The 56,838-nt window shown below is 45.1% G+C and overlaps 1 protein-coding gene across 1 annotated transcript; it reads right to left on the bottom strand.

Annotated features, from left to right (window-relative positions):
* Positions 1-6,901: 6,901 nt before the first annotated feature.
* On the bottom strand, positions 6,902-37,488 carry LOC138293677 (N-acyl-aromatic-L-amino acid amidohydrolase (carboxylate-forming)-like). The gene is made up of 7 exons (XM_069232982.1): positions 37,385-37,488; positions 24,554-24,806; positions 22,785-22,980; positions 18,450-18,540; positions 17,463-17,570; positions 11,691-11,800; positions 6,902-9,415 (listed from the first exon to the last, which is right to left on the bottom strand). The coding sequence occupies exons 2-7, from the start codon at positions 24,784-24,786 to the stop codon at positions 9,218-9,220; spliced, it is 936 nt and encodes a 311-aa protein (XP_069089083.1). The 5' UTR covers positions 24,787-24,806; positions 37,385-37,488; the 3' UTR covers positions 6,902-9,217.
* Positions 37,489-56,838: the final 19,350 nt, after the last annotated feature.

Genomic DNA, 56,838 nt, shown 5'->3' on the forward strand with positions numbered 1-56,838 from the left:
GTGGGTTTTCAGCTCTCTCCCTAGTATGCTTCCCATCACCAAATACTATTGCTGTTTCTTTCGTTTTGAAGCTCTCTGTTGTGTGGTTCTCCCCCCACCAAACTCCTGTCTCACCCGCGCTCTCTGTTACTCATCATGCTCATGTGTTTCTCTCCCGCTGTGTGTTGCTCTCTCTTGTGTGCTGCTTTACTGCACTTTTTCCGCTCCCTGTTGCTCTACCCACCTCCGCTTCTGTTGCTACCGATGCCTCCAGTCTTGTTTTTAATTTTTTGGAGTGGGAGGACCAGGTAACAAATTACTGCTGCCCCTTACATTTAAAAAAGGCCTTTTGCACTACATCTTTTTAATTTTTTTATTTATAGATCCATCTCGGATAGTTAAATAGCCATAAAAAATCTGCCTATGTCATCTTGACCCATGTGCATGCATACACAAAATCATGGCTGATGCTGTACAGCATTCCCAAAAGATATTGGCAAAGCCAATGGGGCCTGAAGGGGAGAGCTATTGGCTTTGCCAATGCTTGTTGTTGGTGTGCAGGTTTAGCGGGTAGCGGAAGGGTTGAGGTAAGTATTTGAAGGTCATGAGAAAGTTATCCAACAGTCCACTTTAAGGGGATTGGAGATTTCCATATGAACTTTCACTGAATTTGGTCACTGTTGGGCAGAAAGTGTTTGAGGAGAGATGTGAGTATCTACCTCCTTTCACCAGTGGACAATGAAATATGTGAATAAAAATCTGCTCCCTCAAGAAGATGAGCCCAGATGGGTGCTAAAGGGTGGTAAACCTCAAGGTTTTGGTGCAGTGGGGGTGATCGCCACGGTGACAAATATCCCGTCCACTGTAATTTCAATCCACTTATATCCTATGGATTTAGATTTCGGCAGACAGGATATCCATCACCGTTGTGACGAAGTGACCTGTCTGCCAATACCTATTCAGGCCGTTAATCGCTTTGCATGTATTGTCACTTTGTGCATACGGACAAACCCCCCACCACACACCCGCATGCTCAGTTCTATCTAAGGGGAGAACGTTGTATCCTGTTGGTAGGATCACAACAAAGAATACGATGGCGGATGGGTAGAACCAGGTTTTTGTGGCAGCCACAGATTCACGTTATGGTCCTGAATATTGTCAGATATGAAGACGGCGCTGGGAACGTCGCGCCTTCAGCTGAGGCAACAGCTTTAATGTCCTGAGAGAGTTCTATGTCTCTTGTGTAAGAGGAAGTGATGCTTGAAAGAGAGGGATCTCAGAATCTGGCTGGGGCATCTCTGCTTCTTCGGTAGGTGGGAATGGGTTGTTGCCCGAGGCCCAGCTCTCCCCGGGCTGCTGCACAGCTCTTGCTCCTGTCTTCTTGCTTTTTACCTCACCTTTCCCTCGTTTTCACTGCTATCTCCTTCCTTTTTCCCTGTTTTTTTAATGTCTTCTCCTTGCTTTTACCTTATTCTTCTGACGGGAGCTAAAGACCTGGCTATTCGAATAAGTCTCCGTGACCTGCAAGCACCTGGATACCCTGTTGGGTGATTACCTGTGCTTTAGAAATCCAGATTGACTGCTTGATTGATTGACTGTAGTAGTAGGCAGTTCAGGATTGAGTAGTGAGCAGCAGTTGTGTATGTACGTGGTGTGCTCAGAGATGCCAGAGTGGGCCAGTAATGACTGTCAGAAGGTCGGCTGTGGCATGGCTAGCAGCAGACGAGTCAGAGTCTTAGAAGGAATCCTCCTGATGTAAGTTATGACATCACGGACTGGGACCTGGGTGATACTTGTCTGGTCCGGCTTCAGAGCCCAGCGGGTGAGCCGGAGGTAGGAATCATCACCCTCGCTGACAGACTTCAGGAAGAGACTCAAGACCTGGCTCTTTGGTTAAACCCAGCAACCCAGCGCCTGGATACCCTCCCGGGTGATAAGCTGTGCTTTACAAGTACTGAGTGATTGATTGATTGGTTGATTGATTTGGGTGTGGGGGGAAGGACATTGAGTTAGTGATGCTGTCATCAGACACAATGGAAGACATTATTTCAGTGCTTGTTTCCTGCGGTCCTGGTGAAGGCTCTCGGGGCCTTGAGGGCGTGAAACGGTGCGGTGTTAATGAGTAGATTTGTAACAGACCGTCTCATTAGCATATAGGTATAGATGCAGATCACGTGTTGTTGTAGTCAGTGAAGGGTAGTTTATGGCCATAGCAGATTTTAAAGTTCTTTGTAACTAAGAAGGAGCACATTGTATTTCATGCCACAAATGTGTCATTTGTAAAAAAAAAAAAAAACAGTAAGTGAGTTTTTATAGTGCCCAATTTAGGACGGTGGTATTTATTTATCACTGTGGTATCAATCTTGTATTTATAACCTGCACAGTTCATGTGGGGTGTCCTGAGACTGGAGGTGATGGCTCTCACAGGATGGCTGTTACAGAATCGCTCTCACAGGACAACTGTCACAGGGCGGCTGTCACAGGACCACTGTCACAGGATCGCTCCCACAGGACGGCTCTCTGAGGATGGTTCTCACAGGACTGTTCTCAAAGGATAGATGGCTCTCACAGGATTACTCTCAGAGGACGGCTTTCACAGGTTGGCCCTCACAGGGCAGATGCATCTCACAGGATCAATGTCACCGGACATCTCTCACAGGATGGATCTCACAGGACTACTGTCACAGGATCGCTCTCACAGGACGGCACTCTGTGGATGGCTGTCACACAATGGCTCTCAAAGGATAGACAGCTCTCACAGGATTACTCTCACAGGACGGCTCTCACAGGGCAGATGTCTCTCTCAGAATCAATGTCACAGGACAGCTCTCACAGGATGGCTCTCACAGGTTCACTCTCACAGGATCTTCCGTCCACAATAATGCAAATGAAACGAGAGTTTGAAACTATTTTTTTGATGTCCTTTCGAAGTATATCTGCCTCACATCTTGTGCACTCTGAGGCTTTTTCACGGTTTGTATAATTTTCTCCTATATCAACACCAGCTTTCTTCATAGCCCTACATATGGTTTCCATATCTGAGAGTGGCTTACCTTGTTTTGTAATTAGGTAAGCATTGTTAAACAAGACGTCTCAGTTTCTTTCTTTCTCTCTCCTTCAACTTTTGCAGTGCTTGCATGATGAGGGGCTGCTCTGTAGGGGGACTGGAGTTTGAGGTACTCGCCCTAAGAGTCTGAGACTGCAATGCCGTTTCTTTCATTTCCTGGGGGTACCATGAAATACATGTCATATGTGCCTTGCTAGTTTCATGAGCTCTAATTGGTTCAATGCGAAACTGGTCACATCCACTTAAGGATGCATTTCTACCTGAACCTAAATAGCTGACTGCTACAGTAGGATATTTTTGGCAAATAGTGCGGTACATTTTTGGTCCTTCCCCTTCCTGGCTTTCCTTCAGGGCTAGCCAGGGCAAGGATTCCACCCAGTGAGCCTGAAAAACTTGTTTTCTTTTTCAGCCTCATACTGTTTGTTCTTGTTTAGGTTAGGATTATGTGGGGTGGTAGAACACCGAACCGCAGTTGGTTCTTTTTGGTTTTCTTTTCCTGGCTTTTCTTTATCAGTGTCTTTACTTTTTTTTAATCCAAAGTTGAAAAGACTTTACTGAGACATATTGCCTGTCAGCGGGACAAAGTGATCAAGTCTGAGAGTACTCGATTCAGTTTTATACTCACAGTCCAGAAATGTAGAGCCAGTTGCAACAAGCCTTTCACATAGGAGACACCAATAAATCTAGAGACAGTTTTCCAAACTCTCTGAGAATAAGGGGCCGAGGCAGCCTGCTGCAATGAAGCTTTATGCTGCTATGGTTCGTAGTGATTCTGTTTCCTGCCAAGTTGTGAGAAAAGATTTACACTAAGAACAAGGATGTGGGCTTTGCAAAAGGACAAGGTTACCTAAATGGGATTGAAACCTACCATCCATGTTACTATAAAAGAAAATTGGAAAGATGAGGGTGGTAGTGAGGGAATCCGAGGTGGTCATGGGGTTATGGGAGCAAAAAAGTCTGTTGCACAGGGCGTCGCCAGTGCTAAAGCCGGCCCTGAACTGACATCACAGGATGAACGACAACAGTGCAGACAAGGTCAAATGGAGGAAATTGAGAAAATCCCAGCAGCACTCTTTGCTCGGATTTTCACATTTCCTGACATTCGTCATTTCAAATGTGTGCGCAAGCCCACTGTGATGTAAAAGGAACCAAATTTTTACATAGCAGAAAAATAGCATTAATTATTCAATATATAAGCAGAGGCAATACAAAACGGACGCTGAACAATCTTCTCTGTGCACCTACTTGTTGGAACAGTTTACCATATATTTTATGTCCAAGATGAAAGGCTGAGTCGGGCTTGCAGGAATTTGAAACTTTTACTTCCAATCAGAGACAAGCGGGCATCTCACTGAGCAATATCTGTAAGTTAACTCTGTCTGAGAGCCATAGTTCTCTTGTCTGCAAAAATAAGGAGCGCTTAGAAGCTGGGTAAATGATTCTGTGTTCAAAAACGGGACTTGTTATGTATAACCCAGAATGGAATACCAGTTATAACCATAATGGACAGAAGCACCAGGGGGAAGTGTCCAGCGCCTCGACTGCTCTTTCTCATCTACTTCCATGTGTTTGGGCCTGATGCTCGTTCAGCTTTGTCTCCCTCCGCCTAACATAGTATATTCAGGATCCTCTTTTATATCTTTTTCTGCTTAAAAGAAATGAGCAAAATCATAGTATCTCCTAAATGTAACGTCGTTTTTATGAGGGTTGTACACAAATTACAAATGTACTGGTGGCGCTAATGACTGGGTTTATCAAACATTAAACCACACCAGTAGATTAAATCAAAGTGTATTTAAAGTAGAAAATAGTTTGCAGCTTTCTGTTTTAATGAGACGGGCAGTAGCTGCCTTCGTAGAGTGTTCTAGCCTCCCTGCCCCATGAACAGGAGACTGTATGATGCTCAAAGGAACATTATCCAAGTGGACGCATACGTTTAAACTAGGGTCTTGCTGCCCATGTGATCGCTAGGCGGAGCAGGCCATCGGCATTACACATATGTACTACTTGTAATGACGATGGCCTGCCCTGCCTGATGCTCACACAGGCAGACAAGTAAAACACAAACAGCCTTCTTTTTTTCCACTCTCCCTGCAGCCGTTACCTCAGTCTCCTCTGGTGCGTTGCTTGGTCGTGGCAGCCGCTTGCTCTGTTCCTGTTTACCCGCGGGGGTGGGCCCACAGATTATTCGAGCGCATCCCCGTGGGGGGAGGGCAGCGCAGATTGACAAAGCCCGGGCGCTCACAGCTAATTACTGATTTAATGTCTACTTGTCCGTCGAACAAAATAGACATTAGATCTTATTGCCCGTTGTAAAAATTAACGTGCTCGGGCGATATGATTTCCCCATCCCTGCCTCTTTACTGCAGATATGTGCATTACAGACACTGACAATAACTGATCCTCAATCTGTGCCCATAAGAATAAGATTATCCTTAGGACTAGCCCCGACGTCCTAGCAAAGGTGGCGTCTCATCTTGATGTCAACGAACTGTTGAGCTGCTCCTCTTCCCACACCCAGGCCATGGAGCGGATAGGTTATTACTTAGATCAGATGTTAAGAGGTTGCCAGTGTAGTATTTTTATGGAACCAAGTCCATCTACTCCTGCTAGGCCTCACATGGACACTCCATCTCTGAAGCTGGTATTGCTGGGGTATGTTGAGTACATCAAAACCTGCTATGCGAAAGCTAAGCGCACACTACCTGTGCCCCCCACCACCCAAAAGCACATTCCAAATATTAAAAAAGCACCACTATTGGCTTCTTGACAAACATCACTTTAGCAGACATTAGCAAAGCTACCACTTGTTCAGCATCACACACGTCGTTTGGCAGGCTATTACGAACTTTGCTCCAAACATCTGCACTATCTGTTCGTTAACCACCGCATTTGGTGGATGGGGACTGTTTTACAGTCTGTGCAGAGCATGTGTATCTACAGCCACACGTGCTAGGAACAGGAAGTGTTACCCTGTAAAAACGTGCAGCATATTGTGCTACAGATTCACGTGCGGACAACCACCACCGTGTAAGTCAGCGATAATTAGAAGTGTTTTTCTTCCAGCGTCACTAGGTTGTACACTGCACATTTTATGCAGTCTTTGCCTTTGACACTCCACGGACTATCCACCTGCTGAGTGGAAAACAATCTCTGGTGGAGTCTTTGACCTGGTGCATTCTGGATCGGAGGTGGAGCCGCAACATGATGTGCGACTCTGAAACTACTTTTAAGAAAAACAATTTGCAAACATTCAGGCCCAATGACAGGGATGTGCAGTGCAACTAAATTTACTACACTAGACTGTAACAGAGCAACATTTTTATTTTCATGCAAAAAGCACTTCCTGTTTGGAGTCCTGTCTTACATCTTGTCCCTCCTTGGACCAGCTGATTTGTCAAATTTCAAAATGTTTTTCAAAGAATGTTTCTGATTTTGGAAGTGAAGGTTCACTGTTGAAGGATACAAAAACAGGTTTTTGATCGGAATGTTGTGTCATTCTTTCCAAAGGTAATTAATTACTGCATATTAACTTATGTGATTTTTTTCGTTCAGTTGTTTGCAATTCCCAGCCCACTGAAAATCAAAGAGCACACGCCCTTGTGCTTTTCTCAGTACTATGGGAAGAGCGCAGCAAGTGATATGAGAATCAGAGCCCTCTCCTATCACTGTTTGCTGTATCACATGGCCTGCCTGGCCGTCACAGAGAGAGAGAGAGGGGCCAAGGTTTGAATGAGCGCCAGCACTGAAATTATTGTATGCCTTTGAAGCAGCACATCTTGAATTAAACCAACTGGTAATTAATTTTCACGGATCAGTTCTGTAACCCAAAAACAGAAACACTTTAGCCTGAAATGAATAAAAATACAGTTCTTTATTTTAAAGCACAATACATTGAAACTTGATTGTCTTATTTTCATAAAGTCATCTCAAATATGGAAGGTCACTTTTTCATTTATCAAACTGTGGAAGGCTGATGTGTGTCATTAACGTAAATATAAGGCGTAGGTAATGGAAAGACAGTAGGAGGAAGTTGCACACATCCCCTTAAATGCTGCACTGCCTTAAATGTGCACTCGTGCCCTGATATACTGAGGGCTTGCGTTGCCCTTATGTCACGCAAGGCGATGGAAGGGCAAGGCAAGCCCTTAAGTGAGATTTACTATATCATGCAGAGCCACCTTGTGTGGCATGGTAAATCTGGAGTAACACAAGTTGCTGCCCTGCGCTACTCTGCCCTGAGAAGGCATTCTATGGGTGGAGTGTGGGTGTTTCCACTCATCCACCCAGGGTTTTTGGCGCATTCCCAGATTTACTAACAGTAGTAGTCTTGGGAATGGAGATGTTCCTTCCTGCACAAAAACAATCCTGCCTGCAACACAGGCACCCTTTCAAGGGTGCCTGTACTGGCGCTTGCCAACCACGAGTGCAGCAGCACAGAGAGAGAACAGGAATGTGCCATGTGTTAGCAGATATGGCGCATTCCTACCCTCTCCATTTGACGCAGCACAGGAAGTTGTCTTGCCGCATTGCATCAAATGTTAGTAAATCTTCCCCAGGTGCATAGGACACCATTTTCATGTCACACAACTGTACTTCACTTCGTGCCTCGAAAGATCGTAAGGCACGCAGGAATGTGCACTTTTATTATGAGAGCTAGTGCTGCCTCATGTCCAGTATTCTTTTAAAATGCCCCCCCTCAGAAACCCATAAACCCGATTAATAGAAGCCCGAGGAATGGATGCTGTAAAAGCCTTGGTCAACAAGGCTTCCTGTTTCTTCCAGGATAATATTTTAAAATGGCTGACACGTGGCCATTCCTCCCTGTAAACTATTTTAAAATGGCTGACCTAGGGCCATTTTATATTTTTAAATTGGCTAACCTGTCTACTGTTTATTACATGATTATCCCTGAGAAGAGGGCTGTTCAATTTTCTTGCATCAACTGGAGAAAAAGCACCTTGTAAAGTTATACCAACAAAGATCGGTGATGCCAGCAGAGATAGCTATCGCATGCACTGTGTACAGAAGTGTTATTTTCAGCGGTCTTGAAAGCTTTTCATGGAAGTTGCCATCATGAAATCTTGAGGTGCGAGAAGGGCTTCATCTCACTAAAGTTTTGCATAGATAACTGCAGTTTGTTGAATACTCAATGAGAGAGCCTTTAATTTAGGGCAGATCTCACTTCTTGTTACTCATCCTGGTTGCTTTGTAAGTGGATGGCTGGAAGATGCTGAGACAGTACCTGATGGTAGCTGTCCATGTGCTCCTCATCTAGCCTTCTGTTTACTGTTGCTTTGTTTCTTGCTTCCATTCCACTCCTTCCTTGATGCACTTTAGCACTTTCCCTCAATTTATCTCTTGCTCTGTTCATGTTCTTCTCCCTCTTGCCAATTAAGTCACAGCAGAATACTTTTGTTGTCTTGTCTCCCTACCCTGGCTTTGGTCACCTCATCCATGCTTCTCAGATATTCCACTTAGTAAAGTTCCTGCTCCTTTTTTTCCTGTTTTCAGACTATATCCCTCGATCTAGGTGGCCACCTATTCTCCCCTTTACTTCCCACATGTCTCTCCTCTCCTTTTCCTTCTGCTTCAAGCTCTTTCCTGTCTCCATTATTTTCCAAGCACCTTTCATTTTGTGTGTGCATTCTCTTTCTTGTGTCTCCAAGTCCTTCTTTCTCTGAGGGATATAGACACCCCTCTTTTACCCTCCTCTTCTTCCTTTATTGTGACTCCCCTGCCACCTGTACCCCATCTTCCCAGACTGCACTGCTGTCTGTCGCTTTCCCACCTAGAGGTTTATTATATGGTCAGTCGGGGAGTATTCAAGGTCCCTATCAGTTCCCCAAGTAGCGGCAAACCTGTTGTGGACACCTGCCCACACAAGAAGCATCCTGCAGGACAGTAAGCTTTGAACTCAGTCTTTCTCTTGCTTGGCCACCCCCTTTTCTCATTCTGCCCTTAGGTGGAAGCTTTTGGTAACTGTATTGTAGATCTCCTGTATTCCTTCTCACAGACCCCCTTTATGTGCCTATTAGCAGCTGTTTGTTACTGTGGTTGTGGTGCAGTTCTCTTAGTTTTGTCTGTACCCCAATAGTCCATATGTATTGCAACCCTGAGCGGTGTGTTCCGAAGGGCAGCAGGCCTCTCCCCTCTGCAGTGTCTCCCAGATTAGTCCAACTTTAGTTGAATATCAGGGATAGAAAACACTTTCTTCTCCATTTTGGCGAAGGCGATTTTCTTCTCGTAGTATGCGGCCTCATTGATGAAGGCAGGGTAGATGGTTGAGTCGCCTTCGTAGACCACCTCGTTCCCATCCAAGGTCTGGAAAATGGGGTCTCCGGGGTTCAGAGGGAGGAAATCCTTATCCTGGAAACCAAACAGAATGAGGAGGTTATTTCTTCACAAATCTTAAGATCAGCTCAAAGAGAGTTAGAATTGGTTTTGCAAGGAATACAGCCACTGCATCAGTGCGTAACAGGAAGTGACATCATACACCAGTTTCAGTAGGTAATGTAATGTAACATGGATTTGTAGAGCGAAAAGCTTATCCCCTGTGAGGGTATACAGGCGCTGAGTAGGTGACTTATTTCCTGTTTCAATGAAGCTATAAACATTACCCTGCCTTACCTCACTAAGGGCCAGATGTAGCAATTTCCGATTTCCGGGTGCAGTACGGTGTCTCAGACACCGACTGCGAGTCGCTATGGGGTCGCAAAGACCCACCTCATTAAGATTAATGAGGTGGGTCGCATTTTGCGACCCCATAGCGAGTCCCTGCACTCACAGGGATGGTGGCCTGCTGAAGTCAGCAGACCTCCATGTCTGTGACTGCTTTTTAAATAAAACAGATTTTTTTTTATTTTGCAGCCCGTTTTCCTTAAAGGAAAACGAGTTGCAAAATAAAAAAAAATAACAAACCCATTTGGTTTCGGTTTTTCAGAGTAGGCAGTGGTCCATTGGACCACTGCCTGCTCTGAAATACCCTTTTTGGGAACATTCACAAAAGGGAAGGGGTCCCATGGGGACACCTTCCCTTTTGCAAATGGGTTACCACCAGTGTGACACTGGTGGTAACTGCAAATTGCTTTGCGACCGCATTTGCGGTCACAAAGCAATTTAGCATAGTGATGCGAGTCACAAATAGGAAGGGGACACCCCTTCCTATTTGCGAGTCGCATTCACAATTTGCGAGTCGGTACCGCAAATTGTGATTGAGCATCGCATTCAGCATTTTGCATGGCGCAAACTGCGATTTTCGCAGTTTGCACCATGCAAAATGCTTTCTACATCTGGCCCTAATTTATTTAGGGCAGCTAGAGGCTACAGGGAGACGCTTTGCATTGCATTTTTGTAAATGTCTGAAAGCAGAATGTACCCTCAGTCGTGTCATGGGTCTGCACATGGAAATGATAGTTGCCTGTGGTAAAGACAAGTTCCCCTTTGGGTGGAGCCCTTTCTCCAAAAGAGAGAGCACTTATGGGGAGTGATATATCCCAGAAACTTTGCAGAGCACCCAGAAACTTTGAAGAGCACCTGACTGGACTTTTGAATGGAGTTCCATGAGGAAGAAAAAGAAGTGGGTGTTCACAAGTGGTTAAATCAGGAGCTGCACTGCAGAGAGTTGCTGCATTCAAGACTTTCACCCCTACACTTCAGCTAAGAAATATGAGCTACAGCCCTAAATACAGTCTGGGTGGGATGTGTGTCCCAATAAAGTAATCTATAATGTTGGCCATCACTATAGAATATTATTCATGTTATGGGCTGCACCGATAATTTGCAGCTGGACTGCATCGCAAGAGAAGTCCTCTGGGATCTAGTTGGCTCTTTTAAATGTTGTGGTGGTGCGCGAGATTCAGATGTCTAGGTGGCCTGGCACAAACTATCTCAATTTAGATGCAGGCTGTCACTGTGAGACAGAATGTCAGTTCACCTTTCCAGTTTGACCTAGCTCTGTCTGCTAAGATAAATTGATTGTACTAGGGACAGAGCTTTATTTCTACAGGTCAGCCGTGTACTCTAGGACTGAGGAAGAAGGTTTGCTGGCACACGGATCTGAGGCCAAGTTTGCAGCCTAATTTGTGAATCTCAAGAAACGTCAAGGCTTAGCTACTCCGGGATGAATCACTACCATTCGGATAATTAACTGAAAACCTGTACCTACTGGGCAGACGTAGTGTGCTTTTCTTAAAATGCTGCCTGCCAAACTAGCTTGAACGTGATGATTCCCATACATCTGGTGACTGTACCATTGCTTATGTTGTGGAGCAGACCAGTGTGTAAGCAGTTCATCACAATCTGCATTAGTGTTCCTTGAGTGTGGAAACCAATGCCTTTAAGAGCTTCACCTGTTCGATAAACCTGATGGGTATGCCTGATGCTCTGACCATATGCGCCCAAGCCTGGCTTTCGTAACCAGAGAACTCTCACCAGACGTGTGCAGGTTTACCACTGTCGCCATGACATCAGAGACTGCGTATTCCAACACTGATGCCTTCTTGGAGCACAGTCCTATCTCCATCTGGAACCAGTTGGACTAACAGACCTAAAACAATGATTTGCGGGTAACAGCACCCAGTTGTCCAAGCTCCATATTAGCTCCCACTGAGCAACAATGTAGGTAGAGATACTTCAGACTGACCTGCAGCTTGGGGTGGATGATTCCTGACATCTCTCCATCTGCGTTTCGAGGGTAGTCCTCACGGCTGATGAGCGTGTATGCGTCAATGTCAAAGGCTGGGAAGGCTGAGCCTGGAAAAGGGATCAGAGCAAAAGAGACTTATTAAATGGTAGTTGGAAAGGTGGGGGGATGAAGACCGCGCAGGAGAGAGGGAGTGGTAAAGACTGGGAGATAGGCAAAGAACTAGGAGAGTGAGATGCTATAGAAAGAGAACAGGAAATGGAGATGGGAGAAGAGCGGGGAGGGAGTAAATGGGAGCGCAAGATGGTTGGAGAAAAACAACACAAGAGTTTAGGAAATCCTTTTTAGACGTTATAACCCCAGATTTTTCACCTTTTTCTGGACCCGATATTTCTGCATTCTTTGCTGGCTTTGGAGCTCTGCATTTTACCCCTGCTAAATAGGAGTAAAGTGCCTGTACTCTCCCTCTAAGCATGGTTTAAGGGGGATATTCATAATCTGCATATTTAACTTGCCAATAAGTTGACTGGAGTGGGGTACAAAGTGTAGCTAGGGCTTGGACGTTAAAGGCCACCAGTGGACTGCAGCACCTATTGTTCCATTGACGACAGTGGCAATGCAAACACAGCTGAAGCCAGCCCTATGTAGCCAAACTGTAGCAGTGTAAAAACTGCAATTCAAACTGTCACAATAAACCCTTGTGACATGTCGCAACTTCCTTTGTAAATAATAATGTCACCCCTGTGTGGGCCTTGTAGCCCACAAAGCACGATGCATGGTATTTAAACATAGGAAGTGTAGAAATTGAACTTGAAAGTGTCCTTAAAGTGACTAGCATCCAAAACCTTTTTTCACTGTCGCAGGCCTAGCTGTCCTATGTAGAAAAGCAGAATACAGATTAAAATTCTAAATCTGTATCTCAGGAATGGGACTAGATACAAAATAACTATTTTTAAGAGTTATTGAAAATCCAATTCAATTCTTGAAGTCAGATTTTTTATAAATATTAAGGAAAAATAACTTTTAGGAAATTACCTTTTTCTATGCCTGAAGTTTCTCGGGGTTAATTTGCATTTTTCAACTTCTCCCAGCCAGTGATGAGCATTTGAATAATTGTGTTTGAGGTTAAATTCCTCGCGGGTGCTACACAATACGTCACTATGATTTACAGGTTCACCTGGATAGGCGGAGGTGACTCCGCTGAACCTCACAGAATATGCAGGGTTGGAGCTCTGGGCAACCTTTTTGGCATTAAAGTGTCAATTGCTGCTGTGGTATCAAATCCTGCATGACAGGTCTACTGGGTTTTATATATAACACTTGGGGGGCACTTGAAAGGAAGGAAACAGAGTGCCAAGACAACATTTTGTATATTCACTGTCTGGTTGCTGGAAAACCCTGATTTTGTCCTACTAGACTTCTGTCCATGTTTATTGTGGGGGTGGTGGTGGGGGGGGACAGTGGTTATCACAAACTGGAGTTAAGTGGTAGATTTGGGGGGACTCTATGAATACTATAGTGCACTCCACACACACATCCTCAGCCCTCAGAATCCAAGTTAAGTGTGGCCGAAAACTTTATCCATCTTGAAAATGCGCTAAGTAGATAGGAGTAGCAAGGGGAACTTTTACCCCATGGGTTAGGGTGTGCCCAGGAGTCTTTCACGTCCTACAGCCCATGCGAGTCATAAATGTTGCATTTCCAGGCACTTCAGAAAACTCCTGGACTTGAGAAAGAACCGAAGAGGAGTGGCCTGCTCTCTGTGACCTGAGAGGAGCCCTGAAGGACTCGACCTGCTATCTCTTGTTCCAAGGACAAAGAGATGGATTTCAAGGGTCATAAGCCTGACCTCATGTTCAGGCTACAGGGATACTACAAGCCACAAGAGACCTTTCCTGCAACTGACAAGTGGCAATTGGACCTGGGCTATACCCTGCTGTTGTCCTCTGCCTGACACCCTGTGAGTGTCTATGTGCCTCCCCAGTGGGGCTTTACTCCTGTGATGGATTGGGACTTAAAAGACTCAAGTCAGTGGGTAAAATCTATGACCAGGGTGTTCCTGGTTGGTGTATCTGACCTGCTCTCCATCACGGTCAGCCTCAAACTGCAGGTAGGTCGCAATCTACTGCGACCAGTGAGTATCATTGACCCTTTGTGCTTTTTGATGCTATTTCTACTTAAAACTTTATGTGTCCGGTTCCTCATATCAGATTGTTGTCATTTTTATGTTGTTTTGTTTGTTGCTTATAACGCTATTTTTCTAATTCCGTTTGGATTTTTGTTGGTTAGGGTGTTGGCTTTGTTACTGTTTTGGTACTTCATCAATACTTTACACTTTGCCTGACGTTGGACCTTTCTACTCTGTGCTACAGATACCCGGGTGTTCAGCCCAGGCTCGTTTAGTGACTTCCAGGGCTTACTGTGATAAGAGTTGTGATATTTCCTGGAGGTGGGGAGTCACCCACCATAATTAATAATCTAATTTCTTACAAGAAGCCATCAAACTGTAGGAAAAAGAGGTGGGTAAGTGAAAAAGAGAGTTTGAGATACATTGCCTATTCGGTATACAGCGCCGCCTCCCTTCTGTACCGGCACACTGCATCTGTGACGTGCACTTGTGAAGGTAGGGCTGGGGCGTGAGTGGAAGACGGGCACTGTCCTAAGTGGCACCAGGTTCTGAGTAGACCATGCCAGGGAGGGGCATTGTTCCCGTTGTTTCCTCCTGGTGCAAATCACACCATGGTAAGGACTCTAGCCCAGTGCACGCGGGGCTGAGCGGCCGCTGGGGCACTGCCAAGCATCCAGAACCTCTGCTGTGGAGAAATACTCTCTCCTCAGATCAACATTCAAGTACTTAGGCCTAGGAGAGTCCTGCTCTGCTCAGGACAAGGTGCAGAGAAAAGGCAGCCTGCAGTGTTGATGTTCTGATGTGAAGGGATTTAGAAGCAGAGGAAACCAACACTGACAATAAGAGGGTGACAGCCTATGCATGGGTATAGACTGAGGAATGATGTGTAAATCCCTCTTGATGGCAGGTTCTGGTGTCTGTAAGAAACATGATTACCAAAATTACTCCGATTACTCCAGCGTAGCTAAATTATGCCCGGGCCTAGTCTGGACTTGCAATTCTATATTAGGACAGCCCGGACCAGTCCAACGGCTGGATAGTAGCTTGGCCATACAGATCATCCGAACAGCATAACATGAGATCCAATTCATATTGAAAGAAAGTCTCTTGGGTTGGAAAGTAAGTCTCTTGGGGTGGAAGGAGCTTTGTTCACTCCACCTCTCAACTTAGGAATGGACTGCCTAAGCACCGAGGATGTCAATCCAATATGACAAGCCTTTGTAAAGATCTGAAATCCTGGCTGTTTTCTCTTCCTTTGTAGCCCTCAATCCCCCCACGGCTCCAGGTCAGGGAATTGGTAAGTGTTAGCGCCAACATGTCCAAGGGCATTTGTGCGCTCTATAAATTATAAATCGAATTCATCTAATTAGAAGGTTGTTTCGCCTTCTGACATCTCCACCGTGAGTGCCTACCTGGGTGCCATAGAACTCTAAGCTGCATCCTAGCTAGTAAAGCAACGTTAATAAGAGCATTCTCACTCATGACCTCAGATGACCCCTACAACAATGTTTATGTCCATGGAAGTTTAGAAAGAGTTGTAGCTCAGAATGAATAGTAACATACAGAGAGATCCTTCCCTCTAAGGAGCTATGACGACAAAGTAAACATGCTGCTATGGATCTCTCCTCTGCTGACCTTGTCTGATCATAGTTTTTGTGGTTTCACCCGCAGCTGCAAGGACGCTGTGTGATCTGCCTTTCAGCTTAGCTGCTGGCTCTGGCTAGGATTATGATGTCACAACTCTACTGTAACATCTTATTACAGGTGACTACAGACGTCATACTTCAGCAGTAATAAAAAAGTTTTCCATACATTATAAGTGCGCTTTTTCACTTTACATTGGATTCCCACCCTTGTAGGCACCCACCTCGAGTACCAGCTTCATAATCTAGTTACAATAAAACCACTTCTTCCTAAAAATAACTTCAGGGCTATTGTGCATTGCCCACTGACTGGCTCGTTCCATTTATGACATGCGCATTATCAGTTTGGGTCTCTTGGCAAACATCTTGCAGGTCTATCTCTGCTGCTGGAGGCAGGTTTCTAAAAATGAACTGCAAGGAAAAGACTCCTCCTAAATAAAGTAGTTTGGTCTGTGGCTTATCCATCTGACAGAGATGAGAACTTCCGAGGCCACTGGTGGGCGAACATGAATGTGGCTGGCACCATATCATGGGCGCACCTATGTACTTATACCCAGATTTACGGGGGTTTGGCGAAGGGCAGCATAGCAAGTCACCTTGATGCCAAAGTGAACAGGAAGGAATGCACTGTATGTGTGCAATACAATGCCGTCCTGTCCTTTCCCCTGCACTGGTGCCACTTTGGCAGCCTAGCGCCAACGCAGGCACCCTGGCACCGTGGTTCAAGGGTGGCTGTGTTGTTGGCAGGATTGTTTTTGTCCGGGAAGGGGCCAATCCTGAGAGGTGTCTTCCTGTTTCTATGTGTGCTGCAGAAGGCAGCACATGTAGAAAGAGGAAACAAAAGGAGAAATAAGAATATTTCTCCTAATTACGCCTCACCTCGGGAGGCGTAAGGTTTTGGTGCATCCCAAGGTTTATAGGGTCTTCTAAATCTGAGGATGTGTCAAAATCCATGGGAGTTGCATCAGAAAACCCATTGCAATGCCTATGAACGCCTCCCTGGCACAGAGTAAGGCAACGCAGCAACTTCCAAAGTAACTGTGTGGGCTCGTAGATATGGTTAAGAGGTTTGTTCCACCAGAGCATCACAAAAAGTGAAGCAACAACGGTGCAAACCCCTTAAAAATATGCCCCTAAGTATCCAGGTTTAAATGTGTTTTGGAACCCTACCTTTTTTATTTGCACCCCCTTAACTAATCATCACAAATCTTTGCATCATCGGTCAATGTGGAAAAGGGATAGGTCTGCAAAGTTTCGTGGAGGTTCGTCAGATGGTGGCAAAATTACTAGCAAGCAAAAATCAGAGGAATTTCTATCTGTGGGAATCCTAACCATAACTACAGGGTGGCTACTGTGACTCTGTAATATGTATTAAAAAACAAAATTGCAAACATCTGCAAAGTTGTGAACTAATGGTATTCCTGATGTAGTGATTCTCGGTATAGTGGCCATGATATAATGACTTCCGATTTAAAAACTGTGACGTAGTTATCTTAGTGGTAGAGAGTGGTACATATGCACATATATATAATATATTGGTTTATGCTATATTTAGTTTTTAGTTTCAGGAATAAGAAGTGATATATCAAAGTACAGGGAGTTGGTTACACATAGATATCACTAAAGTATATCCATTCACTGATAAAGTTAAATGAAGGGCTGTTGTCTACAGTTTCTCAAGAGATCTCTGAAAACCACTATGTCTTGTAGACCTCAGTACCAAGCAGAATCAACGAGTCACAGTGGTGCAGTTCAGTGACCCTGTTTTTTTCTCTTATCTTATTCCCTGCTTTTACCACTGGTGCACATATCCTTGAGTATGTGGCCATTAGTGGAGGCTGTGAGAGGCAGGAGAGTGCATTGCTCTTCTTGGATCTCCAGAACATGGTTGGTGCTCTCTCAAGCAGGATGCAAAGCAACAATTTTAAGTCCCAGAGTCACACAGAGCTGGCCTGTACCCAGATGAAAAGCAAGAGTTTATCTGTATTTACAGTTTCAAACCTTGGTTGAATTTTTCGATGAAATCCAGCCCATGTCTGACGAGAGCTCTCATTTGTGCAAGACAATCTGCTCTGACAACACCTTGTGGCTGCGGCCCAACCTCCATCGCTGGGAAGAGAAGATTGGAAAGTATAAGGTGAAAGACTTTGACACCCTTAGAGACCTCAGTCACAACACAAAATACCTTAAAATCCACTTGAGGTAACTTCTCATGCACCACCAGGCATTCCTCAGAGAACGTGTAAGCTTGTACTGAGTGTGAGACAGCATGTCTCACAGTAAAAGAGACATCACATACCATATGAATTTGTAACTATATCAGATAACGTCTCTCGCAGTGTAGGAGACATCACACACAAGTTATCAACTTGCAACCAGTATGAGTTAATGTCTCTTGAAGCATGGGAACATCCACACAAAACCTTTTCTCTGTGAAGTGACCTTCCTAACATCACCAGACATCTATCATAGACCCAGTTAATCCATTTTCTCTTTGAGGTGACCATTCCTGTTGTATTGGGCACATAACATACCCACATGTACTACCTCATAGCCAGTGTGAGAGGACATTCTGTTCCAGCACCCACCAATCAGAGTCACAGATAACTTGCATTCTCAGTGAGGTGGTCCTCCTTACTCAATAAAAACTGAACAGGGAGCACTCTCCAAACAATCACTGGGGTATCAGAATAGAATCCATACTAAGGACAGAAAGATAATTTAATCATATTAAAGTCCATCCAGATGGGTAAAGAGATTCTTCCATTTAGTTCATAAGCACATGACTAGACATAGACCTGAGTATTCACAACACTTTATTCTTCACATACTGAACATCCAGGTCAGCCAACGCGTTTCGTCCTTGAGCAAGGGCTTCATCAGGGAATTTACCTCAAAACGTCATACACCCGCACACCATCCATTGAGTCATACACGCAGTTTAGAGCCGAGTCAGACTATTGCAGGACTGCTTCGAGCCAGACTCACCCACGCCGTTCTTGCAGATGGAGTCGATGGTGTATGATTCTTCATCCCCCTTCTTGTACACATAGATGGGACACTTTTGCATATAATTGGTCTAATGGAAAAGATAATTAAAGAGATCAGTGACAGAGCAGGAACCTTAAGATATCTAAAAAGGGTGGTACCACAGCCGTCAGCGTTGGAAAAGATCCTGGCTTTCTAGGAGATTGGGCCATTCATGACAATCCCAGGGGATCACAATCCCGCTCCGAGAACTTTTAATTGTAGGGAATATTTTTAATCCCACCCATAGTAAGACACAGGTGGACAAGGACTGATTCCATATTTTGTTTCAACTAATATGTATAGGTCACCTGTAGCACTCAAAGTTGGAAAAGGATCCTTACATTCTGTGCAAGTACGATTAGCATCTTTTTTCTCAGGGGTATTAGCACAGCGAGGGAACAAGCGTATTGCACCTGAGGAAAAGATGTAGATGAGGGATTTGAAGTGAAACTGAAAGGAGGTAAATACTCATAAATTACCTTAGTAGTGGAAACTCCTATGCTGGATTTTAAAAATCTTTTTAACTACTGGCCTATATCAACCTAGCATTTTTTAAATAAATCACTGGGACTATTGTGGTGGAGGAAATTCAAAAAAAGTTGGAGAAAGTTTTTGCAGATTTCTAGTAACGTTTTTGTCCATGAAGAGAAGCAGAATATGTCTTTTGTCAGAAAAACATGCATTAACTCTGAGACATTTTAAGTTAATGTATCCGCTCAAGACGCCAAAAAAAGTGCACAGATACCAGTTGTGCCTAGATTATGCAGAAAAAGGGACCTCGACACAGCCCTACATGTTCTCTTTCACTGCAATGTATTTTGGTAATTAAACAGCTGTGGTCATTGAAGCTACTTCCCTCTTGCAAAGTGCACATTTCATGTAATGACAAATACAGTAGTCTTTTCCAAGCTTCTATAGTGCAGTTCAGAACTGGGCAGTCAGGGTTAGGATTGTGAATTTGAGCATTTGACAGAAGATCACAAGATGTTAGGCTGGTTCTTGTTGAAAGAATTTGGAAAATTGTACATTGCCTGAATAATAAATGAACTATTTTCATGTAAAGCAATGCACCAGAAGCTCTGCCCTGCGTTGGACCCTTAGATGGAAATAGTACGGTGGCACACTGACCAGCATAACTAGTGTGAGCTTGTGGAATGCTTTAGCTTCAAGCTTGTTCTACGTCACTCTAATTTAACTTTAAAAGTATATTGCAAAAATATTTCTGCTGTACTACTGGCTCTTACCTATATATATTACCTGTTCTGTGCGCACATATATATATATATATATATATATATATATATATATACATGTATATATATATATATATATAATTATATCATAATGTTCAGCTACGTTACTGTACTAAATACTAAATCCTGTAGTACAAATTCCTTTATTTCACAGGGTCTTTGGGAAATGTGGATTTTTTCATCACAATGACAAACTCCAAACCATTCTGCAGAGCTTTGTTAGTAAAAGTCACCAGTTATGGGGTGCAATTCACAATGTTTTGCCCTTATTAGACAGCCTTTTGTTTTTTCATGTGTTCTCAGCATTGGGGTGCTGTAATCAACGTATATTTATTTTTTTACTTATCCCCTTATTGAATTTTATGTTTGATTACTTAGGTAAATGGTTCAAACATAATTGCATATTTATTAATGTTCTTATTCAGTGCAACATGATACTTCAGTTTGCATGAATATATTCATGTGTTTTCTGTGTGTTTGTGCAATTATTTTAAATAATGAGTACGTTTTTGTAGAAATTGATATCTTAGCTTCTAACTTATTGGCTTTAAACAATAATCAAGGCTTCCCAGAATGTAAGTAAGTGAAAAGTTAAAAGGTCTTTACTACTAATTGTTTATTTTGAAAATATTCACAGCGTTCAGACAGAATATATGTAAACTAGATCAGAGCGTTATTAGAGAGAGAGGAATTTCATCCTGGCTTTGAACCAGCCATCATGCCTCTCCTTCTCTCTGTGAATTGTTTTTACGTAGCAGAGAATTTACAAATGTTGACGATTTATTGACATTTTGTATTGTGTAGTGTGTTACTTGTTGTTTGAAGAGTTGTGTGATTTACCAAATACTATATATACATCAACCTTACTTCACTATCAACTTTAGGTTTTTTGTTTAGGTATTTTTTGTTTTTTCAAATCTTCACCTCACGTCTGAAGCCCTTCAGGCTACTTTAACTCCCATCCTTGATATTACTTGAAAAAGCTTAAATTGAGATGTGTTTGTGAGAATCGTTGATTCTCTCTACATGTTTATAGAAGGGTGCGTGATGGTCCTCGGAGTGACATGTTACAGTATCGATAAATGGTTGTATGGTGCATGAGGTTTGGTGCATTGGCTTCTGATTGTGGATGTATGATACCGGATGTGAGCATGTATGATGGTTGTAGTTGGGGTGTGTTGGGTCTGCTGTTGGTTTTTGTATATACATGTTTTGATTCACTAATGACCAAGCTGAAACACTCATGCACTGACAAAAATCTCTAGTATGCACTTCGTAGTCCAAAGAAGACATTTATTATTTCACTACACAAGGTTCCTAAAAGGAGATTAGCATGTTGAAAGCACGCGTTTAAAAATGGTCACAGCAATGAAATGAAAGAATGTACAAATGATTCTCCAGTGCAATATACACATCAAATATATGTATCTATATTATAATGTAAAGCAAATAATGAACTAAAAAAATATGCATCACCAGGAGAAAAGGGCATCACTGCTTCACCTCCCTCCTATTCAGCATCAAATCGCCAGATCCCAGAATCGATCGAAGAGAGAGAGAGAGAGATCAATTATCCTCACGGGAAAGATGGCACACCCCAGTGTCCTGGATGTGCCTGAGATCTGCAAACACTCTCTGTCCCCGGTCCATCTGGTCTCGGCCTCTTATACTCTGAACAAACAAGAGAGGAAAATTCTAGAAATTCCCTCTTCCTGCAGAAGTTTATTATTCAAAAAATGCTGATTGCTATAGGCCTGCTTTGAAAATAACACATCGGGACGTGGCCACAATCACGAGGTGGCAATCCAAAACAAGTACGTTCCCTGCCGTCTGAGTACATTCTTATCAGCCTAAGCCCTTGGTGGGGAAAAACACAAAGAATAAAAATATGTGCACATTGTACAATGTGGAAAACTACTTGCAGCTTTTAACGTGGCAGTGTCTAATGCTAAGATAAAGTCAATAGGCAAAATGAATCTGGTGGTCACTAATGTGACGGTATGCTGCTAAGCTAAGTGCAACGTGGAGTCAGTGGTCAAAACACACATATCATTGCAATTCAGTGGTGTGGGCGTGGTGGTTGTGGCAGGTAAGACCTTTTGATGGGTGTATGGAAGAATGTTGGTGGAAGTGGGTGTATAAATATAGCTGTGTGAATGTCTGATTGGTGTGTTTTGTTGTGTATTGGCGGTTGTGCAGAAATGTAATGGTAGGAATATTCTTCTATATATGATGTTGGGTCATGGTTGTATGGTGGAGGTTGGATAGCCATATGATGTTGGGTGAAAATACATTTGAATGTGGGTGTACTGGCATTTTATGATAGGTTTAATAGCAGGTTTGTTGAAGTGTGATATTTGTCTGGATGTATAATAGTTGATGTGTTTGCATATAATGGTGGGTGGGTGGATTTATGATGGTGGCTGTGCTGATGTATGATGTTGCCTATGTAGATGTCTGATGGTGGGTAAATTGGCATATGATGGTTGCTGTGCTGATGTATGATGTTGCCTATGTAGATGTATGATGGTGGGTGCATTGGCATATGATGGTGGCCGTGTGGGCATACGTACCCCTCCAGCATCTTCATGCATCATTGCTCATGCTGCCCCATGTCTACCCTTGGCCTCCTCCCTGTGGACCAGTCTCCTGCAGCCACTGTGTATGGCCCTGACCCACTGCTCCCCATGTGCTGCCCTGCCCCACCACTTTTGCTTTATTCCTCCCTCTGTCTGTCCGGTGCCTCCCCTGAATATTTCTGTTGTGCTGCCCAGGCCCCTGCAAACCCTGTGTTTTCCACTGTCCTCCCTGCTGGCCTTTTTTTGCCCCCATCCCAAAAAGGATTGTCGCACTGGGCGCCACCAGTGCTAAAGTTGCGCATGGATACTAACTCTAGGAAACCATAAGGAGATGGGATGTTTTGTCCTTGATAATGTCCTGCAAAGAAAATGTGCACAATGGAAAAAGAAGACCCACCATGCTGGATTTTACATCCCTTGGAAATACCTCCATCGGAGGGTGACCAGCTGCTTATCCTTACCTGAATGTAGTTTGCCATGTGCATGGCGAAGGAGTTCTGGGGGCTGTCCACAATGATGCAGGCCCCCATGTTGGAGGTGGTGTTGTGCATGTCAAACATGAAGTCATAGGCCTCCGGAGAGCCCTTTGGACCGTAGATTTTGTTGAGTTCCTTCGCTCGTTTGACCTCGTAGGGCTCTTCTTCGGAGTCCAGAGCACTGCAAAGGAGGTAAGGGAAGATCAGGAGCTAGAATCCTCAGAGGTACACCTGGTTTGGGAGACCACTTATGAGGTGCAGATGCTGCAGGAACTGAGACACCAGGGTTGAAATGCACAGAGGACTGTGTTACCATTGGAAAGGTAAACCCCTAATCGACTGGTGACTCGTGGTGGAAGTGTGTGTGCAACTTTGTGGGTATTTGTGAGATGGTTGCATTGATGGAGATTGTGTGGTTGTGTGAGCGTCTGTGTTTGAGTGAAGTGGTTTCTCTAGGTTTGGGCCCTATTAGTAGAGCTTTGTGTCTGTGTGTGTGCCTAAGATGATGGTCCCAACAAGAGTGAACCATTGTGCTGGAGGTTTTACACTGTGTGCTTGATGGTGGTAACTTCCCCTATTGGGCCTCTTTTTTATAATTGTTTATGAGATTTATAATCAGGAAGTAGTGCAATAATACAAACCATGACATAAGAACAAAAATATTTTTTTTTAATCCTCAGAATGGTTAATGGCAATACACATGTTGCACTGAGAGGGTGCACAATGACTTCAACAAGATACGAAACATAATGATGTCAACTTAAGAGTAAAAGAAAAAAAAGAAGAGGACAAAGGAAAGGTGTGAGGATGGGGTGGGAGGGAACAGCCTCAAGGGAGGCGGGATCAAGGAAAGTGGTCCGGTAATCTTCAATCACGAGTCATCGCGCAAGAAGGGCGATCATGCCTATTGGCCCTGCTGACGTGTGTGGTGTTTGTGAGTCTGATTCGCAGAATCGGGCCCTTTGCAACCAGAAAAAAGCATTTTTGAATGTACAAGACCATATTTTGCGATTTGGTGATCTATTACTTAATCGCAAAGCGGGTAGCAAATCATATTAGGAAGGGGCGTGCCAAGTGCGTCCTTCCTAATAGCGAGTCGCACTGGTATGTAGGAATGTTTTGGAACCGGGGAATTAAGTCGCAAAACATTCCCAGTTACCACCAACTTCAAGATGGTGGTAAGCCATTCCTCTTTGCGAATGGGGATGCCAACATTTTTTCAGAGCAGGCAGTGGTCCCGCAGACCACTGCCTACTCCTAAAAAATGAAAAGAAAACTTTTCAGATGTCTTTTTGTAATGCATCCCATTTTCCTATCAGGAGAACGGGCTGCATTACAAAAACAATTGCTTCACTGAAAAAGCAACCACAGACACCATCCCTGTGATTGTAGCCATTCACAATGGGTCGTAAATTGCAACCTTCCTCATGAATATTAATGAGGAAGGTCAACTTGCGACCCACTGCGAATTGCTACTGTGTCAAACACACTGTTGTACACCGCAGTTTGTGATTTCCTAATAGTGAATCGCTAACATTTGCTATTAGGAAATTGCAAACACGTGATTTGGTACATCTGGCTGTTGGTTTCTCCTGCACTGGGTTGCATCAATGGTGTTGTGTGTGAGGTTGATCCTTGTGATTCTGGATGCCTGTGGTGGTCCAGTGTGTGGGTTTGCTCAAGGGAGGCCACTCCAGGGGTGATGCTCCAGAGAAAGAAAGCGATAGCAATAAGAGGGATTGAGAGATACTCACACCAAGTAGTCCATCTTGAAGCTGCGGTTCAGGTCCTGCTGAGTGTACCGTACGCACTTCTCCATGGCACGCGGGTTGGCGATGACGGCTGTGGCACTGAAGGTGGAACGGGTCAGCTCGGAAGGGTCTTTAATCCAATGCCTAGCAAGGAAGACCCCCGACATTTCATTGCCATGGGTGGAGCCGCTCACGACAACACGAGTCAGCGGCTTCGAGGGTACTTGGGTTGTCATCCTAACAGCAGGATATGCCCCTGAAAAGAAAAAGTTGCCACCAAGACCCCTGGTTAGTCAGCATGATTTGACTCTTGAGCTCATGGACCAGCAGGGAGACAAAGGTGCCTCACCTCTGATATTCTTAGGTGCTCCCCATAACTACCGAGATGGGGTAAAATGTCTGACAAGGGTGACCAAGGGGGCTTTACCAGCTTAAACGGGGGTGCCACTGGAGAAAAATAAATACATTTATGTCCCTTGCTAACTTTGATCTGTCGATTGCAGGGAAATAATAATTACCTTGCCAAAGTTGTGAGATTTGGGTCAAAGAGTACCAAAGAAGCCAAAAGGTGATAGACAGAAAGAGAAATCATTTAAATACCAAAGATAAAATAAGTGAGAGGCAAATTAAGTGAGTGAGCTCGAAAATGGAAGGAGGGTAGAATGGCAATGAGGAGAGAAAGATGAAAAGCAAAAAGGAAGCTGGATGGAGAACGGCACAAATGAAAAATTTAAATAAGGAAGTAATCAAAAGCAACAAAGATAGAAGGAAATAAATAAAAATGAAGCATGGAACGAAGGACAGCAAAAAGAAAAGGTGCAAGAGCGAATAATTAAAATGAAAACTGGAACGAGGGAAACAATTATGGAGAGCAGGAAAATAAATTGAAATAATGGAAAGAAGAGATGGGTAATGGAAAAAGAGAAACAACAAATGGAAGGAATAGAAAACGAACAGAGGATGAAATGAAGGGGAGAAGAAAGGACAAGAAGATCCTGAGAAAGGAAGGAACACGAAAATAATTAAATAATTTAAAAAAGAAGGATGGAAAGAAAATGAAACTAGGATATTAAAAGAACAGAAAGGTATAAAAAATGAAAGATGGTATGAAAGAAAAATTGAAAGATTAATAAAAAGAGAATGGAAAAAAGAAAAGAACAATAGAATGCAGGAAGGAAAAAAGGACACTGAAAAAAGACCAAAAGGAAAAAAAAAAGTACAGAGAAAGAATGAAAGAGGTGAATACGGGTAAATGCAGTTTCTGACCAGATTCCTTTAAAACCATGCCATCAAATGCATTAATATGCACAATTATTTGCAAATTTTCCTTTGGTGAACAATTCTCACCGGCATTCATAGGAAAAATTGAGATCGCTCATTTTGCTCTTTTATTTAATGTCATACGGCTCAAAGTCGGGGGCATTTTATTTTCCTGGCTGCTCCCTCGCGGGTGTAAGAAGTACATCTCGGTGGTCACTTTGGTCCTCTCAGAGGACCGAATCCTCAATCAAGATCATAGAAAAGACATCAGATATGGACAACACCAAACCTGCTCAATAAAACTGCTTAGAGGTTCTTTAAACCCTACATGAGATAAAGCTTTGGTAGGGCAAACATCTCATAGAAATGTTGCATCACAGAAGTAATGAGACCATGAGGTAGGAGTAAACAAATTTACACACTAGAGTACATGCCTTGGACCCACAGACCAAACACCTAACCGACAACCTTTCCTTCATGCAGAAACCTCACCGGTGGGAGATGGGATCTCTCAGATGAGCTGAAATTTGCCACAGGTTAGGCACAGACTTGTCACCCTGTGTGCTGGTATTTAAAGAGTGAGATCCCAGGTGGGGAGGGGTTCTACCAAAATACTGAGGTTTCGTATCGCTCTGCACTGGTGTCTTCGGCACAATATCGACTACCACTATATCGTCAAGGTAAGTAGATGTGGGGTTAGAAGAGTAAATCAACATTCCTCGGGGATGCTTGCCTTGGTGACGATATCATGAAGTCGCTATCAGTGAAGCCGATATTTTGACGTACGACATTGGGAAAAGAACAGAGCGACAGAGCGCTATCCGACACTGCGCGGAGGTGATATCAGAAGCTTGATAGCAAAGCACCATTGAATCTCATGTGATTGGGTCCTGGATAGGGAAGGTTGCCCGAGTTGAGAAATCCAGTGATTTTAATAGTTCACCACTGAGGCCTGAAGCCTTATAATTACACTGACGTCATTCATAAGTTTTATAGAGTTCTGTATGACACCTAGGTGGTGTGAGGGCACTTCACCAAGAACGAGTGCTAAGATGCCCATTCAATTCTGCAGATTCACGAAGCCGTTTTTACGAGTAAGTTTGATCTACATGCCCAACTATAGTTGTTGAAAGGAAAACAGCTATAGGAATTGTCAAAGTTGGTTTTGCATTGTGCTCCCAGGGGTTTGGTGGAGGTGTCCCAGAGCTGTAAGGCCTTGTGAGTTTGTGTACACACACACAAATTTAGGAGCTCATTTACAAGCCCCCTGTGCCTCGGTGCGTCACTTTTTGTAAGGCACCCGTGGCGCACTGTGCAGGCTCATATCTATAAGGCACGCAAAGCCACTTTGGCGTGGCGTTGAACATATGGTGCAGGCCAATGCAGAGCAAATCGCTATGTTGCTTCACTGCATCAGGGTGGCATTTCATTGGCATTGCTGTAGGTGTTCACACACAACACCCATGGGTTTTGACGCATTCCCAGATTTCCAAGAATCTGTAAAACTGAGAATGCGTCAAAATCTTACGCCTCCCCCGGGGAGGCGCAGCGAGGAGAAATATCTTTTATTTCTCCTATTTTTTCCCTCTTTGTGTGCTGCATTCATCGAAAAAGGAAAAAGCCTCCATGGATGGTGCCCGGGTGCCTGCGTCTGGGCACTCCATCGTGCACCACCGCAGGGGGGGAGGACATAAATGTGCCGTATCTTGTAGAAACGGTGCATTTCTGCCCGTTCCCTGTGGCGCGGGTAGTTCAGTAACGTCACTTGATGCGCTGCCCTGCGCCACGGCCTTTTAAACACGCCCCCTAGTTCTTTGTGGGTATTCACAAACTTTACTCTGAGCTCTTTTTAATGTGGAAAAAATTGGAAGTGATCTACTGACAAGCACAGGAGTAAATCCCTTTCTGGGGTGGGAAGTGCATTTGTACATCCCCTAAACTGGTGGGAGTACAAAGGAAGGAGTTTCTCCAAAGAGAGAGATGTCTGTCCTGTGAAGAGGAAAAGAGGGAATGTGATGGCACTTTCCATGCCTGCTGTGCACTGTGTAGGGATGTGAGTCTCCCTGAGTCGTTGCTGGGTCAGGAAGGGGGTCAGGGGTGGGCTTGGAACCTCTGGCTGCCACGGGTTTCAGTCCTGACCTGTGGATTCTGAGACTGATTAAAGCCCTAATCCTCAGAGTGTAGATTTACTCATCTCCTTGAGAACAGGGCTCGTTGTGATCTGCACTAGTTGCACATACGTATAACCTATGAATTGTTCATTGTGTGCATTAAAAGTGGTAATTGCGTAGAACAGACATTACTCGTCAAGCATTGTGTGTACCTCAGGGTTCCTCCTAAGCCCTGAGAGTTACTCAGACTAACACTGTGGCAGGGTCACTTGAAGCCCCCACACAGCATCAGGATCACACAGTCATGGCTACAACCTGCAGGCCTGGCCCTGAGACAAGGCAACGCTGCAGCCCAACAGGCCCTCCTGTGTCAACAGAGATGTGTATACATGCAGCCATACGGGCACTGATGCCTGCACGCCAGTATCCCTACAGGGACATATACACAGGCCAACATGCCAACAGATAACCTTACAGAGGCCAACATGCCAACAGATAACCTTACACAGACCAACATGCCAACAGATAACCTTACACAGACCAACATACCAATAGATAGCCTTACAAAGGTCAACATACCAACACGTAACCTTACACAAGCCAACATACCAACAGATTACTTTACACGCAGGCCAGCATTCCAACTGAAAAACATACATGTAGGCCAAGATACTAACAAATAACCCTACATACAGGCCAACATACCAACTGATAATCTTACACATAGCCCAACATACCAACTGATAACCTTACACAGGCCAACATACCAACTGATAATCTTACACATAGCCCAACATACCAACTGATAATCTTGCACAACCCAACATACCAACAGATAGCCCTACATGCAGGCCAACATACCAACAAAAAACCTCAAACAGGCCAACATACCAACAAATAACTTTACGCAGGACAACATACCAACAGATAACCTTACGTACAGGCCAACATGCCAACAGATAACCTTACACAGAGGTCAACATACCAACTGATAACCCTACATGCAGGCTAACATACAAATGGATAACCTTACACGCAGGCCAACATACCAGCTAATAACTTTACACAGGCCAACATACCAACAGATAACCTTACACACAGGCCAACATACAAACAGATAACTTTACACGCAGGCCAACATATCAGCAGATAACCTTACACACAAGCCAACATACCGACAGATAACCTTACACGCAGGCCAACATACCAGGAGATAACCTTACACAGGCCAACATACCAATAGATAAGCTTACACACAGGTCAACATACAAACAGATAACCTTACATGCAGGCCAACATACCAACAGATAACGTTACACGCAGGCCAATATACCAACAGATAACCTTACATGCAAGCCAACGTACCAACAGATAACCTTACACAGACCAACATACCAACAGATAAGCTTACATGCAGGCCAACATACCAACAGATAACCTTACATGCAAGCCAACATACCAACAGATAACCTTACACAGGCCAACATACCAACAGATAACCTTACACGCAGGCCAACATATCAGCAGATAACCTTACACAGGTCAACATACCAACAAAAAAGCTTACACGCAGGCCAACATACCAACAGATAAGCTTACACGCAGGCCAACATACCAACAGATAACCTTACACGCAGGCCAACATACCAAGAGATAACCTTACATGCAGGCCAAGAGAGCAGCTGGACACATTCACAAAGACCAACAGGAATACAGAAACATGTGCACAGAGGCACACACATATATATGTCCTCGTGCACACAGACCAAAACACACAGTCAGAAACGCATGCATACACAGATGGACCCCAGACACAGAAATTGACATACCAAAACAGCCAAAGGCGTCAACATCACACATGCACACAAACAACACACCTAATCATAGTCACTAGCAACATACGTACAGTCACTAGCAACACATATGGGCACACATGAACGAACGGAATGAAAGGACTGACAGACGGTCAGACAGTTGGCAGAAATACCACAGCTACACACATCCGTGCACACACAGACCATCCTCCAGGGACCCGTGCACGCAGTTCAACGGACATACATAGGCACAGACCACCATGCATCCAGGAATCCAAACCCACAGTCCAGAAGACATGTGTACCTTCATTCATTCATCCATTCATTACTTTACCCATGCACAGGCAGGCTTCCATGCACACACAGAGGGCACACATGCGGACTCACACAGTGACAGGCAGTGCAGCCATACAAGGATGAGTTAAAGAGCAAACGGGCACAGGAGCTAGGTGACTGTGGGATGGATGGATGGATGAATGGATGAATGAATGAAAGGATGGATGCATGGACGGATGGACGGACGGATGATGAATGGAGGGATGGATCGACGGAAGGACTTACCGATGCCTGGACAGATGGACACATGGATGTACGGACGGACGGATGGATGGATGGAGAGAGGGATGGATGGATTGACAGATGGATCAATGGATCAATGGATCAATGGATGGATGGACGGAAGGACAGATGGAAGGAGGGATGGATGGGTGGATTAACAGATGACTCAATGAACGGATGGACGGACGGAAGAACAGATGGATGGGTGGAGGGATGATAAATGGGCGGGCGTGCAGGTGGGTGGATGGACAGATGGATAAAAGCCTGAAATGGATAAATGGATGGATGGACGGACGGACAGATGGGCGGGTACAGCGGTGGATTGATTGATGGATGGGTGGATGGACGGATGGTTGAGAGCCTGAAACGGACGGACAGATGGATGGACAGACGGATGAAAGCTTCACAGGAGGATACATAATTGGTACTGGTATGATACAGGCGCTATCCACACGTCATGTGTAGACCATGCATGTAGACCCTATCATGTGAGCTGAAGAATGGTTTGTCCTGCCGGGTTAGGGAAGTCTAACCCCCACGCCCATGCAATGCCAGCCCCCATGCCCATGCAATGCCAGCCCCCTGTGGACTGACCACGTGAAGGTTCCACACTCCGCATGCCCATTCTGTCATTGGCCTCTTTGGTGTAACCGGGCATCAGTGGCATGGCAACTGAGTATCTGCATCAACAATTAATCACATCCTGGGTGCCGAACACCAGCTGTCCAGCTTGGGCTTTTCACACAGACTGTGACGCTCACACCGCGCTGGTGCACTCACTGGCAGTGCAGAGCTAAGCGCAAAGACGCATTACCCCTCGTTACACACACTGCAGGGCGGATGCCATCGCCTCGAGGTCTTTAATTAGTCATACAAAGCAAGCATTTAGCGTCTACAATGTTGACAAAACGCACACACACAATATGCATTTCAATAAACCACACCAATAGGACATCCGGGACTAGAAGAGCTACCGACGCCGGCTCTAGGATGGTGCGACCGGTGCAGTCGCACCTGACGCTGTCTGCTGGTGGGGCAAGGGTGTTTAGAAATAACACGGATTTAAAAGCGGCTGCTGCAGAGTTCCTTGTGTGTCCGGCAGTTTTCAGGTAACAATAAAAGTGTCAGGATGACTGTGGTGATGAATGTTGGTGCTAGAGTGAGAGGGATCAGGTTTTGACTCGGGTCAGTTTCCGCTCATGCTGAAGTAGCGCAGAGGGTTAATGTGCCTGCTGCACAGAACGTGTATCACGCAAATCACCCACTGTAATTGTATGTGGGTAGCTCAGTGGGTTGCTGATTTTGTCACAGAGATCCTTTTGGTACCTGCAGTTCCTAAGCTACAACCCTAATATTGCTCAATGAGGTATGAACTGCGTAAAAACTGCCTGGTACAGGTCACTACCCTGCCAAAAACCTCCATACCTATGTTTCCCCAGTCTTTCCTTTTCTTAAAGCTCCTAAAAGGGTCCATTTGGGTAGAAGTACATTCTTGTTTGTAAAACCATCACCTGCCCATTTAAATGCGGAGTTTGCTCTTCTCCATTCCAAACATTCTTAAAATATACTGCCTACTAGTATTGGTGACGTGTGAATCATACACCTTGTAACCCTCATTTTCATTGGCTGTGTATATTGTGTGTGATGTAAGGTGCTCTGACACCCTACACTGGTATGGTAGCGCTATAACACAAACGTAATGCTTGTCAGAAGGAGACTGTGGGGAGATGAGGGGCACTGGTGGAGCGGGGTAGTGAGGGGGATCGTAGAGATGTTTTTTGGGGGTGGGTGGGGGCGCCCACAAAGGTTGTCGCAATGGGCGCCCCCAGCACAGAAGCCGGCCCTGCGTCCAAACACTGTTTGAGCCAGGACATGCACTCGTGTAGAGACAAGCTCTTGCTGTGTAAGAGTTTTGGGCAGTCCACGCAAAATAGCATTTTGGCATTGCAACACAGCCCATCCTGAAATAAAAAAAGCATTCCATTAGGCCTTTTCTTGTAATGTGGTGCCCCCTAGGGGTGGTGTCCTAAGGCTTTTCCTTAACTCATCTTATGGTACCACTAGCCCCGAGCCAGCAGTATGTGGCAGTATAACTTTACCAAAAAATACAAATAATTTCTGTAGAGAGCTCTTTCTGCTATTTGCATGGCTTCGCAGCGCTTTCAACACTCTACTAGGGAGTTTCCAAATGGTTCCGTAGCGCCTACCGCGGTCAGATTGAGTTGGTGCTGATGTTTCACGAATACCCTGCTCTTCCGGTTGAGTGCTACCCACCCATCCTGTTTGAGAGAGACTGGTCTCACGATAACCTTACAACCTCCCGTGCCCCGGTGCAGACCACTAGCCTGGGCACCTCTGGGGCAGGGACGAGGGAAGGGATGCCACAACCCCCACCTCGGTAAAGGCATCCCACACTGAATGAATGAATGAATGAGCTTTATTGTATGATTACTTAAAACCTTTACAAAAGTGGCGAAAATAGCTGTGAAGAGTTAATAAATAGCGAGTGATAAACGTCACTTCATGCGTGACGCTATTTCACCTCCTTTAACAACTGAGCTAAAAACAAATTGATAAAAGTGGTAAAACATTTATGACCCGGTTTGTGCCGCTGGTGCACCACGCACTGTGGTGCAAGAGAAACGCAAACCTTAAGTCATATTTATGAAGCCACGCACGACCACACTTCGTGGCCCTATGAGGCTTCATAAATCTCGAGCAATACAACACAGCGCAAGTCCCCGCGTTACATTAATGCGCGCCAGGGAGGCATTTCCATGGGTTTTGCGGTGGCTGTTCCCACGCAACATCCATGGATTTTGATCCATTCCCAGATTTACAAGAGCTTGTAAAACTGGGAATTCGCTCCCCAGGAGAGGCATAAGCAGGAGAAATATATTAATTTCACCTCGTTTTCCCTCTTTACATGTGTGCTGCATTCTGCAGGATAAATAGAAAGAGGAAAACACCTCTCAGGATTGTCTTTGTGCAGGAAGGTGCCCCCTTGGGGGGCTTGGGGTGACAAAGCCCAGCAATATGTCCTTTAGCAATGTCCATGCCAGGTGTATGAATCTGCTGAATTTGGCCAAGTCTGTCACTGTTTCCACAGCGGGTGCTGATGGCACCGTGCCTGCACCCTGCCCTGCCCAGCCTCCTGTTATACTGACTAGTGGTCCTGACGAAGCTGCTCCTCCACCCACCTCCCTTGGCATGGGCAGTCCCCAAAATATGTGCCATGCACCTTCCTTGGCGTGGGCAGTCCCCAGAATATGTCCCATGCACCTTCCTTGGCGTGGGCAGTCCCCAAAATATTCCCCATCCACCTCCCTTAGAGCGGGCAGTCCCCAAAAGAAGTCCCATACACCTTCCTTGGTGGGGGCAGTGCCCAAAATATGTCCCATGCACTTTCCTTGGGATGGTCAGTCCCCAAAATATGTCTCATGCACGTTTTTTGGAGTGGGCAGTCACCAAAATGTGCCCCATCCACCTTCCTTGGGAAAGTCCCTCCCCAAATGATGTCCCATCCACCTCCCTTGGAGTCGGCCGTCCCCAAATTATGCCCCATCCACCTTCTTTGGCGTGGTCAGTCCCCAAAATATGTCCCATGCACCTTCCTTGGGATGGTCAGTCCCCTAAATATGTCCCATGGACCTTCCTTGGGAGGGTCAGTCCCCCAAATATGTCTCATGCACGTCCCTTGGTGTGGGCAGTCACCAAAATATGCCCCATCCACCTTCATTGGTGTGGTCAGTCCCCAAAATATGTCCCATCCACCTTCATTGGCGTGGTCAGTCCCCAAAATACGTCCCAGGCATAACTACCTCCCTACAAATGTACTGACCCGGATCACATTTCTAACACCAACCAAACTCCTTTCCACATATTTTAGGACTGGGGTAATATGTGGCATATGTGCGGCAAATGCCAAACACGCGCTTAGAAGCACCCAAAACCCGAATTCCCCAAATCTAGAGACCATTTCACGCAGCTCTCAGGATGCTACATCCAATGACATCCACAAAAAATGAGCTGAAAGTTGTTCTCTTCCAATAACACTTCTCCCTTTGAGGGCCCATCGCTGTCCCCTGAAAAAGACCCGGAAACACGTCTTCATGGAGAGAGGTCACCAGCAGCATCATGTATGTAAACATGTTATTTCACCCTCTTGTATGTGCTGTCATGTTATGGCTCTGACTGCACTCACAGCGTACTCTCCCCACCTTTGCGACACCTGTACAGCTGCTCGTTTACCCTGAACATCTGTAAAGCGCCTTGCCACCATTTGGCTATCGTCAGCGCTATATACTACAGTAAATAGTTAACTGTTAATATTTTTGTAAGGCGATAGTTGTGAATTGTGGGCGGCAGTGGATGTTTTTAAGTCTGTCATATCTCCCATATTATCCAATATCTACATCCCCTCTGTTATTCAACATCTTTCTAACCCCCCTAACAGACCTGATTAAATCATTCAATCTCACCATTTACAGCTGTGCAGATGACATGCAAATCACCCTGTGTTTTCACATGCTACCATACCTAGGTACCAGTGGGGCCTCCTGCAGCCAGAGTTTGTAACACTCAATGCTGTCACTGCTCTTTGAAAGTATAGCGCCGTGACAGATAGCGCCTGCGACCAGCGGCTCCCCTGTGATCGATGAAATGTTCGGATATTGACCACCCTTCCATAATCCCTCGCGCTGATCAAACGAAGCAAGTTACCTTTGGGAAATACTTGATTTAAAACTTCAAAATGGCAATTCTTAATTTTTTCAGTTTTTTAAAAATAAACTACGCTTTATCCAGTCCACCAACTGTGTTTAGAACTGATAAATACCGACTCCCAGAGCCTCAGTTTCATCTCCAGAGTAATTCACTGAAATACACCAGTTACGCTTTCAGAAGCGCCCTACCTGGGAGACATGCCTGGCCCACCCACATGGAGATGTGCTGCCCACCTACATAAAGACGTCCTGCCCACTCACATGAACCCATGCCCTGCCCACCCACAAGGAGATGTGCTGCCCACCTACATAAAGACGTCCTGCCCACTCACATGAACCCATGCCCTGCCCACCCACATGGAGATGTGCTGCCCACCTACATAAAGACGTCCTGCCCACTCACATGAACCCATGCCCTGCCCACCCACAAGGAGATGTGCTGCCCACCCACATGAACACGTCCTGCCCACCCACGTGAACCCATGCCCTGCCCACCCACAAGGAGATGTGCTGCCCACCCACATGGAGATGTGTTACCCATCCACATGGAGACGTTCTGCCCACCCACATGAACCCATGCCCTGCCCACCCACAATGAGATGTGCTGCTCACCCACATGAACCCACGATCTGCCCACCCACATGGAGACGTCACTGCTCACTTACCTTAGAAATAGATGCTCCCCCCAAAAAGAAGGCATTGCCAGGCCACCCATTTGAAGACGTGCGGCCCACACTCAGGGAGGCAAGGCCAGCCCAACCCCACGGAGACATCAACTGTCCACCCACACGGAAGCGTGCCCGGCTCACACACATGAAGGCATGCCCAGCCCCACAGACACATGCCCGGCCAGCTACCAACATGGACTCGGGCTGGAGAGGCCCCAGACAAACAATGAACTGTCACTATAGCTTGTGCAGGACTCCAATCCAGGCCCCGAACTAGGGTCGCAAGACCCTAACCCACCCCCAAAACACGACTTAAGCTATCACTATAACTTGTGCAAACCCCCAACCCAGGCCCCAAACATGACTTAGGATATCACTATAACTTGTGCAAGACCCCAACCCACCCCCAAAACACAACTTAAACTATCACTATAACTTGTGCAAGACCCCAACCCAGGCCCCAAACACGACTTAAACTATCACTATAACTTGTGCAAGACCCCAACCCACCCCCAAAACACAACTTAAACTATCACTATACCTTGTGCAAAACCCCAACCCAGGCCCCAAACACGAGTTAAGCTATCACTATCACTATCACTTATGTAGTGAGCGCTGTGTTATGCATTCACCACCACTGCAGCACTGAGACCAGCAATTCTTTTTATCACTTTATAACACAAGTAACTGCACAACAGAAGTAAACAGAGTGTGAGATAGAGGTTTAAAAAGCACGGAGTGAAGTAACTAGAAAACACTGCATCAGGATGACTGAGAGATGGAAGGAGGGGTCGGAGGGGAGAAGCGAACGGGGGATGGGAGACACCTGTAAACTAGCTTAAAGGGGTAGATGGGAAAGTTAAAGGGAACTGATAGACAGACAGATAGATAGATAGATAGATAGATAGATAGATAGATAGATAGATAGATAGATAGATAGATAGATAGATAGATAGATAGATATAGAGATAGAGATAGAGATAGATAGATAGATAGATAGATAGATAGATAGAGAGAGAGAGAGATAGATAGATAGAGAGAGAGATAGATAGGTAGATAGATAGATAGACACAGATAGATAGATCGATAGATAGATAGATAGATAGATAGATAGATAGATAGATAGATAGATAGAGAGATAGATAGATAGATAGATAGATAGATAGAGATAGATACACAGATAGATAGGGAGAGAGATAGATAGGTAAATAGATAGATAGATAGATAGATAGATAGATAGATAGATAGATAGATAGATAGATATAGATAGATAGATAGCCTGGCATTTGAGGAAGACAGACAAAAGAGACAGAGACTAGTATGAAATACCAGATACAAAGACAGGAACTCAGATGTGAAATTTGGGCAGAGTAACAGAGACGATAGAGGCAAAGAGTCACGGACAGACAGGATGACAGAGGATGGTAGAATGAAAGAAAGGCAGGCAGCACAGATGATTTAGAGACAGATAAAAAAGAGAGATACATCCGAAAGGAGATAAGAAGTCGCAGAGCGGTAGAGACACGAATACAGTGGATGCGAGGACGGAGGCAGAGACTCAGTGATCAGTAGATCTGGACAGACAAGGAGACGCAGAGACAGAGGTGGAGATGAGGATAGATCAGCGCACAGGTGGATGATAAGATGGAGAGTGTGAGAAGATCACGGGAGAGACTTATTAAAAAAAGACAATACTCACTGATCAGAAGCCGGTGAGTGAAAAGACAGAAGACGTCCAACTCTCAAGCAGAGACACCAGAAACATGGCTCGAGCCTACTTATACTAACGCCACATGGAAGTGAAAGCCGAAGGAGGAAGACGCATGGAGGATGTTTCAGCAAATAAGAGGTTACTTCCACAAAGAGAAGCGTGGACCACGAGACCGCGGGTCCGAAATAGAAAGGCAGGAAGGAGCCCATCATAGAAGCGAGTGATGGACAGACTCCTCGACAGCCATGAGGCCAGGTGGGCTGTTACATCACAGGCTTTTAGGGACTGTCCATCGCCTGAGCAGACCGAGAAATCAACAAAACATGCATCCATCCATAGACTTAGCACTGCCTCGCGGGACGATGAAATCAACAAACAACTCTCTGGTCCATAGACTCCATTGTCTCACGAGAACATGAACTCAACAAATCATGCATCCATCCATAGACTTAGCACTGCCTCGCGGGACGATGAAATCAACAAACAACTCTCTGGTCCATAGACTCCATTGTCTCACGAGAACATGAACTCAACAAATCATGCATCAGTCAATAAACTTACCACTGCCTCGCGGGACGATGAAATCAACAAAGAACACTTCTTGCATAGACTCCAATGTCTAACGAGAACATGAACTCAACAAATCATGCATCCATCCATAGACTTAGCACTGCCTCGCGAGACGATGAAATCAACAAACACCACTCTGGTCCATAGACTCCATTGTCTCACGAGAACATGAACTAAACAAATCATGCATCCATCCATAGACTTAGCACTGCCTCGCGGACGATGAAATCAACAAAGAACACTTTGGTCCATAGAATAAGTTGCCTCACGAGAACATGAACTCAACAAAGAACGCATGGGCCCATCCACTCTCCATTGCTTGTCAAGACATTGAAATCTACAGCGCACATGTTGATCAATATTTATTTATTTCATGCTTTTCTATAGCATGGGCCAGACCTCTGGGGTGTCACGGTGCTTTACAAAAAAAATTAGGACGTAACCAACATAATGCAAATGAAGACAAGTAAATCAATATAGCATGTAGAAAACCGAAGTGCAAAGAACCTCTGGAGAACACTTGATAATGGGGGAGAAATATTCTAAGATAAATTAGATGGAAGGAATGAGCATTGAAATCCCGGGTGTTAGGCAAAACAGAGAATTCAGGGTTGGCAGATTTTTATTTTCGGGGTGCCCAACAGGTCCTCAGATTAGCGGTACCCGAAAGGAGGTGTTGTTCAAAAAGTAGGTTTTTTTAAAAGTCATTATTCAAATACATCCGAGGAGGCAATTACCTTGATCGCTGGAAGGATAGTTACTGGGTCTGGGGGCATTGCCCAAAATACTGTAAAGTCCATTTGGATGTTTTCAGCATTTGGATTCCCAGGACAAGTGACAATAAACTGTTCATTGTCCCGCAAGACCATGGAATCAACAAGGAACCCGTGGGCCCATACTCAGTTGCCTCATGATGAGACCATGAAATCAGCATGGACCCCTAGACCCACATTTCTGATGAGACCATTGGATTGCCAAGGAACAAATGGATGCATCGACTCTCCATTGTCTGGTGAGACTATGAAATCGACAACTCATACTTATCAATAGACTCTGCTTTGCCTCATTAGACCACCGAATCAACAAATAACACATGGACCCATGTCTGATGAGGCTAGAAAATCAACAAACACCTGAAGGCGTTAACTCTAGATTGTCTGAGGAGACCACAAAATCAACAAAGAACACACGGACCAATAGACTCAAATGCTTCACAAGGCGATGAAATCAACAGACCAAGTGGATCCGTAGACTCCACAGTCTCAAGAGACTGATAACCATCAATTGAGTGATGCTGTGTCCTCCTAAGGAATCCTAAAGTCAATGTAAAAGGGGGAATGCGTAGATTCTCAGCCCTGTCTAAGGATCATTAATAGAATGGAGGGATCTACAGACTACGGGACCTCTATACAATCTACACAATCGTGTTCAGATGACGGGTTTTGTATATAACCACAGCATCAGTAGACGTCTGCAATCCAGAGTGCCAAAGTGCAGAAACATCACAATCGCAAGCCTTCGGTGACAAAATGTCATGGAACTGACCTGCAAAACTAAGAAGATAGAAAATTACCTTATAGGGACCATAGAGGACACCACCACTGCACATGATCCAACCACCATAAAAAGAGAGACAAGCAACCTTCAACTCTAAATACTTTCTATAGCCTCTCAGAAAAAAGAATTCCCAACACTACAGTTGCAAGAAAACCATGAAGATCACATTTAGATCCAACACCTTCAAACAATTGTAAAGACGCCCTTCCCACAACCCGTGCAGGGGAGGTAGCTAGAACCTTACTACACAAGACGGTTCATTCTACTCAAGCTGAAAACCTCCTGTCTATGTGACTCAGGAGACTACAGAGTAATGTCAAATGGTCCATTCCAAGAAAAAAAATGGAAAGAGCAGTGTTTACTCATCTTTCAAAATTGACAAAAAACAATTACCACATCTCAGACCAGCAATCAAGCCTCAGACCAGGCAGAGACTCAGAATCAACCATCATTTCAACTTGGAGTGACCTAAACCTCAGAGTGTACAAGAATCGAGAGGGCATTCTATTGCTTCTGGAACAACCAGCAGCGTTTGACGCTGTCCACCACCACATGCTACTACGGAGACTCCATCCTTTCAGAGCAGGTGAAAATGCTCTAAAATGGATTGCTTCTTACCTCGAAGAAAGACAAAGTGTGATACCTACCACCTTAACATCAGCTCCTAACACCGAACACTGCAGCATTCCTAAGGGGGGGGGTCATATCTCCTCTATTATTCAACAAATGGATGGCCTGAAGACCTCTACAACTAAAAACTCAATGATTGCCATTGTACCATAAATACATGGATGATGAGTAACTAACTAAAGCTCAACACCGCAAAGACAGACAACCACAAAAATACCAGCCTACTACAAATGGCCCAAGGATCTTGAGGTGCCCCTACCCCCAACATCATCAAGACAAGTTTGAAACTTAGGGGTAACCATAGATTCAGAGCAATCCTTGATACTACACGTCAACAAGGTAACGAGGAGTACCTGCTACACAGTAAAAACACTAAAACACTGCAACGCATCTTCCCATGACTTGGACACCAACAAAAGCTACGACCTTTCTCACACTGAAAAATTCTGAGCTTGACTATGCAAACAGCCTAAATCTTGGTGCATCCAGTTCCATTACACAAAAAATGCAATAAATCCAAAATGCTGCCGCAAGACGTCTTGTCCACCCTGACCTGAGAGAACGCCTGACTCCAGTCTGCAATCCCTCCAGTGGCTACCGGTAGCTAGAGAGGCAATGTTCAAGGCCCTCTGCATCGTCCGCAGAGGAAAAGGATCAACATGTCTACAAGTTAAATTCAAGCAACACAAACCAACAGGACACTGTGCTCTGGGCTTCCACTACAGATCGTCACACCACCTTCCTACAAAGAATCTATGAGTCGCTCACTGCTTTCTCAGCACAAGCTGCCAACCTCCGAAACTCGCTACCAGACAAGATTTGAAGCACTCAGGAGCATGTACACTTCAGAAGAGAGTTGAAAACATGGCTATTTCCAAGATAACTACATCATCCTACAGCCCTGGAATCGAACCAGGAAGGATAATTGCACCTTGAGGTACAATATACAGTTCCCAGCCCACCGATATGCAGACGCCCACCCAGCATTCTACAATCTATATCCAGGTACGTTAAGAAGTGCAGACCTATGGCTGGCTCAAATGTAACACCGCAAAAAAAAATGATGGATGGAGTGTTGAAACTTTTAAGAAACTCACCCCCAGTCACAGATCTAGGTTTAATCCATCGTTAGTTTGCTTGCCACGTCACCTCAGTGTGGACCCAGCCACATGCAAATCAGTCTTGACCCTGCTCCCCATGGGAACAGTCCAGCCCGCACTGCCAAGCCAGGTCCTCCCTGGACTGGAAACAAGCATCCTGGGACTGGTTTTGGGGTATCACCCTTCATCAGCCAGGCTAGCTTGAATCCAGTGGCACAGCAAGCAAGGGACCCACGTCTGGGCATACCCTAGCCACTTACAGTGCACATAGCAACACCACAAAATAAAATGATGGACGGTGTGTTGAAACGTTTCAAACACTCACCCCCAGTCACAGATTAGGGTTTAACCCATTGTTATTTTGCTTGCCACATCACCCCAGTTTGCAAATCAGTCTTGACCCTGCTGCCCATGGGAATAGTCCAGCCTGAATTGATAAGCCAGGTCCTCCCTGGACTAGAAACAGGCATCCTGGGACCGGCTTCTGGGTACCACCCCTCATCAGCCAGGCGTAGCATAACATAACATAGCATAGCATAACATAGCATAACATGGCATAACATAGCATAACATAGAATAGTATAGCATCATAGCATAGTATAGTATAGCATAACATAGCATAACATAGCATAGCATAACATAACATAGCATAGTATAACATAGCATAACATAGTATAGCATAACATAACATAGCATAGAATAGCGTAACAAAGCATAACATAGTATAGCATAACATAACATAACATAACATAGCATAGCATAGCGTAACATAACATAACATAACAACATAACATAGCATAAAATAACATAGCATAGCATAGCACAGCATAGCGTAACAAAACATAACAACATAACATAGCATAGCATAACATAGCATAACATAGCATAGCATAGCATAGCATAACATAACATAGCATAGCATAGCATACCATAACATAACATAGCATAGCATAAAATAACATGACATAACATGGCATAGCATAAAATAACATAGCATAGCATAGCGTAACAAAACATAACAACATAGCATAGCATAGCATAACATAGCATAGCATAACATAGCATAGCAAACCATAACATAGCATAGCATAGCATAGTATAAAATAACATGACATAACATAGCATAGCATAAAATAACATGACATGGCATGGCATAACATAACATAACATAACATAGCATAACATAACATAACATAGCATAGCATAGCATAACATAACATAACATAGCATAACATAGCATAACATAGCATAACATATAACATAACATAGAATAACATAACATAGCATAACATAACATAGCATAACATAAAATAGCGTTACATAACATAGCATATCATAAAATAACATAACATGACATAACATAAGTTCATTGAAGTGAATGAAGTGGTGGCAAGCCCTAATCACTGATGGAGGCAGCTTCCTTCCACATTACAGAGCTCAGCTGCATTGGCTCAGTCCTCCCTCTGGGCCTGCAGTTGTGAGTGGAGTGAGAGAGGCACAGGCTGTGCTCAGAGGAAGAGGAGCCCCCTTCTTTCTGCCACTGTCATGCAGTGTGACAAAGGATGCCATAGGATCCCATCCCAGCCTCTCTACAGGAGCAGATCCACTTACTAGAGCTGAGGGAGAGGCAGGGACTGTCTGACCTTCATCCTCCCAATCTCCCACAATGAGAGCAGCTCCCGGGGCTTGCACTCTGACTTCCAGAGCAGAGAAGGCGGAAAGAGTCAGTCATTGGCAGCTTGGTCTGAGCAGGCAGTGACTGCCAGGAGCTACCTGTCTTTGAAACCTCCTGGGTCTCTTCTGGAGTCTACTTTCAGTTCACTCATCTCATCCTCATTCTGCAGAGTGCTTCTCTGGCCTTGGAGGGCTAGGCCAGTCATGAACGTCCAGCTCCATGTTTAGTGGCCCTTCAGGGCAGATAACGCGGGTGCATACCTGTACCGTCAGTACTGCCCTTCGTGGTGGGTACAAGTCCACATAAAAACCCTGTCCCAATCCATTCTGTCCACAAGAACTACAGTTCCCAGCAGGCAGAGCGCATAACATCCTGTGCCTCTGGGTACTCTCTCTGCCCTGGTTCACCAGTGAGCAGCTCTCTCTCTCTCTGCCTACAGCTGGTCAAAATATACTGCCCATGCCTCAGGGCATTGCCATCAAGCAGATCATAAAATACAGAGATCCGCTGAACCTCAAACCAAAGGATCTACTGAGGATGTCTTCTCATCACATCTTAAAACTAACATGAGATACCTGCAGTCTCGATGGGGCATATTTACAAGAAAGCGGCGTATCGGTCCCAATGCGCCACTTTTCTTGCGTCGCCCCTGTCCCACCTAACGGCGCCACGGTTGCCCGTATTTACAATATGTCGCACCATGTTAGTCGTTAGGACAACAGTGTCAGAAGTTTTGACGCTAATTTCGTGCTTTGCTGTGCTATTGTCAAACTCTACACAGCAAAGCACGGGGGGCCACTGATTAGATTGGGTGCGTCGTTTCCACACCTGCTGTGAGCAGGCGTTAACAATGATGGAAAAATTGGCGAGGTGAAATGTAAATTTCACTGTGCCGTTTTTGTGGCCTCCCTGCGTGGGAACGCCCCCCCCCCTGCATACATTATGCCTGGCACAGGCATAATGTGGCACAAGGGTTTACAAAGTGGCGCAATGCATGCATTGTGCCACTTTGTAAATATGGAGTGGGAGAAAGGCCTCCATAACACCACCTTTGCTTAAAGAAAAGTTACACTAGGGCGGCACAAGGTGGCACTAGGGGCTTGTAAATATGCCCCAATCTTTTCTAAAGACCCAGGAACCTCTTTCAAAGTAAACAAAAGTATGGGCACTAATCCTCTCACAAGACTAGGAGGGCAACACAGAAGGGAGAGATTTCTAGACACACCTTGCCCTCCAATCACCCTGATTTCAGTATAAAACACAGAGACTGTGGCTGGTAGTCTCTCTCATGAAATCATGAAACCAACATAAAATAGAAGAATCTATGGAGAGGGAACTCTCTCATGAGACTGAAATAAAACTAAGAGGGTGGGGTCTATAGTAGGCCTTGGGGAACTTCAATTATAATCTGAGTTATTACGGTAATTCTGTATTACTCTTTGACGCAGAATTAACGATAGCAACACAACTACTCCTCATTTCATTGTTAAGAGTAATTTATGTGAAAAACTCCTACCGCAAGAGCACATTTAGCAAGCGTGAGTGTCCATTTGTGCTCGCTATTCGTGTTCTGCTGCATTTAATGCTATTTCCAAGTGTAAAATGCATCCTTGCATCCATTTTGGACATGAGGGTGCATTTTGTGGTAAGAAAATAGTGCTAAATCTCTGGGAGTAAATTAGGAGGAAAATTCAACTCCAAGAGCACATTTAGTTCACACGAGTGGCTGCTCACGTGACTGGTTCCTCACATGAGTGGCTGCCCACGCTCGCTATTTGAGTTCTATTGCATGTAGCACTATTTATCAGTGAAAAATGCCTCCTCACGTCCGTTTTGGTTGTAGTATGCATTTTTGTGATAAGAGACACAGAATTACTCTTCTCACGTAATTCCGCGTAATCCTACAGAATTCTAAATTCCACAGGATTACACACACAAAATTACTCGAGTTATGCCCACCCCTAGTCTAGAGACTCTTTGTGACCTCGCAAGATCAAACAAAAAAACCCAGAGATCTATAGATCCCGTATCCTCTCACACACCCATGAGGCCACGGTAGAAGCGAGAGATATAGAGATGCTGTGTATTTCAGTGAGACCACAAAATCAACTTAGTGCAAAGAGAGCAAAGTATTTTAGATATCGAACAGACAGATCTATAGATCCCATGACCTCCCGCACAACCATGAGGCCAATATGGAACAGATCTAGAGATATTGGGCCCGATGTACGACCATCCAGATTGCGACTCGCAATATGGAAAGTACAACAGTTTTAATCTCACTGTTTGCGATTCCCAATGGGATCGCATATGATCTACCTCATCAGTATTAATGAGATAGGTCGCATTTTGCGACCCCATTGGGAATGGTCGCACTCACAGAGATGGTGGCCTGCTGGAGACAGCAGACCACCATGTCTGTGACTGCTTTTTAAATAAAGCAGTATTTTTTTTAAATGCAACCCATTTGCCTTAAAGGAAAACTGGATGCATTTCAAACAAAAAAATTAAAAGTTTTATTTTCCTTTTTTCAGAGTAGGCAGTGGTTCCTGGGACCACTAACTGCTCAGAAAAAATATTTTTGCTTCTATTCAGAAAGGGGAAGGGATCCCATGGAGACCCCTTCTTGTTTGAGGATGGATTACCACCAATTTAAATTGGTGGTAATTGCAGTTGTTTTGCGACCGCAATTGCGGTCACAAAACAATTATACATGCCACTGTGACTCGCAATTAGGAAGGAACTCTCTTAGAACGCCCCTTCCTAATTGCAAGTCGCAAGCTTTATTTTGCGAGTCAGTAATTGCATGCCGGCTCGCAAATTAGGGATGGTATATTGGAAAAGACCATTCCGCAGTTGCAAAAAGTAAAATTCGCCTTATGCGATCACATCGTACATAAGGCCTGTTGTGTCTTTCAACAATACCATAAGGCAATATAGAGCAGCATGATCTAAAGATTTTATATCCCCCTAATTAGACCATGAGGTGAACATAGAACAAAAAGATCTATAGATTTTATACCACCTAATAAGAACACAAGGTCAACCTGGAACTGGTAGATCAATAGATCCTCATAACCTCTAACCGGTCTATGAAGCCAACTGACAGCAGATTAATCTATAGATTTTGTGTTCTCTAACAAGACCTTAAAGCCACCATAGAACAGAGGTCTTTAGAGCGAATATCCTCTGAGACCCCAAGTTCATCAAAGAACTAAGCAAGCTGTAAAACCTACGTCCTCCAGTAAGACCATGAAGCCAAAATAGAAGCGAGATCTGTAGATTACACATCCCCTCTGAGGTCCATGAGGGTTCTACAAGAAAGAGTGATTCACAGACAATGTACCTCCTCTCAAACAATTATTCCAGCATGAAAAGGGAATGAGTAATGACTCCCCTTACTCTAAAATGGCCATAAACTGAACACAGCTTATCTGTTGCAGAGTTTCGGAAACTTGTAGAATGGACTCCAGTCTGGGTGATTTGTGTGAGAAGTTTACAAGTGAGTTTATTTAATACTTTATTAGTTACTGAAAGTCAGTATGAATATCAGAGATCTTTATTAAACAAGTGTGCTATTTACTCAGCAATGCATGACAATGTTACTAAATTAGAAGATGACATTTTGATAGAATTGTGAGAGTTAGTTATGTAGACATTCCTGATGATGAGCTAAGGTTTGCCTTTCTGAAAGGCCTTAATCAGTGGTTTAGTGCTCAAGGACAGTGTTAGGAGGGAAATGCTCCCTACATGGCTTTGGGATCATGAACCCATGTCCTAAGTTACTCAACTGTTAGTTTCCACCGTAATCCTGATTTTTTGTGATCAGCATGTGCGACAATATGCGAGAATCCTGAGGCCTGCTACCAGTAAAGGTAATGAGATCCAGAGCGGGTCTGGAGAAGCTAACCAAGGGTGTCTTCCTTAATGCATGGGACTAGTGTCCCTGAACTGGCCTCTAGCCTCTTAGCAATGGTGGCAGCAAAGCATTTCTGAATCAGTAGTACCAGGCAGGACCTCTGTCCTTGCTGCTGGTGGCAAGTAAATAAGCTACAGGTTTGGTTAGTAAAAATTCCATTAAAGCGCTATGACTGGGTTCTTGTGCTGACATTCCGTGTGCGTGGCATGTGAGTACAGAGAGTACAAGGGGACCAGTGAGACTGGGCTGCATGGCAGGTAAGTGACAGTGGGATCAATTTCAGATTGCGGAAGCAGACACAAGATGAAGGCCGGACCACTGCCCCGCCCAAGTAGCAAAGTGTATTGCTGGCCTTCCTAGGCTTTGAGATGCACTAGATCCATGTGCAAGGTCTTTACTCCTCATTGTGCTCTTGCTTGGGGGCCACACTTGCAAACGCCCCTCATCATTCCCTGCTGTGGAACCATCACCAGTGAATAAAGATGGCGTCTGCCCTGATTAAACTTCCTCAAGCCAGTTCCAGAACAGTGACAGTGGGATCAGCATTTCCTGTCTAGAGAACTAGTAGAAAGGGACTCAAACCGCCAAAAGAGGATTCAGAAATCTTGAGTGATCTGAGGTGGCATTCCACAGAGTGTAGGGAATTCTTGTGATCCAAGGCTGGTGATGCTGACAGTAATTCTCCCATAGATGAGGGGACATCTCCTGGAAGCCTGCATCTGCTGCATGAGGAGAGTTGGGAGCCCCCCTTGGTGTGCTGAGAGAGCAGGGTGTGTTTGTGCCTCCATAGCTCGCCGCTGTATCTACAGACCATTCGCAACACCGAGAGCATTCCTGGCCCCATTAGGAGAAATGTAGGGGACCTCAGGCAGCACGCCATGGCGAGGATCTCGCACCGGGTTCGACTGCCATGAAAGCAGGTAAACCGGAAGTGATTTGGGTCTAAGCTTACATGTGAGCCTAGGACTGAGGGATAACTGCAAAGTGAACTGAGATCAGGTGCCCCTGGACACTGACCTACACATCATAGATATCACATTTTCGTGTACTTTCACCATAAACCTGCACATGTGTACACCTTTTTGTGTAGTATTGCATAGTGGATAACAATGGATCTTTCTGATCTATATAAACACTTGATTGGACAGCTGTTAATTTGCTCTATTGGGAGATTGTTGAATTTGGACACTAACTGCATGAGAAGCCTGCTTGTTCCTCCACTGTGAGGGTCAGTAGCTGAAGAGGATTCTTGGAACCCAGTTTTAAGCGCTATAGTAGGTCTGGTCATGGACTAGCAGTTGTAGAATGCCCCACCCACCATGACTGCCCCCAGGACCCACACAAAAGGGTTCTGACAAACCATAGCTCTTTCCAACTGCACTTGCCAAAATGGATCACAAGGTCACATCCTTCTACCAACTTGTACAACTCCCAATAACTTTTGGTTCTTTCTTTGCAGCCTTGGGCCAGTGCCACACGTCGCTGTGCCATCTCCCAGAGTGCGTTTTCCGGTACCCGAGACCTTATCTTCATCGACTATCTTGATCTTGTATGTAGACCTCAGCCCGTCAACGGCGACTTCTGATACTGTTTCTGGTTACTAACTTTTTATCACTTCTGTGTTTAGCTCTCGCTTGTGGGTAGCTTTGTAGGATGTTACTACCTCAAACAGTAGGAGGGTACTACAATGGGACCAGATGTGATGTAGGTTGTGCTCCTCCTGCACTACTCAAATCAACAATGCCTACACTGAAATCTTTTATGCTCCCCTCGGGTAATATTAATTTTCACCAGTAGCTTGTGATAGAAGTGATAGAAAGTGTTGATTATATATTACTCTCGGCTCTCACCTAGTATCAAGAGGAGTAATGTCAACAGATGTAGATACAGCGATAGCTAAGAATAACCATGAAGACCTGGTCCACTCTAGGATGTCAGGATGGGAATATGAAAGCTAGAATAAGTTCACTAGAATGGTGAATTTCACAGTGAACAATCCTTCTGGCATCTAGAGGCTTTGTATACCCAGAGCTGCGGCTAAGAGAAATTATTGATGAATGGATGAGCAATGATGGATGATGGATGGGGCGATGGATGACAGATGACGAATAATGATGGACTAGGGAAGATGGATGAAGAATGATGGATGATAAATAATGAATGATTGATGATGGATGATGATTGATAGTGGACAATAGATGATGCCTGAAGAATGATGGATGGTGGACAAGAAACGATGGCTAGGTCATGAAGGGCGATGGATTAGCAATGATGAATGATAGATAGTGGATGACAGGTGAGGAATGATGGATGTGAAATGATGATGGATTAAGGATGATGGATGAAGACTGATGGATGATGGATCAGGGATGATTGATGATGGATAGTGGATGATTGGTGATGGACCATGGATGATAGATGATGAATTAGGAATGATGGATTGTGGACAAGGAACAATAGACATATCAAGAAAGATGACGGATGAGGAATGAAGATGGACTAGGGACGATGGATGAAGAATGATGGGTGATAAATAATGAATGATTGATGATGAATGTTGATGGATGATGGACGATCGATGATGAATGATGGATGGTGGACAAGAAATGACGGATATGTCACAAAGGGTGATGGATTAGCAATGATAAATGATAGATGGTGCATGACAGGTGAGGAATGATGGATGTGAAATGATGATGGATTAATATTGATGGATGAAGACTGATGGATGGTGGACCAGGGATGGCTGAGGATGGATAAAGACTGATGAATGATAAATAATGAATGACTGATGATGGATGATAGATGATGGATCATGGATGATAGATGATGAATTAGTAATGATGGATTACTGATGAAGTAATGATGGTGGACAAGGAATGATTGATATAGCATGAAGAATGATGGATGAGGAATGATCGATGTCATAAAATGGATTCTGAACTGGAGAACTGGCAAGTACCCTGCTCTATGCTAGTGATGCAGCCCTACTGTCTAAACCCCAATCTCACAAAACCCTGTGTGACCTTTAAGAGAGATGCATTATCTTCAGCAGAGAGAGAGGTTCTAATTACTTAACGTTAAGACTACATATATTGCTGACAGGCCCTACAAGCCCTCCATGTCCAATATTCACCCCACAGAGAGGATGTCTGTTTTTGATTTCCTAGGGATGTGATTAGGGTTGACACTAAGGTGGTCATTCCGACTCTGGCGGGCGGCAGTTGCCGCCCACCAGGCGGGAACCGCCATTTGGCTGCTCCGCGGTCAGAAGACCACTGCCGGCATTCTGACCTTCCTGCTGGGCCGGCGGGCGCTAACTATGTTAGCGCCCGCCGGCCCAGCGGGAAGGAGGGCCGCAACACAGAAGCCGGCTCCGAATGGAGCCGGCGGTGTTGCGGCCGTGCGAAGGGTGCAGTTGCACCCGTCGCGCTTTTCACTGTCTGCTAGGCAGACAGTGAAAAGCCGGCCGGGGCCCTGTTAGGGGGCCCCTGCACTGCCCATGCCAGTGGCATGGGCAGTGCAGGGGCCCCCAGGGGCCCCAAGACACCTGTTCCCGCCAGCCTCTTCCTGGCGGTGACAACCGCCAGAAACAGGCTGGCGGGAAGGGGGTCAGAATCCCCATGGCGGATTAGCCCAGACGGGGCAAAATCGGCGGGAAACCGCCGGCCCCGGTTTTCTGACCACGGCTTTACCGCCGCGGTCAGAATGGGCTAGGAAGCACCGCCAGCCTGTTGGCGGTGCTTCCGTCATTCGTGGCTCTGGCGGTCTTAGACCGCCAGGGTCAGAATGACCCCCTAAATGTTTCAAACTATTCATTAGGAGTTATTGTAGATTAACAGAGTGGGAGCAACTTTTAGAAGTGTCTATTTAGACTACCTACACATACATCCCCACAATTACCCATCTTTTAAAGAGGCCACCAGTCATTTGCCTCGTTGGTGATGGCTGCTGTCTAGGAGGAATGCCAAACTCTTTCATTCATAGTAAAAGTTTCCTTTTGAATCTTGATCCATTGAAATTCACTCAATGTATTTACCAGGGTTTCTGGTGGTTCACAAGGTACTTCCTGTCCCTCCCATGGAGCATAGCATGTTTACCATCTCTCTGACTGGCTGGCTTTTTATCAGCCCTTGCGTGCATTTTTCTTTTTGATTAGGAATTCCCTGACAGTGCGTGGCTTTTCAGCTCTCTCCCTAGTATGCTTCCCATCACCAAATAATGTTGCTGTTTCTTTTGTTTTGAAGCTCTCTTTTGTGTGGTTCTCCCCCCACCAAACACCTGCCTGACCCGCGCTCTCTGTTGCTCATCATGCTCATGTTTTTTATCTCCCCGCTGTGTGTTGCTCTCTTGTGTGCTGCTTTATTGCACCCTTTCCGCTCCCTGTTGCTCTACCCACCTGCGCTTCTGTTGCTACCTATGCCCCCAGTCTTGTTTTAAATTTTTTTGAGTGGGAGAACCAGGTAACAAATTACTGCTGCCCCCTACATTTAAAAAAGGCCTTTCACACTACTTCTTTTTCATTTGTTTTTATTTACAGATCCATTTTGGATAGTTAAATAACAAAAAAAAAATCTGCCTGTGTCATTTTGGAAGCGAGCAAGCATAATGACCCGTGGGTATGCATACACAAAGTCATGGCTGATGTTGTACAGCCGTGGTTCCCAATCTGTGGTCCGGGGCCCCCTGGGGGTCCGCGGAGCCTTCTCAGGGGGTCCGTGACTGCTTAGAAAATAAAAAAATATTAACAGATTAGGTCCCCAGCTTTAAGTAATGACTCAGTGGGGGGTGGCGGGGTCCCCGAATTCCAATAATGATTCAGTGGGGGTCCCTGGGTTCCAGTAAAGATAAAGTGGGGGTCCACAGAAGTGAAAAGGTTAGGAACCACTACTGTACAGCATTGCCAAAAGATAATGGGAGACCTATTGGCTTTGCCAATGCTTATTGTTGGTGTGCAGGTGTAGCGGGTAGCGTAAGGGTTGAGGTAAGTGTTTGAAGGTTATAGGGAAGTTATTCAACAGTCCACTTTAAGGGGATTGGAGGTTTCCATCTGAACTTTCACTGCAAAAATCAGGTCCAAGTTCAAGGCCTTGTTGAGTAGGAGAGATATAGGGGGTCATTCTGACCCTGGCGGTCTAAGACCGCCAGGGCCACGAATGACGGAAGCACCGCCAACAGGCTGGTGGTGCTTCCTAGCCCATTCTGACCGCGGTGGTAAAGCCGCAGTCAGAAAACCGGGGCTGGCGGTTTCCCGCTGATTTTGCCCCGTCTGGGCTAATCCGCCATGGCAGCGCTGCAAGCAGCGCTGCCATGGGGATTCTGACCCCCTTCCCGCCAGCCTGTTTCTGGCGGTTGTCACTGCCAGGAAGAGGCTGGCGGGAACGGGTGTCTTGGGGCCCCTGGGGGGCCCTGCACTGCCCATGCCGCTGGCATGGGCAGTGCAGGGCCCCCCTAACAGGGCCCCGGCCGGCTTTTCACTGTCTGCCTAGCAGACAGTGAAAAGCGCGACGGGTGCAACTGCACCCGTCGCACGGCCGCAACACTGCCGGCTCCATTCGGAGCCAGCTTCTGTGTTGCAGCCTCATTCCCGCTGGGCCGGCAGGCGCTAACATAGTTAGCGCCCGCAGGCCCAGCAGGAAGGTCAGAATGCCGGCAGCGGTCTTCTGACCGTGTAGCGGCCAAATGGCGGTTCCCGCAACGGTGACAAATATCCCGTCCACTGTAATTTAAATCCACTTATATCCGTTGTGACGAAGTGACCTGTCTGCCAATATCTATGCAGGCCCTTAATCGCTTTGCATGTATTGTCACTTTGTGCATACGGACAAACCCCGCACCACACACCCGCATGCTCAGTTCTATCTAAGGGGAGAACGTTGTATCCTGGTGGTAGGATCACAACAAACAATATGATGGCAGATGGCTTGAGCCAGGTTTCTGTGACAGCCACAGCTTCACGTTATGGTCCTGAATATTGTCAGATATGAAGACGGCGCTGGGAACGTCGCGCCTTCAGCTGAGGCAACAGCTTTAATGTCCTGAGAGGGTTCTATGTCTCTTGTGTAAGAGGAAGTGATGCTTGAAAGAGAGGGATCTCAGAATCCGGCTGGGGCATCTCTGCTTCTTCGGTAGGTGGGAATGGGTTGTTGCCCGAGGCCCAGCTCTCCCCGGGCTGCTGCACAGCTCTTGCTCCTGTCTTCTTGCTTTTTACCTCACCTTTCCCTCGTTTTCCCTGCTATCTCCTTCCTTTTTCCCTGTTTTTTAATGTCTTCTCCTTGCTTTTACCTTATTCTTCTGACGGGAGCTAAAGACCTGGCTATTCGAATAAGTCTCCGTGACCTGCAAGCACCTGGATACCCTGTTGGGTGATTACCTGTGCTTTAGAAATCCAGATTGACTGCTTGATTGATTGACTGTAGTAGTAGGCAGTTCAGGTGTGAGTAGTGAGCGGCAGTTGTGTATGTACGTGGTGTGCTCAGAGATGCCAGAGTGGGCCAGTAATGACTGTCAGAAGGTCGGCTGTGGCACAGCTAGCAGCCGTCGAGTCAGAGTCTCAGAAGGAATCCTCCTGATGTAAGTCATGACATCACGGACTGGGACCCGGGTGATACTTGTCTGGTCCGGCTTCAGAGCCCAGCGGGTGAGCCGGAGGTAGGAATCATCACCCTCGCTGACAGACTTCAGGAAGAGACTCAAGACCTGGCTCTTTGGTTAAACCCAGCAACCCAGCGCCTGGATACCCTCCCGGGTGATAAGCTGTGCTTTACAAGTACTGAGTGATTGATTGATTGGTTGATTGATTTGGGTGTGGGGGGAAGGACATTGAGTTAGTGATGCTGTCATCAGACACAATGGAAGACATTATTTCAGTGCTTGTTTCCTGCGGTCCTGGTGAAGGCTCTCGGGGCCTTGAGGGCGTGAAACGGTGCGGTGTTAATGAGTAGATTTGTAACAGACCGTCTCATTAGCATATAGGTATAGATGCAGATCACGTGTTGTTGTAGTCAGTGAAGGGTAGTTTATGGCCATAGCAGATTTTAAAGTTCTTTGTAACTAAGAAGGAGCACATTGTATTTCATGCCACAAATGTGTCATTTGTAAAAAAAAAAAAAAAAACAGTAAGTGAGTTTTTATAGTGCCCAATTTAGGACGGTGGTATTTATTTATCACTGTGGTATCAATCTTGTATTTATAACCTGCACAGTTCATGTGGGGTGTCCTGAGACTGGAGGTAATGGCTCTCACAGGATGGCTGTTACAGAATCGCTCTCACAGGACAACTGTCACAGGGCGGCTGTCACAGGACCACTGTCACAGGATCGCTCCCACAGGACGGCTCTCTGAGGATGGTTCTCACAGGACTGTTCTCAAAGGATAGATGGCTCTCACAGGATTACTCTCAGAGGACGGCTTTCACAGGTTGGCCCTCACAGGGCAGATGCATCTCACAGGATCAATGTCACCGGACATCTCTCACAGGATGGATCTCACAGGACTACTGTCACAGGATCGCTCTCACAGGACGGCACTCTGTGGATGGCTGTCACACAATGGCTCTCAAAGGATAGACAGCTCTCACAGGATTACTCTCACAGGACGGCTCTCACAGGGCAGATGTCTCTCTCAGAATCAATGTCACAGGACAGCTCTCACAGGATGGCTCTCACAGGTTCACTCTCACAGGATCTTCCGTCCACAATAATGCAAATGAAACGAGAGTTTGAAAATATTTTTTTGATGTCCTTTCGAAGTATATCTGCCTCACATCTTGTGCACTCTGAGGCTTTTTCACGGTTTGTATAATTTTCTCCTATATCAACACCAGCTTTCTTCATAGCCCTACATATGGTTTCCATATCTGAGAGTGGCTTACCTTGTTTTGTAATTAGGTAAGCATTGTTAAACAAGACGTCTCAGTTTCTTTCTTTCTCTCTCCTTCAACTTTTGCAGTGCTTGCATGATGAGGGGCTGCTCTGTAGGGGGACTGGAGTTTGAGGTACTCGCCCTAAGAGTCTGAGACTGCAATGCCGTTTCTTTCATTTCCTGGGGGTACCACGAAATACATGTCATATGTGCCTTGCTAGTTTCATGAGCTCTAATTGGTTCAATGCGAAACTGGTCACATCCACTTAAGGATGCATTTCTACCTGAACCTAAATAGCTGACCGCTACAGTAGGATATTTTTGGCAAATAGTGCGGAACATATTTGGTCCTTCCCTTTCCTGGCTTTCCTTCAGGGCTAGCCAGGGCCAGGATTCCACCCAGTGAGCCTGAAAAACTTGTTTTCTTTTTCAGCCTCATACTGTTTGTTCTTGTTTAGGTTAGGATTATGTGGGGTGGTAGAACACCGAACCGCAGTTGGTTCTTTTTGGTTTTCTTTTCCTGGCTTTTCTTTATCAGTGTCTTTACTTTTTTTGAATCCAAAGTTGAAAAGACTTTACTGAGACATATTGCCTGTCAGCAGGACAAAGTGATCAAGTCTGAGAGTACTCGATTCAGTTTTATACTCACAGTCCAGAAATGTAGAGCCAGTTGCAACAAGCCTTTCACATAGGAGACACCAATAAATCTAGAGACAGTTTTCCAAACTCTCTGAGAATAAGGGGCCGAGGCAGCCTGCTGCAATGAAGCTTTATGCTGCTATGGTTCGTAGTGATTCTGTTTCCTGCCAAGTTGTGAGAAAAGATTTACACTAAGAGCAAGGATGTGGGCTTTGGAAAAGGACAAGGTTACCTAAATGGGATTGAAAGCTACCATCCATGTTACTATAAAAGAAAATTGGAAAGATGAGGGTGGTAGTGAGGGAATCCGAGGTGGTCATGGGGTGAGGGGAGCAAAAAAGTCTGTCGCACAGGGCATCACCAGTGCTAAAGCCGGCCCTGAACTGACATCACAAGATGAACGACAACAGTGCAGACAAGGTCAAATGGAGGCAATTGAGCAAATCCCAGCAGCACTCTCTGCTCGGATTTTCACATTTCCTGACATTCGTCATTTCAAATGTGTGCGCAAGCCCACTGTGATGTAAAAGGAACCAAATTTTTACATAGCAGAAAAATAGCATTAATTATTCAATATATAAGCAGAGGCAATACAAAACGGACGCTGAACAATCTTCTCTGTGCACCTACTTGTTGGAACAGTTTACCATATATTTTATGTCCAAGATGAAAGGCTGAGTCGGGCTTGCAGGAATTTGAAACTTTGACTTCCAATCAGAGACAAGCGGGCATCTCACTGAGCAATATCTGTAAGTTAACTCTGTCTGAGAGCCATAGTTCTCTTGTCTGCAAAAATAAGGAGCGCTTAGAAGCTGGGTAAATGATTCTGTGTTAAAAAACGGGACTTGTTATGTATAACCCAGAATGGAATACCAGTTATAACCATAATGGACAGAAGCACCAGGGGGAAGTGTCCAGCGCCTCGACTGCTCTTTCTCATCTACTTCCATGTGTTTGGGCCTGATGCTCGTTCAGCTTTGTCTCCCTCCGCCTAACATAGTATATTCAGGATCCTCTTTTATATCTTTTTCTGCTTAAAAGAAATGAGCAAAATCATAGTATCTCCTAAATGTAACGTCGTTTTTATGAGGGTTGTACACAAATTACAAATGTACTGGTGGCGCTAATGACTGGGTTTATCAAACATTAAACCACACCAGTAGATTAAATCAAAGTGTATTTAAAGTAGAAAATAGTTTGCAGCTTTCTGTTTTAATGAGACGGGCAGTAGCTGCCTTCGTAGAGTGTTCTAGCCTCCCTGCCCCATGAACAGGAGACTGTATGATGCTCAAAGGAACATTATCCAAGTGGACGCATACGTTTAAACTAGGGTCTTGCTGCCCATGTGATCGCTAGGCGGAGCAGGCCATCGGCATTACACATATGTACTACTTGTAATGACGATGGCCTGCCCTGCCTGATGCTCACACAGGCAGACAAGTAAAACACAAACAGCCTTCTTTTTTTCCACTCTCCCTGCAGCCGTTAC

The sequence above is a fragment of the Pleurodeles waltl genome, chromosome 4_2, assembly GCF_031143425.1.
Source record: "Pleurodeles waltl isolate 20211129_DDA chromosome 4_2, aPleWal1.hap1.20221129, whole genome shotgun sequence".
Taxonomy (NCBI): domain Eukaryota; kingdom Metazoa; phylum Chordata; class Amphibia; order Caudata; family Salamandridae; genus Pleurodeles; species Pleurodeles waltl.

Coding starts and splice junctions, on each gene's coding strand:
- LOC138293677 (XM_069232982.1), bottom strand. CDS start 24,786: ATGACAACCCAAGTACCCTCGAAGCCGCTGACTCGTGTTGTCGTGAGC. Junction 17,571..18,449: donor CATCTGCAAGAACGGCGTGG/GTGAGTCTGGCT, acceptor TTCTCTTCCCAG/CGATGGAGGTTGGGCCGCAG. Junction 11,801..17,462: donor CATCGAAAAATTCAACCAAG/GTTTGAAACTGT, acceptor TCCCTTTTCCAG/GCTCAGCCTTCCCAGCCTTT.